This window comes from Neofelis nebulosa, chromosome 12 (genome assembly GCF_028018385.1).
Source record: "Neofelis nebulosa isolate mNeoNeb1 chromosome 12, mNeoNeb1.pri, whole genome shotgun sequence".
NCBI lineage: Eukaryota > Metazoa > Chordata > Mammalia > Carnivora > Felidae > Neofelis > Neofelis nebulosa.
Genome location: NC_080793.1, coordinates 7,018,689 through 7,088,378, shown reverse-complemented (window position 1 = coordinate 7,088,378; position 69,690 = coordinate 7,018,689). Strand labels below are relative to the sequence as shown.

At 55.3% G+C, this 69,690-nt stretch overlaps 2 long non-coding RNA genes and 1 other non-coding gene across 4 annotated transcripts; all 3 read right to left on the bottom strand.

Moving 5' to 3' along the window:
• Nucleotides 1-21,144: 21,144 nt before the first annotated feature.
• TRNAK-CUU (transfer RNA lysine (anticodon CUU)) lies at nt 21,145-21,217 on the bottom strand. The gene has a single exon. It is a non-coding gene; the product is annotated as a tRNA-Lys (tRNA).
• A 10,761-nt stretch (nt 21,218-31,978) lies between these two features.
• On the bottom strand, nt 31,979-36,385 carry LOC131491224 (uncharacterized). 2 transcript variants are annotated; one of them, XR_009251369.1, is made up of 4 exons: nt 35,952-36,378; nt 35,659-35,846; nt 33,846-34,169; nt 31,979-32,111 (listed from the first exon to the last, which is right to left on the bottom strand). It is a non-coding gene; the product is annotated as an uncharacterized LOC131491224 (long non-coding RNA). The 2 variants fall into 2 exon arrangements; XR_009251368.1 differs by lacking the exons at nt 31,979-32,111; nt 33,846-34,169 and having other exon boundaries at nt 35,547-35,846; nt 35,952-36,385.
• A 21,032-nt stretch (nt 36,386-57,417) lies between these two features.
• On the bottom strand, nt 57,418-60,482 carry LOC131491223 (uncharacterized). The gene is made up of 2 exons (XR_009251367.1): nt 59,768-60,482; nt 57,418-59,178 (listed from the first exon to the last, which is right to left on the bottom strand). It is a non-coding gene; the product is annotated as an uncharacterized LOC131491223 (long non-coding RNA).
• Nucleotides 60,483-69,690: the final 9,208 nt, after the last annotated feature.

The following is a 69,690-nucleotide window of genomic DNA, read 5'->3' as shown; positions in this document are numbered from 1 at the left end:
CTCTCTCTGCCTCTCTCTCTCTCCCAAAATAAATAAATAAATAAACATTTTTTTTAAAAAAAGAACATCTCATCTCCACAAAGATCCCCCTCCTAGTCCCCTTCCCAGTCACACACAAGCCTTGTCCCCAACGTCATCCCCTGCTCCTCTGTTCTCTATCTCTACACTTTTTTTTTTTTTTTTTTTTTTTTAATTTATTTTTGGGACAGAGAGAGACAGAGCATGAACGGGGGAGGGGCAGAGAGAGAGGGAGACACAGAATCGGAAACAGGCTCCAGGCTCCGAGCCATCAGCCCAGAGCCTGACGCGGGGCTCGAACTCACAGACCGCGAGATCGTGACCTGGCTGAAGTCGGACGCTTAACCGACTGCGCCACCCAGGCGCCCCTCTATCTCTACACTTTTGTCGTTTAGGGAATGTTATGTAACTGAAGAGATAAAGGATGTGGTCTTTTCAAAACAGCTTGTTCACTCAGTGTGGTGCCCTTGGGATCCATCCAGGCTGCTGTGTGTATCAGCAGTCCTTTCCTTTTTATTTCTAAGTACTACTCCATGGTTTGTTTAACCATCCACCTACTGACAGACATTCTGGCTCCTTCCAGTTTGGGCTGTTACAAATAAAACTTCTATCAACATTCATGTGCAGGTATTAGTGTGGATATAAGCTTTCGTTTCTCTGGGCTAAATGCCCAGAAGCTTGATTGTTAGGTTGTATAGTAAGTGTGTGTTTAAATTTTTGGAAAAACTATCAACTATTTTGCAGAATGGTTGTAATATTTTCTATCCCCATCGCCCATGCAGGAATGGCCCAGTTTCTCTGTATCCTCACCCATATTCCATGTTGTCACTATTTTTTTTTTTTAATGTTGGCTGTTCCAATAGGTGTGTAATGATGTCTCATTGTGGTCTCAATTTGTGTTTCCCTAATATTTAATGTTGTGAAACATCTTTTTTATGTGCCTACTTGCCATCCATATATCTTCTTCAGCGAAATATATCCTCATGTGTTCTGCCCATTTTCTGATTGGATTGTTTGTGGATTTTTTTATTTTATTTTATTTATTTTTGCTGTTGAGTTTTGAGAATCCTTCCTATGATCTAGATACAAGTTCTTGGTTAGATAGCTTGATTTGCAAACATTTCCTACAAGTCTGTAGCTTGTCTTTTCATCCTCTTAACAAGGTCTTTGCAGAACAAAAGTTTTTGATTTTGATGGAGTCCAACTTATCAATTTTTTTCTATTATGGGTTATGCTTTTTAATTTTTTTAAATGTTTATTTTTGAGAGAGAGAGAGAGAGAGAGCAAGGAAGAGACAGAGAGAGAGGGAGACACAGAATCCAAAGCAGGCTCCAGGCTCCGAGCTGTCAGCACAGAGCCTTACACAGGGCTGGAAATCATGACTCGTGAGATCATGACCTGAGCCGAAGTCAGACGCTCAACTGACTAAGCCATCCAGGTGCCCCGTGGGTTATGATTTTTATGATAAATCTAAGAACTCTTTGTACAGCCCTAGACACTGAAGATTTTCTCCTATGGTCTCCTTTTTCTAAAAGTTTTATAAGTTTACATATAAGGCTGAAATCCATTCAAAGTTAGTTTTTGTATAAGGCATGAGGTTCAGTTTTTCTTTTGTCTCTGGATATCCCATTAATTGCTCTGGTTCTCTGTCCTGTTCCACTGACCTATGTGTCTGTTCCTCCACCAAGGCTATGGTCTTGATCACTGTAGCTGATACTGTTTGAAAAGTGGGGTGGGATGCCTGGGTGGCTCAGTCCATTAAGCATCCGACTTCGGCTCAGGTCATGATCTCAAAGTTCGTGAGTTTGAGGCCCGCATTGAGGTCTGTGCTGACAGCTCAGAGCCTGGACTCTGCTTCCAATTCTGTGTCTCCCTCCCTCTCTCTCTGCCCCTCTCTTGCTCACACTCTGTTTCTTTCTCTCAAAAATAAATAAATAAATGTTAATTTTTTTTTAATTTTATAAGAGTATTGTCTATATCTAAAAAACATCTTGCTTAGCTTTGGATAAGAATTGTGTTAAACTTGCATATAAATTTTGGGAGGATTGACATTTTTCTCTGTGCTGATGCATCCCATCTATGAACTTGAATTCTCTGTCCATTTATTTAGATTAAAAGAAAAATTCCTTCATCAGTGTTGTATAGTTTCCCCTCACTTGAAAAAAATCTTTTTAATGTTTATTTATTTTTGAGAGAGAGACAGAGAGTGCGTGTGAGGGGGAAGGGGCAGAGAGAGAAGGAGACAGAGGATTTGAAATTGGCTTTGCAATGACAACTGAGCTCAGTTTCGGGCTCGAACTCATGAACCAGGGGATCATGACCTGATCCCAAGTTGGAGGCTTAACTGACTGAGCCACCCAGGCACCCCGTCTCTTTTTTTAAGTAGGCTTCACACCCAGCGGGGAGCCCAACATGAGGCCTGAACTCAGAACCCTGAGATCAAGACCTGAGCTGAGATCAAGAGTTGGTCACTTGACTGACTTAGCCACTCAGGTGCCCCAGTGTTTTGTGGTTTTCAACATGTAAGTCCTGTACCTTTTTTATTATTTAGGTCTAAGAATTTCATATTTTTGGATGATTATAAATGGTATTGTATTTTACATTTCTGTTTCCATGTGTTCAATGCTAACATATAGATGTACAATTGATTTTTGTCTCTTGGTCTTGTACCCTGTGACCTGGATGAACTCACTTATTAGGTCTGGGAGATTTTTTTGTAGCTCTTTTGAGATTTTCTATATAGACAATCATGTCATCTGTAAACAGGGACATTTTTATTTCTAGCCTCCTAATCTGTATGCCTCTTATTTCCTTTTCGTACCTTATTGCTTTGGCTAGAACTTCTAGCACTAAACATAGATTGTCCCATAGACTGGGAGTGGGCATCCTTCCCTTATTCCTAGCCTCAGGGGGAAAGCGTTTACTCTCTTGCCATTAAGTATAATGTCATAGATTTTTTTTGGTAGATGTTTTTTATCAAGTGGAGAAAGTCCCCCTCTACTCCTACTTTTCTTTGAGTTTTTCATGACTGGGTGTTGGATTTTTTCAAATGGTCTTTTTCTGCATTACTATGGTCATGTGATTTTTCTTCTGTAGCCTGTTATATGGTGGATTACAGTCATTTAAATATTGAATCAGTCTTACATCTCTAGAATAAGCCCACTGGATTGTGGTATATAATTCTTTCTATATACGGCTAAATTCTGTTTGCTAACATTTTGTCAAGGATTTCGACATCTGTATTCATGATGGATATTGGCCTGTAGTTTTCTCTTTTTGTTCTTTCCTGGTCTGGGTTTGGTATCAGGGTAACAGTACACTCATAAAATGAGTTGGAAGTGTTTTCGTCTCCTCTTATGAATTCCACTTCTTCAATAGTTACAGTGTTATTCAAATAATTTATTTCAGATTGGGTGAGTTGTGATAGTTTATACTTTCCAAGGAATCGGTCCATTTCTCTAAGTTGTTAAATTGATGTGTATAGAGCTGTCCACATTATTCTTTATTATCCTTTTGATGTCTTCAGGGTCCGTAGAGTACCCCCTGTGCCATTCCTGACATTGATAATCTGTATCTTCTCTTTCTTTTTCCTTTGTCAGTCTTGCTAGAGGCTTCTCAATTTTATTGATCTTTTCAAAGAACCAGCTCTTTGTTGCTGTGATTTTCTCTATTCTTTTTCCGATTTCAATTTTATTTATTTTTGCTTTTGTATTTATTGTTTCTTTCTGTTTGATTTTGGATTTATTTTGTTCTTTTTCTAGTTTCTTTTTTAAAAAGTAACATTATAGGGTGCCTGGGTGGCTCAGTCGGTTAAGCATCGACTTTGGCTCAGGTCACGATCTCACAGTTTGTGAGTTTGAGCCCCGCATCGGGCTCTGTGCTGACAGCTTGCTCAGAGCCTGTGGCCTGCTTCAGATTATGTGTCTCCCTCTCCCTCTGCCCCTCCCCTGCTCACACTCTGACTCTTCCTCTCAAAAATAAATAAACATTAAAAATAAAAATAAAAATAACATTATAATACTATTAGATCAAAACTGGGTTTAAAGATCATACTTTGTAGGTGGGATATTTCACTCACATAGAATTGTTCCTGAAGTCTAGTTTTATAAGGTGGGAAGTTGGGTGAGTGATCTGAGACTTTCTCTCTTTTTAATGTAAGCGTTTGGTACTATAAATTTCCCTCACTATACTGCTTTAACTGCATCCCACAGATTTTGATAAGTTTTTTTTTTTGTTCTTATGCAGAACTATGCTTTGTTTTTTTGTTGTTGTTGTTGTTTCTTTTGAGACTTCTTCTTTGATCTATATATAGATAGCCTAGAGATGCATTGTTTAGTTTCCAAGTGTTTGGAGACTTTTCTGTTCTCTTCCTATTATTGATTTCTACTTAAATTCCCTTCTGGTCAGAGAACAGACTTTTGTTTCAAATCTTTTAAATTTGTGGAGATTTCCCACATACTCCCTGCCCCTACACATGCATAGCCTCACCCGTTATCAATATCCCCCACCACAGTGGTACAATTATTACAATACATGAACCTACATTGATTCATCATCATCACCCAAAGTCCATGGCTTACATCAGGGTTCACTCTTGGTCGTGTATATTCTATGGATTTGGACCAAGGTATGATGACATGTATCTACCATTAGAGTATCATGTAGACTATTTTCATTTCCCTAAAAATCCTCTTTGCTCCATATGTTCATCCTTCCCTCCCCCAACCCCTGGCAACCACTGATAGTTTGTCTCCATAATTTTCCCTTTTCCAGAATGTTGTATAGTTTGAATCATACAGTATGTACCCTTTTTGGATGGGCTTTTTTCACTTAGTAATATGCATTTAGGTTTTGTCCACGCTTTTCGTGGTTTGATAGCTCACTTTTTTTTTATGACTGAAATAATATTCCATTGTCTGAATGGACCACAGTTTATTTATCCATTCACCTACTGAAGGCCATCTTGGTTACTTCCAAGTTTTGGCAAGTATCAATAAGGCCGCTATAAACATCTATGTGCAGGTTTCTGTGTGGACATAAATTTTCAACTCGTTTGGATACATACCAAAGAGCATGATTGCTGGATCACATGATAAACGTATGTTTAGTTTTGTAAGAAACGGACAAACAGGCTTGCAAAGTGTACCATTCTGAATTCCCACCAGCGACAAATGAGAGTTCCTAGCACTCCGCATCCTCTCCAGCATTCGGTGTGAGTGTTCTGAATTTGGGCCTTTCTGGTAGGTGTGTGGTGGTAAAAATGAGATTTTTCAAAAAATTCCATTTCCAAGAGTGCCAAAAGCACAAAATGCTTGGTAAGAAATTTAACAGAAGAATGAACTTGAAGAAGTTCCTAAGATAAATGGAAAGAGGTAGTGTGTTCGTGGGTTGGAGAACTCTGTGTTGTGAAGAGGCCTGTTCCCTTCAGTTGATCTGTGGATTGAGCACAATCCCAATTATAATCCCAGCAGCCTTGGGGAAAGACATGCATAGCCAACATTGTATTTATATGATATGCTATAAAAGACCTAAAGTAGCCAAAAGACTTGCCGTGAGTTGAGGAACGCCCACTCTTTGGTTTCAAGACTAAGGGGTCAAGGCAGACAAATAGATCAACGTAACTGTTAGCGAATCCTGAGTAGACCCATGTTGACATGGAGCATTGAATTTTGACAAAGGGGCCGAAGCATTTTAATAGGGAGAAGAAGTCTTTTAGACAAGTGATATGGAACAACTGGGTGTCCATATTGAGAACATGAACTGGGGCGCCTGGGTGGCTCAGTCAGTTGAGCGTCCGACTTCAGCTCAGGTCACGATCTCGCGGTCCATGAGTTCGAGCCCCGCGTCGGGCTCTGTGCTGACAGCTCAGAGCCTGGAGCCTGCTTCGGATTCTGTGTCTCCTGCTCTCTCTGCCCCTCCCTCGCTCTCTCTCTCTCAAAAAATAAGTAAACATTTAAAAAAATTTTTTAATTAAAAAATACTTATTTTAAAAATGAAAATGAAGAGAGAAACCACAAGCTTCTAGAAAATATGACAAAATATAAATCTGATACAGGCTGGTGTCTGGATTATATAGATAAGCCTACAACTCAATCATCAAAGGACACAGGCCCAGTTAAAAATGGCCAAAAGATTTGGACAGACCCTTCACAAAAATATGTATGCAGAAGGCCCGGGAGCACCTTTGAAAATACTCACGTCATCAATTATCTGGGAAATGCAAGTTAAAGTCCACGAGATACTACTGCAGCGTCTTATGGCTAAGAGAGCTTCTGGTTAACATTTTATTTTATTTTTTTTAGTTTTGCTTTTATTTATTTTGAGAGAGAGATAGAGAGCAAGCAGGGGAGGGGCAGACAGAAAGAGGGGGGACAGAATCCCAAGCAGGCTCCGCACTGTAAGAGCCCCGATGCAGGGCTCGAACTCTTGAGCTGTGAGATCATGACCTGAGCCAAAATCAAGGGTCAGGCGCTTCACGGACGGAGCCACTCAGGTGCCCCAGTATCGTTAGTCTTGTAAAATTATAACCATAGGGGTGCCTGGGTGGCTCCGTCGGTTAAGCGCCCGACCCTTGATTTTGGCTCGGGTCATGATCCTGGGTCGTGTGATGAGTATGGAGCCTGCTTAAGCTTCTCTCTCTCTCTCTTTCTCTGCCTCTCCCCACCCCCCTTGTGCCCTCTCTATCTCAAAAAAAAAAAAAAAAAAAAAAAGTAAAAGATTGACAATACCAAATATTGGTTAGGACGTGAGCAGCCAGCTTCCATAAACTGCTGATGGGGACAAAAAATGTTACAAGCATTCTGGAAAAGTTTCACTGATTTTCTATAAAGTAAAACATACACCTACCCTATAGCTCAGCATTTCCAGTTGTAGATACTTTGTCGAAAGAAATGAGTGCATATGTTCGCAAAAAAGGTTTGTATGTGGATGTTTCTAGCAGCTGTATAATACCCCCTGCCAACCGGAAACAAGTCAAATGTCCATTAACAGGGGGAAAAATATACAAATTGTGGCATATCTATACCATGGGATACTACTCATCAATAAAATAGGATTTTACCGTTTCACGGGCACACACAACACAGACGCATCATTTTTAAATTTTAAAAGATGTTTATTTTTGAGAGAGAGAGAGAGACAGAGTGTGAGCAGGGGAGGGGCAGGGAGAGAGGGCATCACAGAATCCAAAGCGGGCTCCAGGCGCTGAGCTGTCAGCCCAGAGCCCGACGTGGGGCTCGAACTCCCGGACGGTGAGATCATGACCTGAGCCGAAGTCGGACGCTTAACCGACGGGGGGGGCCCCCCCGGGTGCCCCCACACAAGCGGAATCATACAGACATTATTGGAATGGAATGGAATGGAATGGAAAAAGCCAGATGCAAAAAAAAAAAAAAAAAAAAAAGCACAAACTGTAGGATTCCATCCATAGGGAGTTCTGGAACAGGCAGAGCTATTCGGTGGTGCAAATTCAGAATATCGGCTGCCTTCGGGGCTGCAGGATCTTCTGGGAAGACACACAGGCACTTTGGGGGAAGACAGGAACGTTCTGCGTCTCGACAAGCGTGCGGGTTACGTCGGTGTCTGCGTGTGTCAGAACTCGTACGATGATGGTACACGTGGGATGTGTACCCGGGAAAATTTTACCCGGGAAAGCCCTGAAGCGTAAACAGAGATTCAGTCTGTGGCTGAACAGGTCGGCAGGCATGACAGACGAATCACGGCCACTGTTCACCCAGCGCCGCAGGTCTGCGAAGAACCCCCAGCCGGTGGGTTCCCTCTTCTTGGCCCCCCTCAAGCCTGGGTAGGGCAGGGTCTCCGAGCGGGTCGCAAGAGGCTCAGAGCAAAGCTCTCCCCCGTCGGGAGGTGAGACGTGTCCCGTGGCACGGCCAGCACATCCTCGGATGAACCACTGTGTGTTCCTCCAGATGTCACTCCCCGGTCGCCCTGTCCCCAGGCACCTTCAGGCCTCGGCAGGTGAGGGGGCCGCTGGCCCGCTCCCCGCCGGTCGGAACTGGGCTGGAGACGGGGCCCCTTGGTCGCAGCTTCGTAAAGACCTCCGTGGGAAATTCGAAGCAATCCACCGAGCCCCTGCCGTGGGCCAGGCCCCTGTTTTAGGTTCTTGGGACAGCCCTGCCGACACCTGATTTTAGGCCAGGGAGACCCATTTCAGACTGCCCCCCCCCCCCCAGAGTTACAAGATCATCACGACGCGTTGTCTTAAGCCGTGGGGTTTGGGGTCATTTGTTGCCGCAGCAATAGGAAAAAAATACTCCGACTTTAACAATAAGCCCAATACAGGGGCGTCTGGGTGGCTCAGTTGGCTGAGCGTCCAACTCTCGGTCTTGGCTCAGATCATGATCTCACGGCTCGTGAGTTCGAGCCCTACGTCGGGCTCTATGCTGACAGCGCGGAGCCTGCTTGGGATTCTGTGTCTTCCTCTCTCTCTCTCTCTCTCTCTCTCTCTCTCTGTCCCTCCCCTACTTGCTCTTTATCCCTCTCTCAAAATAAATAAAAATAAACTTTAAAAAAAATGTGCAAATGGTCATCGGTAGAGAACTCCCACTTACAGGATGGGGAGACTGAGGCACCAGAAGGGACAGCGACCTGACCCAGGGCTATGCGGTGAGATGGGTGACGTGTCGCCTCCATTGGGCTGGCAGTCGGGTCTCTTGCCCACCGAGCGGCGTGCCTGCTCGCACGCCTTCCCACCCGCTCCCCCGGCCCGAGAAACGGCCCAGCCTGAGCGCGCGGCTGTCCAAGCTGGCGGGATGGGTGAGCCCACGGGAACCCAGCCCTGGCACCCCCATGGCTCAGGACGCATCTCAGCTTCTTGGCTTACCTCTCCCACGAGTGTCTTTTCCTCGTTTCGCCAACCCACGTCTCTTTTGAAGAAGCACCCCGTCCCCGGGACCCCCGTAGCTCTCGGCATCCCCTGGAAACATCGCAGGCTCTCGGGTTGCTGCGCATCTGCCGTGTCTCCTCAGCCTCACTGGACACCCGCTGAGAGCGGCAGCCCTGCCCCCCCCCCAACTCTGAGAAGCCAAGTGGGGGCCAGAGGTGTGGACGATGCCAGTCTTTGTCGCTTGAAGGCGAAACAGGAGTCCAGTTTGCTGCGCCGTGACGAGTGCGTTAGGATACAGGGGTAGCCCCTACACGAGACCCCGAACAGCAGGGACCTAAACAAGATAGCCACTCCCCAGTATACACGGCCCAGGGCCCATACGGTGGCTCCGCAGCGTCAGGGAGCCCGACTCGTGCCAGCCCGCCGCTCTGCCGTCCCCAGCACACAGCTTCCACCTCGTGACTTGAAAAGGCTGCCCCGGTTCCCGCCATCGTGTCTGCATTCCAGCCAGCAGGAAGGAGAGCGGGGAAAGAGGGCCCCTCCTCCTCCTAAAGGCACGACGGCAGCCTTTGGACATCGCCTCCATTTGCGTCCCACTGGCCAGAACCTGGTCACACAGATACCTTTAGTTGCAAAGGCAGCTGGGGAGTGGGCCCAGCAGAAATTCTTACTGAGTACAGAAGAGAAGAACTGGTCTTATTTCTCCTACGACGATTTCCCCAGCGGCAAGCGGAGGTCCTCAAGAATGTCCCCGCAGAAACTTCAGGTTTCCTTGGAGGCTGGGGAAACGGGGGTGGGAGGCAGGGGTCACCTGGGAGGTCAGAGGGAATGCAGCTGGCACTGGGACCCCGAAGTCCTGTCCTACAACAGGAGGGAGAGGCTGGTGGCACCAACGTCTGGAGAAGCCAGCCGGGCGACCGAGGCTCTGAATCTGCTCGCGTGTGGACGCAGTTCTCAGGCCTCGTTTGTTCCCGCAGGCGGCTCATAACCTCTGTCCTCACGCAGGCTCCCCGATGCGGGACCTTCCTCCGCTTCCCCCGCATCAGACGCGTGCAGGATTCAGGAAGAGGTCTGGTGCGCGGGCCACAATTGCGTGGTCGTATCACTTCTGCTGGCTCAGGATCCCAGTCTTGTTTGACAACACCGAGGCCAGCCCCCCGGGGGTCGGTCTTGATCAGACAAACCACCCATGGCAACCCTGTTCCCCATTTTTAGTGATTGGGGTGGCGTGGGCGTGCAACCCAATCCTGGCCAGTCGGATAGAGGGGGACGTCTGCTGGGGGTTGGCGGGAAGCTTCCCTCCCCCCATCTCCCTCATAGAGACAGCGAGCTGTTCAGGGCGCTGGGTGGGTGGGTGAGGATGTGATGCCTGGAGCTGTGGCAGCTTCCTTGCCGTAATGAGGTGACAAAGGCGAGGCTGAAAAAAACCTCAGGGGCAACGGAGTGAAAGGCCCTATTCTCCTACCAGAACCACCGGCAGCTCTCCAACCTGTTTAGTACAAGGGCCGAAAGAAAAAGCCTTAGCTATTTCGCTGTTTTCTCTGCTGGACTGGAAGGACACCTCCGGGAACACCTCCCCCAGCTAGCAGGGGTCCTTCCTTCCCTGGCCAGTCCCTTACGCATCTGTTAGCACTTGATTCATCTGTTTACAAGTCTCACACACACACACACACACACACACACACCACTGTATGCATCTGTGGCTATAGAACAAATACCCCCAAACACACAGTAGCTGAAAACAACAATCACCATTTATTACCTCACTGTTTTCGTGGGTCGGAAATTTGGAAGCAGCCTAGCTGGGTGGTTTTGGCTTGCGGTCTCTTAGAGGACTGCAGTCAGGTGTCAGCAGAGACTGGGGCCATCGAAGCCTTGACGGGCCTGGGGGGAGTTCCATCCGACAAGGCTCAAGGGCGGGCCTCGCAAGCTCCTGGCCTCGAACAAGGCCCTGCCTTCTTGGTGATGTTGGCGGTCAACGGTAGGGTGATCTGGGTGTCTCCTCGGGGGACCGAGCGACTCCCCCCGCAGCCCATGGTCCCCACACCCCCAAGAGAAGCTAAACGTCATTTTGTACCATCCGAGCTCCACGGAAACCGCCCCGACTCGGTCAATCCCTGCTTCCCTTGCTTTAAGTAAACCAGGTTTCCGGGAATCTCTGGGATCACAGTCAAGGTAAAAATCCCTCTCAGCCTCAGGGCCTGCCCGGTGCTTGAAGCTGGGATGGTACTTGCCCTTACGGAGCGAGTGGACGTCGCTCGATGTGGCCTCTTGGTTCTGTCTTAGCGTCGTGAGGTCTTGGGCACAACGTGTCTGCGCGAAGCCTGGTGACGAGTAACTAACTAACAGGGCCCGGGAAATGCCTCTCCGTGGGAGGCAGGGGCTGCGCAATATCACCGGTCCTGAGCCACAGACGCAAGACCCTGGACAAATCGCTCAGCCCCCCTGAGCCTCAGTTTCCTCATTGGAAAAGTAGGGGCGGTGACCGTGGCGCGTCTGAGGCTGGGAGGCCGCCGGGTGGCAGGCGCTCAGGCTGGCTCTAGGACACAGCGACGCCCCAGATGACAGGTCTGATGGATGTCACCAGGCACTGGGTTGACAAACCAACCCAAGATCTGCGAAGCCCTGGTGGGAGGCGGAGACGCTCCCCGCCCTGGCTCTGGGCCGGGCCCTCACCCCCAGAGGCAGCCACGCGTGAGTGAGCCAGGCCCCGTCTGTACATCTGGAGGGGACCCTCGGGTGCGGGGCCGATCAGTTACACCACGGTGTGAGGCCTCTGTGCTTTCTGAGCTCTTCATCTGAGAGTTTACTGCTTTGATATTGGGGGGCGGGCGTGGAAGCCCAGAAGACCAAACAAACATCATGATGAAAGAGAAAGTGGGGGGCAGGGCCACGGTACGGGCTATAACGGAAGACACATAGAATCCTCCTGACGGGGCGGTTTTAGACGGTGCCGCGCGAGGGAGGGCCTCCTGGGAGAGGCTTCTCCCGAGGTTTGGGGCCGGGTGTCGGGATCGGAGAGTCGGGGCCAGACTCACAAGCGGCCGAGCCTGCTGGGGGACCTTGGGGAGGAAGTTGACCTCCCTGTGCCTCAGTCTCCCCTCCTGTAAAATGGGCGTGATGGGGTCACAGCTCCTCCAGCTCTCAGGGAGCTCATGAGGATGAACGGAACAACCACGGGGCTTGGAAGCAGGCCTATGGCTCGAGTCAGGGGGTCTCCCCTTCTCTAGCCTCCCCCTGCACCCTTGCCTTGTCCCAGGGAGGGCATGCCAAACAGAACATTAACCCCGCTGCCCCGCCCCCGCTCTGGTGGTGGCCTGAGATCTTTCTCGAAGGTGGGGTGGCTGAGCACTTTCTAGGCCTCTGCCTAAGATTTCCCACTAACAGGCTGGGGAGAGCTTTTAAGGGGGTCTGAAGACTCCCGAGAGCGCTGGCCTGGGCGAGAGGGGCTAACAGTACTCCGGGGCCTTTTCCCCCTCGGGGGCCCTGCCCTCCCCTGAGCCCAGTCACCCGGACCCGGGGCTGGTTTCTGCCTGTGCAGAAGCCCCTTTGTGGCCATCCTTCCACCACGTTAACTCAGACCCGGTGGCACCAGCAGGAGGGTTCCCGTGGGCACTCTGGCCTCTGTGCATTCCCGTGGCACCCTTGGCAGGGGGGGCTGCAGGGGCTGCACAGAGAGGCGTGAGGCTCAAAGAGCTCAGGGGCCACCTGAGCCCCCAGACAGCCGAGCCAGGCTGGGCCCCACAGTCTCCTCATCTGTCCTAGGGCACAGTGCTTCCTCCCTGCCCTCGAGGGTCTGAAAGTCCGAGAAATCAGCAGCAATCTGTAGCCCAGAGCTCAGTGATACGTTTGCTACACGGGGGGGACAAGGGCCAGGGGGACAGGACGGCCACAGCGGCGCCAGAACTCTGAGCCTCCTTTCTGAACACTGACACCTACAGGGGGGCACTGTCCTCGCTCCCAGCTACGGCGCTCGGCTGGAAGGCTGTGGGTCCCCTCTAAGTACAGATTGGCCTGGGAACCTCCCCTCACACCCCTGCACCTCGCCCTCTCCATCTGCCTTAGTCAGGCTTCAGCTGGAGAAACCGAACCAGTGGGTCTGTGTGAAGAGATGGCTTGCAAGGCTTTGGTCACGCAGCTGTGGGGCGGTGGGACAAGCGTGGAACCCGAAAAACGCGGGGCGGGGGGCTTGTGGGGGGCAGGCGCGAAGGCGGGCTGGACCCCGGGTCTCCGTTGCCGCTGCCGACTGCCTGCGGGTGGAATATTTTCCCCATCAGTGAAGCCTCAGCTCCATACGTAGGCCTTTCGAGCGATGGATGGAGTCAGGCCCACCCAGGGTATCTGGAACAGTCCCCCTTACTTCTCCACAACCGATTATGGGCTGTAATCGCATCTGCATGGCCTGTGTCCAGTGACCTCGAGGAACTGGGGACTGTAGCCTCGCTGTGTTGACCCTGACATCACACTCTGTGTCTCTGCCACCCTCCTCTGTCCGCGGTTTCTAGCTCCTTCTGCCGGGGTGGGGTGAGGCTGGGAGCCCTCCCGGCTCTCCTGAAGTGAATTCTCACCTGCACCCTCAGCCCTTAGCCCCGGCTCTTCCTCCAGCCTTGCTCGTGCCGTCTCCCCTTAACCAGCCTGCGCAAGCCCCGCGTGAGCCCCACCGGGCGTGGGGCAACCAGCTTGCCTCGCTGCCCTCAGGGAGATGCCAGTCTCCTGTGGGAACGAGCAGAGCCCGGAACACCGGGGTCCGCCCGGTGCCTCTGTTTTGCTGGCCTCACAGCTGTGCTCTGGGCCGGATTCCCTGGTTAGATCGTGGCTCTGGGCTGCAGGAAGCCGGCCCCGTGGTTGTTTTCTTTCGATTGCACAATCCTGGCTCAGGAGGCCGGAGCGGACATCTGCTGTTTTGGCCGGCCGGGCACCCACGCCCCCCTTTCTGGCAAAAGCCCCCTAGTTGCCTCACGGTGAGTTCCCCTCGTGTGCGCAGCCTGGGGAGTGGGTTGTGGGTCCAGACGCCCCTGTCCCCCACCCTTGCCAGCGGGCGGGGCCTGTAGCCCTGGCTAGGTCGTTAGCCCTTCCCCCCGTTCAGGACGGGGGACTCATTCCTCATCCTGGTGGCCAGTCCCTGAGGGTGGTCACTGGGTCTCCCCTGATTGTCCTCACTGGGGCCTGCCTGCCTCTCCCAAGTTTCTTTCCGTCCTGACCTCCTCCTCAGTCTGGCAATGGGGTACTTTTCTGCTCAAGGCCAACACAGCCCGTTTCTGTCGCTTACAACCACAGAAACCTGACGGACTGTAATCCAATGGCCCTGCCCCAAAGTCACTGTGTGACCCTGGACAAGATGGCCCCCTCCCTGAGCCTCAGTTTCTCCACCCGCCTATCCAAGCTGGGCTCCACTGCTCATATCCCACGACCCCACGGCTGCTGTCATGGATCAGCTGAGGTGACCTTGGGCTCTCTAAGTCCCGAATAAAGTCAGCTTTGCACAGCTAAGCCGCCGCTTTCATACCCGAGTGGCCCATCTCTCTTTAAGCCGTGATGTCTCAGAGTTTTGAGAATCTGGTGAAAGCTGGGAAAAAAAAATTTTAATGTTTATTTACTTTTGAGAGAGAGAGAGAGAGGGAGCACACAAGCAGGGGAGGGACAGAGAAAGAGAGAGAGAGAGAGAGAGAGAGAGGGAGCACACAAGCAGGGGAGGGACAGAGAAAGAGAGAGAGAGGGAGGGAGGGAGACACAGAATCAGAAGCAGGCTCCAGGCTCCGAGCTGTCAACACGGAGCCCGACACGGCGCTCAAACTCACAGACTGTGAGATGGTGACCTGAGCTGAAGTCAGTCGCTTAACCGACTGAGCCATGCAGGTGCCCCAAGAATCTGGTGAAAGCTTTGGATGCTCCCCCTAGACCAGGAAGATCTCTCCATCTATGTCTCTTCTCTTTCTCTCTCTCCCTCTGTCTCTGTCTCCATCTGTCTCTCTCTCACACACACACACACACACACGTTTTAATGCAGTTTCCCGAGGAGGGTGACCCTCAGAAGAACAGCCTCTGGATTTATAGGACAAATAACCAGCTTTGGCACACAAGTCAGTGGCCGAGCCCCACAACTGGGTGCCCTATGGGCACCAGTTCATCCCCCTAAACAGGACAGCATTTGTGCTGGGGACTGCTGTGCCTTCACCAAACCCTGGTCCCTTATTTTCCTCTTGGGCATGCGGCCGGACTACATTTCCCAGCCTCCCTTGCAGTCAGTTGTGGCCACATGACTAAGCTCTGGCCAATAGCGTGCGAGTTGAAGTATTACGCTTCCTGCCACATAAAATTCCTCCTATGCCATCCTCCACACTCTCTCCTTCCCCTTCCACAAGATTGTCGCAGAGGAGGCGAAGGCCCTAGAAAATGATGAGACACAAGATGGAGGAGCCTGGGCCCCTGAGTGAGCAGAGTTTTTTCCCCAGAGGCAAGAAAAAACGTATTTCAGAGCTGCTTGTTATATCTGTTAGCTCATCCTAATACACCATTTTTATGATCCTCATCCAGAGGATCTTCTCTTCATTTTATTTATTTATTTACTTATTTATTTATTTAGAGAGCGTGCAAGGCGGGGAGAGGGGCAGAGAGAGAGAGAGAGAGAGAGAGAGAGAGAATCTTAGGCAGACTCCACACTCAGCGCAGAGCCTGACATGGGGCTCGTTCCCACAACCCTGGGATCATGACCTGAGCTGAAATCAACAGTCGAAGGCTCGGGGCATCTGGGGGCGCTCAGTCGGTGAAGCGTCTGACTTCAGCCCAGGTCATGATCTCGTGGTCCGTGGGTTCGAGCCCCACGTCAGGCTCTGTACTGACAACTCAGAGCCCGGAGCCTGCTTCCGATTCTGTGTCTCCTTCACTCTCTGCCCCTCCCCCACTCGCACTCTGTCTCTCTCTTTCTCTCAAAAGTAAATATGCATTTAAAAAATTAAAAAAAAAAAAAAAAAAGAGTCCGAGGCTCAGTCGACTGGGCCACCCAGGGGCCCCTTCTGTTCCATCTTAAATTTCCTTTAACGTAACAAGCTTCTCCCCTGCCTTCAGCCCGGAATCCCCAGGGCTGGAGAGTATTCACCGCTGGCCCGGGGCCTCATGCTCCCTTGAACTCAAGGCATCTTCTCCAGGACCCTGATTCACCTCCCATACGGGCTTCGCCCCTCGCCCTCAGGCCCCTCCACCCCAGCCTCGCTCACTTCACGATGTCTCTACAGGGCCCGGATGCTTCCCTGCTGAATTTCCTCAGGCCCAGCAGACGCGCGGGGGGTCCTTCTGCAACGCCGCCGTGGTCTTTGCAGTTCCACAGTGTGGAAGGCCTGAGAGAGATTCCAGAGGGACTGGCTGGACTCCGCCCATGGCTCCTTTCCTAAATGGACGGTGGCAAGGTTCCAGGAAGGTGGAGGCCAGGAATCTGGGCCCATGTCCCAAGCACAAAGTGCACCCCCAGCCCACCCCCCCCCCCCCGCCCCTTGGTCCCTACATGCTGGGAGACTGAGAGACAGGTCTGGGCCCGTTACATCCCCCCTGCGGGCACCCCTTTCCACCGAGTGAGAGGACTGGCCCCATCTTTTCCGTACTTCAGTGGACCCGCCTCCAAACTACCTCCGCCCTCGGTTACTTTTCTCATCAACAGAGCAGCTTTAATCCCGGGGACAGGAAGAATGCCACACGATCTCCATTTACAGATGAGGAAGCTGATGTTCGTGAGCCACCTGAGCCACCGGCCCAGCCGGCCCCAGGACCGATGGCCAAAGCCTGGCAGGGGGGCTGGCCAGGCAGGCATACTGGGGCAGCCCAGCGGGGAAGACGGGGAAGACGAAGCTTCGGGAAAGAGGAGGAAGTTGACCCGCCCCCCGCCCCCTGCAAGGGGACCCCCCCCCCCCCCCGGGGGCAGCTCCCACGCCTGCCCGCGCTCTGGTGCCTCTCCCCTGCTTCACTCCTTTCCTGGGGTCCTTGCCCTCAGCCCACGCCGCCAGCCAGTTTGACCCCACCCTGGAGCTCGTGTCCTCTCCCCCTCTGGCTCCCACCATCGTTAGCGTCTGCCGTGGGCCTGGCTGCTCGGTTTCTCGTGAGCAGACCCAGCGAGCGATGCTTCTCCGAGGTTGTGTGCTCACTTTGCAAAACAGCAGAAATTTATAGCCCAAGTAATTGATCACGGTGCCGCTGCCTCCCTTCCGTCTCTCTCGGGCTCCTAATTCCCTTCTCCCACTCTCCTTTCTCTTTTTTCTCAGCGGGCCATCTGTGGTGTCAGAGAAAAGGAAGCCAAGGTGGGGGGCGGGGGGCGGATTCTAGTCCCAGTTCTGCCAATTATGAGTCACACGAACCTCAGTTTCCCCATCCGCACAACAGAGACGCTAATAATACCTGTTCACGAGCGCGCTGGGCCCCCCCCCCCCCCCCCGCACGCCAGGGCCGTGGGGAGCACCCTACAGTGTGACTCTATCCCCAGAGCAATCCTGTGAGGTGGGGGGGTGGCACTGGGCACCCCCCCCCCCCACTTTCCGATGGGGATGCTGGGGCCCAGAGAGCTTGGGGCATTCACTTAGGCTCACAGGGCTGGTAAGTGGCAGCCCTGGGGTTTGAACTTGAGTGATGTGCCCCGAAGCTCTAACCATGAGGCTCCACTGCCTCCCTTCCCCACAGACCAATCAGAGCAGAGGTGATCTTCACCAGGCCCCCTGACCCCTGTGTCACGGCATCCTGAGGCTAACTAGGGGGAAGGAAGGGAGGCCCCTGGGGCGAGGAAGTGTTCAGCAAACTGTAGAGTGCCAGGACAGGGAAGGAAACATCACAATCCTTTCCATCCCTCTGTAGCACTGGCTACTCCCTTGGATCAGGGCCCCTGACTGTGGGAGAGACTCTGGGACCTAAGAGCTTGCCTGGCCTGGCCTTCAGATTCCTTCTCTCCTTCCAGAGACCCCCTGTGAACAGGAGCCTCCTGCTGGCCGGCCTACAATTGCCAGCCTCCTGGTGTTTTCAGGGAGGTCCACAGAACCTTCCAGAAAGACCCACAAATAGATTCTGAAGAGCACTGCACTTGCCCTTCAGGTGGCCCAGGAGGCACGCAGGCCTAGGACAGGGGGCCCAGCTCCCCCCCACACCCCCCTGCCTGAGCCCTGGCGACTCCCATTCCAGTGCTCCCGGGGCTGGCAGCCACTCCTGCCCCCTACTTCTGTTCAGTTCTGGGGGAAAAGCCTTTCCAGGGGGGCTTGAGCTGGTCTCTTCTCTTCCAGTCCCCTCTTTCTGGCTGTGTCTCTGCCTCTCTGCTAGCCCCCAGCCCGTGGGGAAGGACTCGCTTTCTTCCGTGCAAGGCCACAGGCCAAGTGCAGGGCCTCTCCTGCCCCCCCCAGCCTCCGAGGGCGCCTGTGCGCCCAGCACCCGGCCTCCTCCCTTCCCCACCGCAGCCCGGGGTCCGCCGCTGGGGGGTAGCCGGTGTGTTTTGTTCCCCCCTTTCTGGAAGGACAGGAGGCTCCAGCCCCTGCGGCTTCCTGCTCCCGCCCGGCTGGCGGAGATGAGAGCCGGCTGCAGAGCTGGGAGCCAGGCAGCAGCACACAGAACAAACAGAATTTTTTTTTTGCAACTAGAGGGGGAAGCACAGAGCTAAAAATAAAACGAAAAGATCAGTATCTGTCAGTCTGACAGCTGATTGGCTGCTCGGAGATGCATATAATTACCAGCAACTGGCGCTGGGTAGGCAAAGCCGGGAGAAACTGCTCAGATGAGGTTAGGATTTAACCTTTAAATTCTGGAGCCACCGGAAGCTGAGGGGAGGACGGCGGGCGTCGGTGCTAATGAGGCTGGGGGGTGGCGGGGGGGGGGGGGGGGCGCCGAATCCGGGGTAGGTCCCCGGGGCTCCTCCGGGAAGGCCCTGGGAGCCCTCCGCCCGGGCTGCCTCCTCCATCAGACCGGGAGTGCATCTGATTGGGCGGCCTGGAGGCAGTGGTCCTTCTCCCCGCCCAGCTGGGGGTGGTGTTTTTCCGGGAAGCCGGGGTCTCGCTCCGGAGTGAGGGGGCTGCCTAGGGCCCTGGGCCCCTCCCGGACTGGCCTGTTGAGGCCCACCCCATCCCCACCCACATTCCTCAGCCTTTCCCTCCTGGGTGTCGGTTTCTGCCTTCCCTCCGGGCTCCCCTCCGTCCTACCCCACCGCCCACCCCACCCCCGCACCTGGCTGTTTCCTGCCCCACCTGGGGACCGCCTCCGGACACCTCAGGCTTTTCCTAGATCCCCCCGAGATAGACCAAAAAAAAACAAAAACAAAAACGAAAAACGGCTAGACTGGAGGCCTGTTGTGATGTCACTAAGCCTCAGTTTCTTCACCAGTGAAATGGGGGTGATGATAACAGGCCCACCGGCCCCTCGGCAGGTGCCAGGGGTGCGTCTTGATTCTCTGACCTGAGCCAGGGGTCAGGAGCTGCGGGCTCTAGCCCCAGCTGGGAGTCGTCCCTTTCTCTCTTAGAACTGGTCTCCCCAGCAGTGAATTGGGAGAAAGAGCTCTTGTCCTCTGACCTCCCAAGGGAGCGTGGCTCTCCCAGAGCCGATGGTGGAGGTTACAGTGGGAGAGAACTTCTTCCTGCTCCTGGAACCCCCTTCCTTCCTCTCCCTCCAGCCCTTCCCTCCTGTGCCCTTCCTGTGGGAAGTCCTCCTGGGCACCCCAGTAGGTCATCTTGTGACAGCCCAGTAGGTCATCTTGTGGCTCACCTGGGGGTCTCACCTTATGCTCAGGCCCCGATGGTCTGGGAGCCCTGTGAGGGCCAGAAGCTCACCTCTTGCTGGGGCCCGGCCCAGGGCCCCTTGGGAAGGGAGACACACAGACCCCTGATGTGGGACCTGCCCTGGGGCCCTGGAAGCCACCTTGGGCCACATTGCCCAGGCCTATGGCAATCCGTGGCCTGTGTTGGTGGGGGGCCATCTCTCGCCTGTATCAGCAGGCCCCGAGTTCCCCGGAGAACACCTGGTCCTGCCCTCTGAGGTGACACCCAGGGGGACACTGCCTCTGTGCAGGAGGGAGGGGAAGGAGAATGCCACCTGATGCCGTGGTCCTAGCCCTTGGTGGCCCCTCCTCAGAAAGTTCCAGAGTTTGCCTGCCCAGCCCTGGGTTTATCCTGTGCTCCGTGGGTTGGGCGGGGTTGGGGGGATAGGTTCCGGGCATTGAGCTGCCTGAGTGCCAAGACCTGGAAAGCCCAGACTAACCGACAGGAGACCCTTTCCAGAGCTCCTAACTGGGGTGGGTAGGATGCAAAGGGCAGGGTGAGGGAGGGCAGGAGAAGGAATCCTAACAGTTGGCATTCCTACTTCCCAGCCTGGCTGTGTCTGCCCATCCGGAGCCCTTGAAGGCATTGTCTGGCCCCCACAATGACTCCTTGAAAGCAGTACAATTTTTATTTACACTTTGCAGATGAGGAAACTGAGGTCATCGGAGCGGTTAAGCAACCCAGGGCAGAGCCTGGATGCGCCCAGAGCCCCGTCCCCTGAGGTCGAATGAAAGGGAGGTGCAGAGACATGAGATGTTGCTGCAGCAATTGAGGCCTTCTGGGCGGGTACCTTGGCCCCGAGAGCCTTGAGGATGCTTTTGTGTGTGGTGTTGCCTAGGAATTCCCCCCTTTGGCGCCTCTGTGAGAGATCAGGAAGATTTGAACTGCTTTTTGGTGATGTGGGATGTCAGAGTGGTGTTTGAACCGGCCGCTGCGTTGAGACTGGACCCCGAGGCTGCCGGGTTTTATTCGGGTTACAGTGATAATAAAAGCCACCCGAGCAAGCAGCGCGGGTTTCTACCGACTGAGTGCTCGGCCTGTGATCGACGCAGGGTTCAGCCTTGCCTTGGATGCATACTCTGAGCCCTCGCCACCGGCCTCCGATAAACATTATTCTCGTCCCCGTGTTATTTCTGTATAGCTGATCTCTGAATCCGTCTCTGCGTTCACTGTTTCCTCTGTCAGGCAGGGGTCTCTTCCGTTGATTGCCAAGCCCCCGGCACCCAGCCCTAGCTCCACAAGATGCAGCGGGACAGCAAAGCTTTGCTGGACTCATTTCAGATGAAGAGACCGAAGGTCAGAGTGGTCCTACAGCTCGCCAGGAGGGACCCTACCCGCCTCCCCCCCCCAGGTCTCTGTAGCTTCAGAGCCCAGATGCTAATCACCACCTCACACCGCTGCTTGAGAGATCCCGTCTGAGATTCTCCCCAGGAAAGCTACAGAACACAAATCCTCCCACCTCTGCCCTCCACCGAGGGTTCGCGGGTCTTTTTAAATTTTTTTAAGTAGGCTCCATGCCTAACGTGGGGCTTGAACCCACGACCCCAAGATCAAGAGCCTCACGCTCTACCGACTGAGCCAGCCAGGCGCCCCTGTTCTCAGGTCTTATACTGAAACATGTGAAACCTTCTAAAGGGAATCTGCCCCTTCCCCACCTTTTCCTTGCTTCCTGGGGAATCGGATGAAAGTTGGCCAGAGTTAGCTCAGTGTTAGGGAAGTTGTACTGTTTCCAGAGTTGCGGTTGTGTGTGTGTGTGTGTGTGTGCACGTGGCCTGATTCAAACTTCCCTTCTTTGTCATATTGGTCCCCCCCCAGAGAAATCTTTGAAGTGGAAATGACCTTACTATATGATTACTAGCCAGGTTAAGTCATATGTGCAATTGGTCGCTGTTGCTTATCTCTACAACGGGGCCCCTGGTTCTGGAGGATGTAAACAACCATCTCAGGGAGGCCAGAGGTTGTAAACTCGAGATGCTGATATTTAAGAGTTTGACTCTACCACTGAGTGACCTTGGGAGCCTCTGACCTCTTTGAGCCTTGGCTTCCTCATCTGTAGAATGGGGACATGCATATATCTATCTTAATGCCTGGCTGTAGGTGGGGAGAAAGAGGTCAAGCTTTTCTCTCTCTTTTTTTTAAAGATTTTTTTAAAATGTTTATTTATTTTGGGGAGAGAGAGAGATTGAGAGTGAGCACGAGCGCGGGGGAGGGGCAGAGAGAGAGAGAGAGAGGGAGACACAGAATCGGAAGCAGGTTCCAGGCTCCGAGCTGTCAGCACAGAGCCCGGCGCAGGGCTCGAACGCACAAACCGTGAGATCATGACCTGAGCTGAAGTTGGACGCTTAACCGACTGAGCCACCTAGGCGCCCTCAAGCTTTTTGTGTTAAAAAAAAAAAACATTTAGGGGGCACCTCGGTGGCTCAGTCGGTTAAGCGTCAGACTCTTGATTTCGGCTCAGGTCATGATCTCGTGGTTCGTGGGATCGTGCCCTGCACTGTCAGTCACATGGGGCCTGCTTGGGATTCTCTCTCTCTCTCTCTCTCTCTCTCTCTCTCTCAAAATAAATAAGTAAATGAGCTTAAACATCATTTAAAAACTAACGTGTTCCACGAATAACATACAATTTTTATCCCTATACTTTAAGAAACGTTGGCTTGAAAAAAATCTGTCTGAACGCCAAACAGCATCCGAGCACCTGCTGCGTGCCCAGCACTGCATTGGGCCCTTGGAAGACTGGGTGGTGTTCCCCCACTCGAGGGCGTGTCCTGCACCCTAGGCACGAGTGAAACTCTTCGCCTGCTCAGGCCCCCCGCCCCCCCCCAACGCGACCCCACAAGGTGGCCGTGACCGGGATCGCCATTTCCTGGGTGAGGAAAATGAAGCGATGACCCCAAGGTAGTCTCTGCCCTGGAAGAGCTACATCTCCTGGGACAGACCAGGGAAACACCTGGTGTACCAGGGGGCACCCAAGGCCGTGTAACTGACCCCGCCTATCAAAAACCACTGGAAAGACCTCCCTGGGACCTTGCCTTAAAAAGTCCCCCTTGTTGGTAGGTCGGTATCAGAGTTCTAAGCCCTTTGCTGTGGCTGCTGGCGGAGGGCACGTGTTTTCGATCTCACAACGGACTGCTCTTGAGTTGGCTTGGCCTTCGCTGTGGTGTTCTAGTCCGTGGTGTGGCCTTTGGGGGCTGCCCCTGCACCCCGGTACGGGCGGGGGCCGGCAGCGGGTGGGGAAGCACTTGCTTCGTTTAAAAAAAAAAAATTTTTTTTTAATGTTTATTTATTTTTGAGACAGACAGAGCGTGAGCAGGGGAGGGGCAGAGAGAGAGAGAGAGAGACACGGAATCCGAAGCAGGCTCCGGGCTCCGAGCTGTCAGCACAGAGCCCGACGCGGGGCTCGAACTCACAAACCGTGGGATCATGACCTGAGCCGAAGTCGGCCGCTCAACCGACTGAGCCACCCAGGCGCCCCTTGCTTCGTTTTAAAGAAAATATCAGAAAGCAGGTGCCACCGCTGAAAAATAATTGAGACAAATGCCCTTCTTTCCGTAACTCAAATTTCTAAGCTAATTCCTCTCTACGTTCCCGCCAGAAAAGTCCCTCCTGCTGTTAGGCGCCCCAAGGCCCGTGTTTCTCCAACAAGCAAAGTGCTTTTGTTCAGTGATAGAAGCTTTCGTATTTTAGGTTAATCAAGGGCGACGGTGATGCCCGTTCGGCTCCCGTCATCCCCTCGAGAGTCTGGCCGAGCCCAGTGGGTTGGTGGAATCCCACCCAAAGCAAGGACACGGGCTGTTGCTGCTACCTCTTGTTCAGGTCCCCATGCCCTGGCCGTGTCACTGGATGTCTGCGACGCAGAGGGGGTGCCAAGGTGTAGAACCCCTGCGAGCAGCCATCTGTGATGGGACAGACAGCCTGGAAGGGGAGCGAGGAGGCCCGATATCTGAGCCCCTGCTTTAACGTGCCCCCAGAGCACCTGGAGATCTCGTCCAAGTGGAGAGTCGATGCAGCGGGCCTGGGCAGGGGCACCCAGGTGAGGCAGCCGCAGGTGCCACTCCCTGGCCCGAGGAGGAAAGCAGGCCACGTGGTATCTGGAAGCAATGGTTCCAGAAAGGCCTGAGAGCCCCAGAATGGCCAGGACGGGAAAGACGAGGCAACGTGAGGGTAAAATTATGTTTTCACCAGAAGAAAAGATTTCTGCCTCCTAGCGCGGAGAAAGATCTCTGTTCCCACCCCCACGCAGCCCCAGGGGCCCGAAAGAATGCGGTTTTCTGAGTGCAGCTTCCCTCGCCGAAGGGGGTGGATTCGCTCTTAAAAAGTTGCCTGTAAAATGAATTTTTCTATATCAAATGCTGTTTTCCAGTGGTCGTGTTTTAAGACCATGGTAGTGTTCCCACTGAGAAGTATCTAACGCTGAGGCATTGGCCTTGAGGATGCGGCCAAGGCGAGGGGTGGAGAGTTCATGGGTGCGGCCCTCCCCCACCGCCACGGATTGTGGGGGGGGCGGTGCTACAGAACTCACGAGAGCTCGAACTGCAGAATTTGGGAACCAAAACCTGAATCCTAAATGGTCCCCTAATGGTCTGAGGTTCACGCCCAAGGGCCCTGACCAATATCGCCGAATGTAAGATTGGCTGGACCAGAGAGACCCAGAGCAAACCAGCCCCTAAACTGGAAAAGGAGCCCGGAGGGGCTGTCTGTCCTGACGGGCTGGCCACCTTGTCTTTGTGTAAAAGGCCGTAGGCCACACTCTATCAGGCTGGGAGTGTTTTTGTTTTTTCTACTGGGCACAGTCGTTTTTTTTTTTTTTTTTTTGTTAACGTTTATTTATTTTTGAGACAGAGAGAGACAGAGCATGAACGGAGGAGGGTCAGAGAGAGGGAGACACAGAATCCGAAACAGGCTCCAGGCTCCGAGCTGTCAGCACAGAGCCCGACGCGGGGCTCGAACTCACGGACCGCGAGATCGTGACCTGAGCCGAAGTCGGCCGCTTAACCGACTGAGCCACCCAGGTGCCCCCGGGCACAATCGTTTAATATACTCAAGGAGCTTGCTGCTGTGACCATTTGGCTGTGTCTCCCAAAGAGTGTTCTGGGGGCTCTGAAGCCAGCGTTCCACAAAGACTCCTGAGACAAGCAGGGTTAAGAGAAGGCTAGGTTTCCTCGCCCAAGGCGGGTGGCGGGGGGGGGGGGGGGGGGGGTGAGGGGGCGTGGCCTGGGGGTTCTGCTTGGATATGCCAAGGAACGCTGCAATTCTCGAATAAGAGACTCAAGTCAGGCCACGTCAGACAGACAGACTGTGCTTTTCATCCTATTCTGGGATCAGTATTGCACACAACACACTTTAGGAACCAAGTCAATGAAAGGCTCTCGTAACTAAAAGGCTCTGTTGCTCAATTAGTTCCCTGATGCTGCATGAGAAATCACCCCAAACTTAGCGGCTTGAAACAATAAGCATCAATCTCAAAGTTTCTGCGGGTAAGGGATTCTGTGGGTAAGCGGGGGGAGGGCTGTGTCATCCGACGGCTCGACCGGGGCCAGACGGTGGATTCCAAGATGGTGCACTCATCGGGCTGGCAAGGCGGTGCTGGCTGTTGGCCAGGAGACCTCAGTTCCTTGCCCCAGGGACTTCTCTGGAGGGTCCTTCTCTGGACCTAACCTTGGGCCATTTCTGCAGCATCCTATTGGTCCCGCGGGGCAGCCATATTCACGGTGGCGGGGCCTACAGAAATGTGAACACCGGGGGGCGCCTGGGTGGCTCAGTCGGTTAAGCGTCTGACTTTGGCTTAGGTCATGATCTCACGGTTCGTGGGTTTGAGCCCCGCGTCGGGCTCTGTGCTGACAGCTCGGAGCCTGGAGCCTGCTTCGGATTCTGTGTCTCCCTCTCTCTCTGCCCCTCCCCCGTCCACACTCTGTCTGTCTGTCTCTCTCTCTCAAAAATAAAATAAAACATTAAAAAAAAAAGAAAAGAAAAGCAATGTGAACACCGGGAGGTAGGAATCGTCTGGAGATCATCTCGCAAGTAGACGACCCAGTAACCAATCACTGCGGTATGGGAAGGTAACTTGCCTCATTCGCACAGTTGGGTTCTTGCCATTGAGTGTCAGTTAGGAACTCTGACTAGTGACCCGCTAACCTATGATATAAGGGAAGAGGACGAGAACAGGGAACGAAAGGAACCATAATAACCCAGCCCCATTTATCGAGCGCTCCCCCCGTGCCCCCTCTCAGGCATCATGGCGCCACGCAATCCTTGTCCCCAACCAGTGGGTTCCAGCAATGTTTCCAAGTTAGGCCACCCCTTCCTATGAAACTCACAAAGTGAGATTATTTTGTGATGAGGGCGATAACAGCACAAGTAGGTCTGCCTTCTAGAAGTTCAGAGACCAAGTCGGTGACCCCGGGTGAACCCACGTGGAGAAGGCTGGAGAGTGAACTTCGGAGGCATAAATGCCAAAGATAAACAGATAATAAATGGCTGAGATAAAATATTTATTTCGCGTACGTGGACAAGACGCGGGATCGGGGTGAGCCGGGGTGGGGGTGGGGGTGTCTTGGGTTTACCGGAGCCTCGTTGCTGTGAGAAGTGATCACATCCCCAGGCTGGGAGGCAGTGAGGCCTAGTGTTCAGGAGCGGGTTCCCTGGGGGCCTGAGACACCCGCACCCCCCAGGCCTGCCCATTTGCGGTTAGCTGTGCGACCCCAGGCAGGTGACTCCACGGTCCTCAGTTTCCCGTCTGCAAAATGGGGTGGTAATGGCGGGCGCCTCCAGCTGCGATGATTCAGGGGGACGATCCCTGACCCAGCACGAGGGCTCGGGGATGCTTTAACCCGTGACAAAGCGGACGGCAGCCAGCCATGGCGGTGGCACTCCAGGTTCAAGGAACCCTCGCAGAAGTGTCATTTGCCTGGAAGGAGCCTTGCTCTGTGACCACGAGTGGACCCGCAGCCACAAAATAGACATCCGCTGTCACTTGGGCCTCCTGCAGGGGTGACCCCAGAGGGCTGGAAGGAACCCAGCCCCTCCTTCCGCTTGGAGCGTGTGCAGGCATGGAGCCTGCCCGGCCCCTTCCTGTCCTGTTGGGGCATGATTTTAACAGAGGGAGCATCCTGGGTATGTTCCGCAGCCCCCCCCCAATAAGTCTCAACCCACCGAGCATGTCTTGGGGAGCTCTGGCTAAATCTGCTGTCCCTGCAAATGGACCAGGTATGGACTCAGAAACGGAATGCGGGCACTGGTCCCCGACCCGCCAGCCTGCGTCTCCGCTGATGGAGGGTGTTTGAATGGCAGGTGCTAAACGCAGGTCTTTGGGTCAGGCTGGCCTGGGAGCCCTTGGCTCTATCCCTTGGGGCGAAGAAAATGTGTCCGCAGTGGAAACAATACGGTCTAGAAGTTTCCTACCAGCTTGTTGTCCTCTGGCTCATTCCTTCAAGCTCCAAGGGAGCAGAGGAGCAGACACGAGCTGGGTTTAGTGACTACCAGTGTCCAAACGGTTCTTGGTTTTCTGGGCTTGGGGGGGTCTCCTCTGTGGGTGCCAAGGTCACAGGCAGGCTGGGCAGGCTGGCCTCCTCCCTGAACACGTGCGCTGCCACACCTGCCCCCAGGGGAAGCTGTCCCCGGGTCTGTTTCTTCACCTGTGCAGGGAGGAGGCCACCGGGCTGAATGATCTCTCAGCCCCTCTTAATGTCAGCGCGCTGACTGCTGCATTTATGGAGCTCCAGCTCTCTGCAGAGTGGGGTCTGGAGCAGAGGAGGAGCCGGCCTGAGCCCGCTGCCTCCGGCCGGCCTGGCGACCGCAAGGCTCAGAGTGGCCACCCGGGCCCCAGGAGAATCCAGTGCCAGGCCCGGCTGCCAGGCTGCCATTTGAAATGTCTCCTGTTGGTGGCACTTTGGCGTGGTTCAGGTGTTCTGGGCTTAGACTGTATCTGGTCTGTGAAAACATGCGAGCTCCCTCTCTCTGTTAAGGTTCTGTTTTTCACTCGAGGGAATCCTAGTGCCGAGAGTTGGATCTGACTGTGGCGTTCCCCTGGTGGAACCTTCCATGGCTCCTCACTGCCCTCGGAAGACAGTCTGAGCCTGGGAGTGGCCCCAAGGCCTTCTGGAGCCTGGCACAGGCCAAGCCCTCCCACCTGAGGACTCTCCACCCCTTACCCTCTCTCCTTCAGACACACAGACTGGAACATGCCGACCTCTCCCTCTCTCTTCTCTCTGGAACCTCGCGTTGCTACCTAGAACACTCCTCTTTTCATGGCTCCCTAAATGTCACTTCCTCCAGGAAGCCCTCCCTGCCTAATTGAGCACTTTAGCTCGCGCTCAGGCTCACCCTGTACTTCTCCTTTGTAGGGCTCATCATGGCAATGATCTAAAAAACTCCTCTTTATCTGATAACCCCTCTCCACTCACACACACACACACACACACACACACACGCACAATGGAACGTGGGCTCCATGAGGACCTCCCCGTCCAATTACCCAGGCCCAGCATCCCAGGAGAGCTCTGGAAATGTCTGCAGAGTGAATCCATGACGGGAGACTGCAGGGGCCCGACATACAGCCTGTTGACTCAGGCCGGTCGCCTGGGGCCGGCTATCCACCTGACTGGGTCACTCAGAGCCTGGGAACCCCGCTGGCCACCCAGCTCTATCCTCGCGCCCCCGAAGGCTCTGCCTGGAAGGACGGAAGGGGTTAAGCGTTCCTGGCGGCCTCGTGCTGTGTCTGCGGCAGTTCCCCCTGGGGTGGGGGGGGGGGCAGCAGCCTCCGAGGTTGGTGAGGAATGTTTGCAATGCAGAGCTGGGAGGGAGGGCCGGCTGCTGGAAGTGGAGGCGGCAGGGCCAGGCTCCCCAGTTGAGCAATCGCCCGGGCCCAGCCGGTTCCTGTAACTCCTGCCCCTCCCGCCTTTTCCCGCCCTGCCGGCTTCCTCCCCCTCTGCCTGCCCGGCCTGTACCCTGGAGCCTGCAGAAGGCACTGAGGCCCAGAGAGCTTGGAGGCCAGAGGTGAAAGGGAGGGACCTCCAAAGGGAGACAGAGGAGTACAGTCAGCTCAGCCACCTTGGCCCAGAGAGGGCAGGGCCTTTGCCCAAGGTCACACAGGGAGGCACCGCCCACCCGAGTGGGAAGCTCTCCCCACTGAAGGCAAAGGCCCCCCTCCCCCAGCCCTGGCTGGGCTCTTCGCTCAAGCCCCAGGGGCTCAGAGAGGATGTTGGCTCTCAGGGGGCTGGGCGCACCCCTCCCCTCCCCACCTCCCTGGTGCTGCCCAGTGCTTAGCCTGTCCTGGGGCCGCTGGTCACCTCCATCCGTCACCTCCAGGAGTGCGGCGTGAACGGATGGAGGACAAACTTGAGCTGGTTCTCGAAAGCCCCCTTTTCCTTCCTTATTCCAGTCCCCTTCAAGGAAGGACCTTCACGGTACCGCCCAGGCACCAAATGAATTTCTTTCTCCGCAGGCACACCCGCCTTCTCCGGGAGAGCAGCATTCCCTGACACCCCAGATTGAGCTCCGTCCGTCCCCTGACAGTACTGACCAGTGCCGTCTGGGGTCTGGGGAGGCCCCTCCACGGGTCACTCGGAGCCCATTGGAATCTCCGGCTCCCCCTGTCTCAAGCCTCCTGGTGGTGGCACCTTTTACAGAGCCTCAGTTTCCGTATCTGTAAAGTGGAATTAAGGAAGGGGGTGGGCGGAACAGGCGGCAGTCTGTTTCTGCTAAGGCTCTGGGCCCCTTGCCTTTCGTGGTGCTAGGGACAGTCGTCCGGGGCTTGCTCAGGGTAATACTGGGACCCCGCGTCTCTGGAGGGCAGGGGTAGGTGACCCGAGTGAGCTAGACGTTCCTCTGAGAATCACACACCCCATTTGCAGGTAAGGAGGCTGGAGGGAGCAGCGCCTCGCCAGGCCACGCTGGCTAGGGAGGGAGTTTAAAGCCAGGGAGGAACTTTAGCACCCTCCGGGCAGGGGGAGACGCCCCGCCAAAGGGTCACAGCCCACGGGGTGAGGGGAGCTCAGAGTGGCCGAGCCTCTTGCTTTTGGGGCGCACAGCCGGCCCGGCCAAGGGCCCGCCACCGCCCCGGCTGACGGCGGCTCCGCGTCCCCGCTCCCTGTCCGCGGTGCACCGAGGCCGTGGCCGGGAAGGACCCCCACAGCCGGCTGGGCTCCCGCGGACAGATGGACAGATGACGGCCGCCCCCTCCCAAGGCCCGCGGGCTGCCTGGCTTCGCCACCTCCTCCCGAGCAGGTTTCCTTTAAGAAACCAGAAGATTGATTTCCTGGCAGGCTCTGCGCCGAGGAGCCCGTCCAAATGGTTTGCATGTCTGCATTTTTTACTGCTCCGTTTAATATGTATGCAAATGCCGGCCGGCTGCGCCCGCCGCGGCCGCACAGTCACACGCGGCGCCCCATTAAAGCGGCCGTCCGGGCGCGCGCCTCCTTCCAGGCGACGGGCTCGGGCCCTGATAGATGGGGTGCGGGGACGGAGACAGATGACGGGCTTTGTAATTTCTTTTTCTCTTTTTCTGGGGGTGGGGGGGGGCAGCTCAGACTGGAAACGGCAGAGGAGATTTAAATATATGCAAAATTGTTTGGGGGGGGGCCGGTGGGTAGAAACCTGAACGGGGGGGGGGGGGGGGGAGAGAATTCAGCGTTTCCTCCGTAGGAGTCGGGCTGGAGGCTGGAGGGGGGAGCCAGAGCCCCCACAGTCACCTTCTGGCGGAGAGAGCGGCTTTGCTCCTGATAAGCAGGCACGGTGTCCTACGGGAAGCGCTGCTTCAGCCGCAGTGAAAAGGAAAATGCTGGTTATTTTCAGCCTGGCTTCACCTGGGGGGGGTGGGGGTGGGGGTGGGGGTGGGGGTGGGGGGGAGGCACTGGCGGGAGGTATTCCCATCCCACCCCCACTTTCTTTTCTGGGGCGTCCAGAGCCTATCATATTATAGTGATAGTGAGACACCGGCCCCGTGGGGTAGGTCACACCCATTGTACAGATGGGGAAACTGAGGCTTGCTGGAGAGAAGCCCCTTGGGAAGGATTGCAGAGTGACTGTCGTGGGGGGGGGGCAGATTGGGAATACTAGAGCTGCGTTCTTGACCCCCGCAGCCCTCAGCCATCTCTTGCTCTGTGGAGTTTACCCCCCCATGGAATCTGCCTCCCTCCCCATCTACCCACGCTCTCCACCCCTCTCTACCCAGCCCCAGCCTCCTACCTGCCCCCCACCTGCCTGGTAAATCAAGATCGCCCCTGAGCGAGCCTGAGGACTGAGCCCCAATGTTTCAAAATATATTTGAAGGCTAAAAGTCAAGGGGTGACGTTGAAAAGCCTCTTTCTGAATTTCCCAGGATTTCAGGCGATGTGGCAGCTGGGGGGCAGCCTGGAGGATCATGGGAGCACAGAAACGGTTCACAGAGGGGGCTGCGGCCTCGAGAGAGGGCCGTTCTGGAGCGGACGACAGACAGACCGACAGAAATTTACCCTTGGGTGCGTGTGAACATGCGGTGCGTTTGTGCACCGTGTCCGGGAGTCGTTATGAACGTGTCTGTGTTTAAGTGCATGCCGGCATGTGCCGGTGTGTCCGTGCTCACGCGTGTGTGTGTGTCCATGTGACAGGGGCTGAGAACTCTTGTCCTCGGGCTGGCAAGCCACAGGGGTGCGAATTTCCCCGCGGGTTTCCTCCTCCTTGTGGGCGGGGGTTTCCTCCTCCTCATTCGCCCCGGGCCTCACCACGGAGCCGAGCCGAACCAGGCAATGACCCCAGGTCCCAAGTCTTCCCTTGACTCACCTCCGCCTCAGGATCGTCCACCCTTCTTCCACGCCTCCTCCAGATGGGTGTCACTCTCCCGAGCTGGCCCCAACCTCAGTCACCACTGTGGTGCCCGTGGTGATTATTGCCTGTAAGCTGTTTGCATCACGGAGTCAAGAAAGTTCTTTCGTTGAGGGCATGTTTTTCAAAGCTTTCTTCTTCTTCTTCTTCTTCTTCTTCTTCTTCTTCTTCTTCTTTAACCTTTCTTTCTTTCTTTCTTTCTTTCTTTCTTTCTTTCTTTCTTTCTTTTGAGGGAGAGAGACAGAGCATGAGGTGGGGAGGAGCAGAGACAGAGGGAGACGCAGAATCGGGCTCTGAGCCGTCAGCCCAGAGCCCGACGCGGGGCTTGAACCCATGAATTGCGAGATCGTGCCCTGAGCCGAAGTCAGACGCTCAACCCACTGAGCCACCCAGGCGCCCCCATCGAGGGCATTTTGAATGCACATCAACATTGCTCCTGTCTGAGTACCTCCTGGGGCAGGGAAGGGGGGGCGACTTCTGAAGCATCCCCTAAAGCCGGCCTGAAGCCTAGAGAGGCAAGGGTGCTGAGCCTGGGCAAAGGGGGATCCCTGACCTCCCCTAGAAGGAATTCCTGTGTTTGTGCAATCGCTTGCTGAGTTCCTCCTCCTGCTCCAGGAGGGCAGGACCCGGGTCTTCGCGAGGAGTCCCCTCAAACCGTCCAGCACCCGGTAGCGGCCGGATAGTAGCTGTCGAAATAGACAAGCGTGATGGACGAGTCAGCGAGTGCATGCATTTTGGCAACCCTAGGCCTCCCGCCCTGTGGCCCCCTTGGGGTGTGCGCCCTCACTCCCCAGCTGGCTGGGGGGAGGCTGCTGTGCGTGGACCAGCTGAGTCAGGCCCTCACCCTGGGCCACGTGTTGTGGCTGTCGCTGATCTTGCTGACGGGGCTGAAAATGCATCGCACCTCCCTCTGCAGCCCGCCATTACTCATGGTTGGCGTTTATCCCCAAGCAAGGGATGACCCCGCGGAGCAGCCCGGAGCCTCCCACGTGTTCTGAGGCAGGGGTGGCCGGAGGCTGGACTCCGAGGAGGCACAGCAGGACTTGTGAGCAGCTGCTCTGAGTGCCGTGACCATATTTTTCTGAGCTGAGAAATGAGGACACAGGATTGTAGTGGAGGGTTTTCTCACATTTGTCTCATCGGAAGTATGAAAGTTAAAGCTTATTTAGCTGTGTGGACAAGGGAGCGTCTTTGCTGAAGAGAACCCGGGTTTCCCAAATCAGGGAGATTCGGGAAATTAATAAGTCAATTTGACTAATCTTTTGGGGGCACCTGGGTCAAGCCTGTCCTTGGTGTCTGCACTACAGCAAGGAGCAAAAACAGGGATGATCCTGGCCTCGTGGAACTCGTGTGGGGTGGCTGAGAGTCTGCAAATGATCGCACGGTTCAGGACCGTGAGCATATGTGAGAAGTGCTATGGGGGGGGGGGGCGGCAAGGGTTCCCGAGTGGAGGAGCGTGGGGTGTCCTGGAAGGCTTCTCTGAAGAATTAATGCTTGAGGGGAAACAGAGCCTCTCAAGGGGAACTGTTGAAGGGATGGGAGTGGGGTGGGGTGGGGATAGCACATTTCAGGCAGGAAGGAGGGCATGTGCAAAGGGCCTGTGGCAGAAAGGAGTGCTGGGAGTCTGAGGGACAGGAGGGCAGCCCAGTGACTGGGATGTGATGAGCGATGGGAAGAGGAAGTTGGAGGTGTCGGCAGGGGCCAGGCCGGGCCGCGCCCGCCAGTCCACGAGTGTGGGGTACGTTCTCCTGCTGGTCGCGGGCAGCCATGGACGGTTTGACACAGCTGTGACCTCACCGTTCCGTGTGGAATGTTGTGATACTGAGGACGATGACGATGCTGGCAATTCTCGAAAGTCTTTAGTGAGTGCTTCCTGTGTGCCAAGCACCGGTCCAGCCATTTTACAGATGAGAAAGTGAGGGCTTGAGGGGGAGGGGGAATGGTTTATCCAAGATCACGCAGCTGGTGAATGGCCAAGCCGGAAATCAGACTGACTCCGTCTGGCTCCGAAGGCCCTCGCTCTTGTCCCACACCCAAAGCTGCCCCCCGTCTGGATGCAGAAGGCCAAGGGACATGCAGATGACACCCGCCCCCTCTTTGCCTCATGCCTTGCTGTGGTGTTGCCTCCACTCTGCTCTGTGTCCCAGGCCTGGGGACTCTGGGTCACAGAGTCAAGCGAGGTTGGAAAGGCCCAGCTCAGTTCCGTTCCCATTGGGCCTGGCGGCGGGGGGGGGGGGCGGGGGGGGCGGGGGGGCGGGGGGGGAAGCGGGCGTAAGTAGAGGTTGCGACATCAGAGACTGAGGGTTCTGAAGAAGTTGGGACCCCGGGGGGCGGGGGGGGGAGTGGGTAAGGGCCTCCGTCCTAGCCCGTTCCCTGGGGCGCAGGTCACACTACCGTCCCGGGAGCAGAGCCTCACTCACCTGTTTGAGGGCTAAGGACTTTGAGACGTGGCGTCACTATCCCCGGGGAGCAGGGCGTCACCCCAGGCGCCCGCTTTCTCCCGTGGAAGCAGGTCCAGATGACAGTCACACTACAGACTTACCAGTGGCATTTTAAACCTTCTTCTTCTTTTTTTTTTTTTTTTTTTTGCATGTAACAAATTCTTACTCCCCCAGTGATCCTCGGAGACAGGAAACTCGAAAGCTCACGAGATCGCGCTCCACAGAAAGTAACGAGTGCTGGTGAGGATGTGGAGAGATTGGAACCTTGGGCACCATTTGTGGGGACGTAAAATGGTGCAGCCCCTGTGGAAGAACAGGATGGCGTTTCTTCGAAAAATCAAAAATAGAATTCCCATATGATCCAGCATTTCCACGTCTGGGCATATACCCAAAAGCATCGCAAGCAGGGTCTCAGACAGATACATGTACACCCATGTTCCCTGCGGTGCTATTCACGACAGCCAAAAGGCAGAAACAACACAAGTGTATCCATCGGCGGCGGAAGGGACAAACAGCACGTGGGCTATGCGGCCAATGGAATATCATTCAGCCTTAAAAAGGAAGGCAGTCTGGACACGGGCTTCGACGTGGATGAGCCTGGAGGACATGGTGCGAAGGGAAATAAACCAGGCACCAAAGGACGAATAGTGTATGATTCCACTCACACCGGGGACTTGGAAGGGGCAAATTCATAGAGGCAGAAAGGAGAATGGTGGGTGCCAATGGCCGAGGGGAGGGGAAATGGGGAGTCTGTGTTTAACGGGTACGGAGTTTAGCAAGATACCAAGAGTTCTGGGGAGGGATGGTGGTGATGGGGGCACACGATGCTGGATGGACTTAATACTCCCAGGCTGCACACTTAAAAATGGCTAAGATGGAAAATTAAACAAAACAAAACAAAACAAAACAAAAACAGCCCCGCCCTCCTGTTATTCTGAATTCTCTCAAGTTGTCAATGGCGGGCTTTCTTTTTAGTTACATTTATAAGAAATAAAATAGGGGCGCCTGGGTGGCTCAGTCGGTTGAGCGTCTTGACCCTTGATTTTGGCTCAGGTCATGGTCTCCCGGTTTGTGAGTTCGAGCCCTGCATCGGGCTGTGCGCTGACAGCACGGAGCCTGCTTGCGATTCTCTGTCTCCCTCTTTCTTTGCCATGTGCTCTCTCTCTCTCTCTCTCAAAAATAAATAAAAACTTTTAAAAAAGAGAAATAAATGAAGATATCAGATGGGGGTTGTATTAGAGCAGTTAAGAATCACAGATTCTGGGGTTCTTGGGCGGGCAAGTGACTTCACCTCTCTGAACCTCATTTTTCCTCATGGGGAACTGGGGATAATGATGGCCAGTCCCCCCTGGGGCCACTGAGGACTCCATGATGTCCCCGAGGTGGTCGGCCCAGAGGCCGGTGTTCAGTGAGCGCTCAGCACCCAGCAGCCCTTAGGGCTGGCAAGATGTTCCTCAGGCCCCTGGGGTTTGGGAATACGAACAGCACAGGCCCTCCACAGTCAGTGGAGACAAGACCCCTTGCCACACCATGCACACGGGGACATCGAGGTCCGGAGGGGTCAAGGGACTTGTCTACAGTCTGTCGGCATCCCTTGAACCGGAATGCGGTTTTCCAAATCTGTATCGGTTAGCGAGGCTAGGTTCTGCTGCAGTAACAAATAGGCCTCACATCAAAGTGTCTCAGCACAACAAAAGTTTGTTTTGCAGCCAGCAAGGTGTGCTGGGAGCCCAAGTGATTCTCCGGGGCCGTTGCCCCTCCAGGGATCCAGGCTGCCTCTGTTTTGTGGTACCTCCACGTCCGGGTCACTGAGGCAGGGAAACAGCAACACATCACTCCCTCCCAGAGTTCCTTGGCCATCGCCGGTCACATGGCTTCACCCGGTGCGAGGGGTGGGGGGCAGTCCCGAGAAGGAGAGAATTGGCCGTGGGTGAGTATCCCAGCGGGATGGAGACCAGTGGAGTGCATGCTCGTGGTAAACTGAGTCAAAGAGAAAAGGGTTTAAAGCTGGAATCGTTCCTCTTCCTGCCTGAGTACCACCCCCCCCCCCCGCCCCCGCCCCGTTCCTGGGGCAACCATGGTTACCCTGTGGATTCTGATGTTGCAAGCAGGGTGTGTATGGAGGTGCCCCTCTTGAAATACAAATGAAGGCTTGTTCTTTTTCACTCCTTGGAGGAACGGGCAGGTATGTGTCACGGCCTCTTGCTCTCCCATCGGGCAGTGCCTTCACATTTATATAATCAGTTTCCCCGGATGGGCGTCGAGGAGGTTTCTAAAGTTCTGCTATTATCAACAGTGATGCAATGAATTTCCTGTGCGTTTTCCCTTGTCACCCGTGTGAGTGTTTCTGTGGTAGAAATTCTAAAAATGGAATCTCTAGGTCAAAGGGCGGTGCATGGAGCAGGCTGACAGCTCTCTGGAAGCAGGTGCTGTTTCCGGGGTCAGGAGGAACTTTTAAGAAGAGGTGCTAATGGAGTGAGTTCCAGGGACCAGGGGGAGTTCTCCGCCCCCAGGGGGCTTCCAGATGGGACACTGAGGAGGGGAAAGCCGGAAGAGGGCACGGCCTTTCTCTGTCTTGACTCTGTGATCGGGGATCCCAGTTCTCATACCGGGTGCTCGGCCAGGCCCATTTTACAGACGGCGAACACTGAGGTCTAGAGAGGTTGGGTCACTTGCCCACAGCTGCCCGGTAAGCAGCATTTGGGCCGCGGTCCCAGCCGGGGCTGAGTCCTCCTGGTTCGGAGATTCAAGCCGGAGACCTCACGGATCCTTTCTTTACCGGCTCTTCTCAAAGACACTTAATGTCCGCCAAGAGCTTTCTCTGGGGCAGTTTCTGAAACTCGTCTTCCCTTCCTCGGGGATTCCCAGGGTCTGGGTCTTTGGCTCCTCGGCTGCAGAACAGGCAGCCTGTTACTTTTTTCCTTCGTGATTTTCTTACCCGTTTCGTCCCGTTGCAAGAGGGTGTGGGTACTTACAAAGTTTGCTCTTGTGTCTTAAATTTTCTTTCCTTTTTTGGGTAACGTCGCTGTTGTTTCTGGAAGAAAAAAACCAATATACCCTTCAGGTAAAATAAATTCACGCAACACTGGCAACTACGAGCAGACTCAAAGTCACCAACACTCCCCACCCAGAGATGACCACGGTTAACAGCTAATCGGTGCTAATGACCTCCCCACCTCCAAAGAGGGTGCCATCCCTGGTCCCTCACCTTCCAGACGCCAAGAGGCTGAGACCCAGCCCGCTGTGTGTCTTTCACTGATGGAAAGGCAAGTTGTTCTCCCTCCACTTTGTTGCTTCCCACTCCAACACACCATTGGCAGCGTTGACTTTTTCTTTTTTCTCTCTAAAAAAATTTTCTTTAATGTTTATTTATTTTTGAGAGAGAGAGAGACAGAGCACGAGCGAGGGAGGAACAGAGAGAGAAGGAGACACAGAATTCAAAGCAGGCTCTAGGCTCTGAGCTGTCAGCACAGAGCCCGATGCGGGGCTCGAACTCACGAGCCGTGAGATCACCACCTGAGCGGAAGTCGGATGCCTAACCGACTGAGCCACCCAGGCACCCCCCCCACCCCAACATTGACCTTTTCTAAGTGCAAAGCAGGCCCCACCTTGGGCCTGGGGGCTCCTATGTGTCAGGGGCTCTCTGGCAAGGTAGAGGGTGGGTCACCCCCAGGCTGTTTTCGTCAGACCTCCCTCTTAGGACGACCTTCACCTCCTGGTTCGGATCCCTAGGGGAGGAGCCCTAGGGAGGAAGGGGCCCAGCTCAGGACTGGCCTTATTTCTCTGGGAGGAGCCATGATGTGGGGACGGCAGATTGCGGTGGCTCTAGAACCCAGTCTGATTCAGATGTGAGGGGGAAAGAGATTGGGGCGAACAGAGCATGGGGACCTGAGCAGCTATGCTTCGGGGCCTCTTGGAGGCACAAGGGCTCTGGCACTTGGAGAAAAACATCCACCGAGGGGTGGCAGATGTGGATGTCACCCCCCAGTGGGGGCAGCAGGCGTCCCTGGCTGAGGGGTGAGTACGTGGAGGTCAAGGAGGCTTTGCCCGGGACCATGGTTGTCTCCAACAGCAACTCCTCAGGCCTGTTCATTAGCCCCTGTGACGGAACACCATGACTTCGTACGGCGTTCTGGGCCCTGTGCGTCCTCAGAGAGGCCTCCGGATGTTGAAGCCATGGTTTGGGTTTTGTCTGCTTACCCTTCGGGTGGTGGATTGGGGAGCGCGAGGTTACATAACCGGGGGGGACTTCAGGAAGCCATGATTCCCTGTTCCAAAGGGGTCCTAATTATTTACAGCAGTGGGTTTCAAAACTGGCTTTGTACACCCACTTTCCAGTCTCAGCCTCGTGCTTTTCTTCCCTTCTCAAAACAGATCTTACCCAACTGATCCACACTGAACGAAGAAGGGACAGGGGTTGAGAGGCCACCGAGCCGGTCCTCCTCTTTGCCCCCACCCCCCATGGCCCCTAGGGTCCGTGAAAGGCTTGAAAATTACTGCTGTAGATCGGCAAGGGTGTCACCGGCCACCGAAGTGGCGGATAGATATCCAGAACGGGGTCATTTTCCCAAAGCATTTCTCACTGTGCTTCAGTAAAAAAGACCACAGAAGGCAGAGAACTCTTTAGATGACAGACAGCTGTTTCTGAGGGTCGTGTAGGGCCTGAGGTCACTGGACTGGGGCAGGCTGGGCAACTGTGACCCCCAAGGGCCCACCTCCCCTCCAGGCCGCACCCACATGGTGTAGGACATCCCTGTAGGAAGCACAGAGAGGCGGGTGAAGACACCCCTCTTCATGGCCAAAGCCAGACGCAGCCAGAACCCCCCGTCAGCCACTGTCCAGCTGCCTGACCTAGAGCAAGTCCCAGCTCCGGGCCTCGGCTTCCCCATCTGTAAAATGGGGCCCTGGGTGAGAAGGGCATGGGGGGATGAAAGGGGCTGCGGGGCCCTGAGCACAGCTCCTGGTAAGTACCAGATCTTAGCACTCGTCACCAAGCAGTAGTGAGGGTCCCAAGCACGCGAAGGCTGGAAGGAAGCCGGAACCCTCACCCCAAGGGGAAAAAGGACTGGGCTAAGGTCAAACAGCAGGGTCAGGATTCAGGACCCAATGCCCGGGTCTCCACGCCCAGAGTGGAGGCCACCTTCCACCCGCAGCATCGCATGGGGAGAAAATGCAGATTCCCTCAAACACTAACCTCAGACTTCCGGGCTGCTCGCAGTGGGAAGGGAGACGCCGAACCGCTCCCAGCACCCAGAGAAGTTCCTGCCTCTCCTGCTGCACTTTATTGTGGGCAACCAAGAGGCTGCGTGCCGAGGGGGCATCCCTGGCCCGGTGTACAGATGAGGAAATCGAGGCACTCTGCTCAAGGCCACATACTGGACAGGGACTGGGGCACACTGTGACGGACGGCCCTGATTGCTTTTCCCCACCCCTTGCCTGAGTTTTAGGAACTGGCATCACACCTTCATGACCTGTGCCCCATGCAACCTTCGTGTCTCCCGAGCTGTGGGGATTCCTCAGAAGGGCCTGGAAAGCCTCCAGACTCCGGGACAGATCTGAGAGTGGTTTCAGCCCCAGAGAGCAGGAAAGGAAGGCAGTCCCTGACACCATCGTACAGAGGGGGAAAGCGAGGCTCGGCCAGCTGAGGGGTTGGTCAAGGTGTGTGTTGGGGCGGGGGTGGGGGTGGGGGGGCAGCAGGGTGGCCTTTGGCTCCAGCCCGGGCCCTCCTGGGACAGCAGGCGCTCTGGGCTCAGCTCCCACCGCACTGCCCCCAACTCCAGTGTCCCCCGTCCTCTGGAGGAAGATTTCCGTGGTCCCGGTTGGGGGTGCCAGACTGCCAGTGACGAGTGTTTTTTTAATCCCGGCCCCGCTGACTTCGACGATTATTCTTATTTAAGGCAGGGACGAAACGCCAGAGCATGGCAGCCGGTCACCTCCGGGCGGCGGCCCCTCCTCGCCTGCCTCCGGTGCTCGGCTCCTGCCGGAGCAGGAAAGGGAGGGGGGAGACGGGAAGCAGGGGGAGGAAAGGCGGGGAGGAGAGGGGGCCGGGGGAGGAGGGGGAGGAGGAGGGGAATGGGTGGGGGAGGACACGAGAGGGTAGGAGGGGGTAGGAGAGGGAGGCGGGAAGGGGAAAGGGGGGGGTAGGAGTGGGGCGAAGAGGGAGGAGGGGGGCAGAAAAGGTTAGGAAGGAGAGGACGGGGAGGGGGAGGGGAGGAAGAACTCAGAAAGGACCCCCCCCCCTTTGGCAGCTCCCCAAGCTGATAGGAGGAGGGAGGGAGGTACACAAATGAATAATTTACTACAGAAATGCAACAAGAATTTAGAAACTCTCAATTTATAAATATTTATTTTCACAAGTTCGCCCCCTCCCGGCGCTCTCCCCCTTGCTGGCTCTGGTCTTTTCTTTGGGGGGGGGGGTTCCACCTCCCCCACGTCTCCCCCTCGATCTCTCCCTCTCCCTCCCTGTCTCTGCGCGTGGCTGTGACAGCCTCTCCCAGTCTCGCCCTCTCGGCCTCTGGGGCGGGGGGGGGGGGGGGGGGGGGGCGCGTCTCTCCTTTCTCCACCTCCCTTCTCTCTGCTGCCCGGGTCTGTCTCTCTCTGTGTCTCTGTCTTGTCACTGTCTCTGGACGGGTAGGTGTCTCCCCTACTCCGGGACTCCAGCCCCCGCCCGCCCCTCCCAGGGCCGGAGGCCTCGGGGTCTGCTGGAGCCTTTATGGGGTGGGGTGGGGGGGGAAACCCTTTGAAGGCTCCGAGGGGAGAGGTCGTTTCCCCGGCAACCGGCCGCCGATTGGCGGAGCCGCGACGGATTAACAGGCCCACTCCGGCCGGGCGGGGGAGGGGAACGGCGGGAGCCACGCCCTGGACACGCCCCCGCCACGCCCCCTGCCCGGCTGAGGTTTGGGGGGCACCTGCGGTGGGATTTCGGAGACCCCGTGGCCTGGCCGGGCGATGGGGGAGGAAGGGGGCTTCCCGGGAGGCTGGCGGGGAGGCGGTCAATCAGCTAACCAATCAGTTAATCAATCGGTGGGGTAATCAGGCCCACAGAGCACAAGGTAAGAGCTGAGGGTGTGGAATGAGGTAGAGCCGAGTTCTAATCCCCCTCGCCCCGGGCCGCTTCCTAGCAGTGAGTCCCTGAGCAAGTAAGTCCCTGCCCACCTCGCCAGCCTCCCCTGTGTGCTCTGGGGCTCCAACAGCACCTGCCCACCCCCCTCTGCCGGTCCCTGTCACCCCGTCCATCCCTTCAATTCACATGGAAAAGAAGGGCCCTGAGAGGAGAGCGCCTGGCGGGCACAGAGGCACCTGCGGGAGGCCGGGGGGAGGTCACTGGCCATTTAACAAGCGCAACAAAATTTCCTTCCGTGGGCATGCTTTTCTGTGAGCCGGGGCCTGGACTGGAGGTGCTCCCGCCCTTGATAGTTCCGGGACTCGGCGTCTGACCCAGAACCGGTCTTGGGTCTGTGATGCATCACCCGCTCCCTTTACCTCTCCTCCTTGCCCGCCCCTCTCCTCCAACTGTGGGGAAACTGAGCCCCGGAGGGGCCAGACGGATGGCACGGTTGCCTAGACCCAGGAATGGGATGCCAGCCCCTCCCCGCGAGCTATTTCTGAGCCTGACACATAAGCTCCAGAGAGCTGGGGAGAGGGAAGCACGTTCGTTAATAATGGAGGAAACCTCAGGCAGCGTCCTCAGGGTCACCGGCTGGAAGGGTCTCTCAACACACACTCGGGCTCCCTGCAACTTAAAACCAAGTGTGTTACTTCGTATGCGAAGTCTGGCTTGTTTGAGCACACATCTCTTGCAGGCACCAGCCAAGGGGCTGCCAGAACATTCCCCCCAGGATGGAAGGGCGAGTCCCGGAGAAGGTGGCTGTTTATAATTGCAGCGGCCCCTTTAAGCCCCATTGCCAGGGCCTGCTGCTCTGTTTGAAGCTGGCAGCTCTAATCTGGCTGCAGACATCCTTCCAAATCAGGGTCCTGGGGTTGCTCCAGTGGCAGGGAAAGGCGTGGACTGCAGAGCTCTCCCAGGGCTGGGGACAGCTGCAGGGCCACCCCCTCCCTACTCCCAGCCCCCCATACTGGGCAAGTGCCCGTGTGTGTACACACACACACACACACACACACACCCCTCTCTGTGCAACGAACATAGAAACTCATCCTCCCTCCCCAACACTCCCACGTGGACCAAGGCTGTGTGTCTGAGGCCTGTGGGCCCCTAACCCAAGGCCTGGCCTGCCCATACCGGCCACTCTGCAGGAAGGAATTCTCCAGAACCCTGTGGCCCTCTTCAAAGCTTCTAGACTCTTCGCCGCAAAGCCTCAGAGCCCCAGGCCCCCTCAAGTGTATTTAGAACCCAGACTCACCCAGGAACTGACCGGAAGGAAGGGTGGAAATGTGGTGGTGAGTGGCGGTCAGGTGTTGAAGGAAGGGAGTTGGTCTGGACGCCCAGTGGGGCCCAGGGTTCTCCATGCTGGCACTCGTCCTTGGCGGAAGTGTTCGCGCTCCCATCTTACAGGTGGGGAAGGTGAGGCTGGGAGACATAACACACCCAAGATCCCCTGGCTCTACCAAGAGGAGAGGCTGGGCTTTGGGCCAAGTTTCCGGGACCCGGGCTCCACACACCTCACCAGCCTCAGGCCTCCCGTCTGGACCATGGGAGGGCTAAGCCACACCTGCCTGAGCCCTGGCCCTCCATGCTGGTTACGTTTACACCTGCACTCTGAGCCATTTGAACACATCCTGCCGTCTTTCCCCTAATGCCGGTTTGGGTTTCCCCCAAAGCCTCTGCGGGTGCGGGACAGCTAGTATCTCTGGGGTAGTATCTCTGGGGTAGTATCACGCTACAGGTGCCCCGAGCCGGCTGGCTGACTGCGTCTAGAGGGAAGAAGGGAGAAAAGAGCCAGGCGGGGAGGACCCCCGGTCAGGCTGTGCCCTCCACGGTGAGTGGGGCCCACGGAGGAGCCGGACGTCAGGCGGTGGAGTAATTTCATCTCAGGTGGCTCTGGGTGCAGGGAGGGCGCGAGAGATTTCAGAGGAGTCAGAGAGGACGTGTCCCTGAGACTCAAGAGCCCCCCCCCGCCCCTGTGTCAGACAAGGGGCAGGGTAGGGAGCTGAGGCCTAGGATCCAGTTCCAGAGTGAGCTGTGTGACCTCGGCCAAGGCCCTCTACCTCTCTGGGCCTCAGTAAAAATAAGAAGAGCCTTCCAGCTAGACTAGCGGAGGACTCTCTGAATCTTTCCTTCTCCGCCAAACCCCTCTTGGGCACCAGTGACTTGACAAAAGGCTGTATGTGCTGGGGTGCGGTGGGGGCAGTGAGCCGTGGGCTACGGGGGACCCACTCTGCCGGGGGTTGAGGGCCCAGCCTCAGGGGAGCCAGAGTGCAATGACCCGCCCCCAGCGCTAGGCCCTGAGCCAGCGGAGGTATGGAGCAGCTAATCGCTCGTCTCGGCCACCATTTACAGCCCGGGCCACGGGCGTTACCCCCGTTCCTGGCTTACTCTGCACAACGGCCTCATGGCAGCTGTTAGCATTAATCCCCCCAGTTTGCATGTGAGAAGGTGGGACCCAGAGAGGCAGGCGCCCATCTGAGTTCATACCGCTGGCAAGCGTGAGCCCAGGCAGATCCCAACCTTGGGACAGCGCAACCGCCTTGACCGTTACTAGAAAGGTCTTCAAAGCGGAGGCCTCTTAGGAGCTGAGTCCAGAAGGGTCTTCCCAAGCGGCGGGCCCACCCTGAGCCAGGACAGGGTGAAGGAGGAGAGCGTCTGAATGCGGTTCGGCCTGAAGGTCTGGCCGTGAGGTGGCGGGCGGTGAGGGTGGACAGGACGCCCCTGTCCCCGCGGAGTGGCTCGGCAGGACACTCTTCCAGTTGTCCCCTGCTGTGTGGTGAACCGCCTCTGGACACGCTGGCTTGGAACGGTAGCTTCCTAGTCTCGTGATGCTGGGGTTGGCGGGGCTCAGCGGGGAGGCTCTTGCTTGGGGGTGTCTCCTACGGCTGCAGTCGGAGGGCAGCTGGGGCTGGAATCATCGGAAGGCTCCACTGCGCCGGGCGCCCAAGGTGGCCTCATCTTGCCGTCTCCTATGCCCTTCCCGGCGGCCTAGACGGATTTCTCCTATGCCCTTCCCGGCGGCCTAGACGGATTTCTTATGTCAAAGCTCAAGGCTCTGAGAGGCGGGAGGTGAAGCTGCCGGGCCAGTTAAGGAACTGCTTCCAGCATCGTTCTGGCCTTGGCCGGCCTCTATTGGCGAAAGCAGTTCCGGGGCCCAGCCAGAGAGAAGGGCGGGGAGAATAGGCCCCACCCACCTCTCCGTGATGGGAGTGCAAAGAATTTGTGGCCATGTTTAACCTGCCCCACACGCTAATACATATCTCACGGGAAAAGTGGAATCGGTGGCTAAATACATTGTGGGAAAGGCTGGACGAAGCAAAGTCGGGTAGGGTTCTGTCCTGCGGGACTTGTCAGAGCCTTCACGTGCTACTGTGGGCGCCCGTCTCCAATATAGGGAAGGAGAGAGTGTAGAAGTTCCCAGCCAGTTTTGGTGCGATGGCCAAGGGGATCCCATCCTGGGTGGGAGACACTCAGCCTGGGAGGCTCGGGCCCTGAGGCTCCTGCCCAGCACCTTACTTGGGGCAACAGGGCCCCGGAACTTCCAGATCTGGCTTCCAGAGTACCATGCGTGGATGTGATGAGGTGAAGCTGGGTCCGTCTCTGGCTGCTGCCACCCTCCTGGGACACCTGCCAGCCGGAGCCACCTCCCACAGCCGTCTGGGCCAGGTCGCACCAGCTCAGAGGACCAGAGCCTCAGATTGCCCAGCCTCTCTCTTCTCTCTTGGCCCCGAGAAAGGGGCTTCCTCCCTTGGGCCTCCTGGCTCTCGCCTCCATGGGGGCCTGCAGGGGCGGGGGGCGGGCATGGGAAGGAGCCACGATGCCTGACTGTGACCTTGCCCCAGTCTCCACCCAGGCTGAGCTCCCATTTCCAGCTTGCCCGAGTGGGGTGACGAAAGCCCCTGTCACCAGTTGTGTGCGAGGACACCTCTCCAGGTGCTGGTCTTTACTGGATGTCTACTAGGGAGGCAGACCCCGTACCCTGCAAGTTTGAGGCCCCAGCTCATGTCATCCTCTCTGGGCCTCAGTGTCCTCATCTGTGAAATGAGGATGTGATGATACCGACTGCATCAAGTTCAATGAGGGGCGCCTGGGTGGCTCAGTCGGTTGGGCATCCGACTTCGGCTCAGGTCATGATCTCGCGGTCCGTGAGTTCGAGCCCCGCGTCAGGCTCTGGGCTGATGGCTCGGAGCCTGGAGCCTGCTTCCGATTCTGTGTCTCCCTCTCTCTCTGCCCCTCCCCCGTTCATGCTCTGTCTCTCTCTGTCTCAAAAATGAATAAACGTTAAAAAAAAAAAAAAAAAAAAAAAAAAAGAGAAAGATGGAGACCCAGCCCAGAGGTCTCAGCCGCAAAAGCCTGTGTGTACCCAGGTCCTGGCCGCCGGCTGAGTGGGACCCGGTGGGCGGGGCCACGGTTTGGGCCACATCTGCTGGGCACAGCGCCTGTGTGACCTGTGCGGTGTGGGCTGTCTGCAGTCCTTCCCAGGGAGCAGGAGGCTCGGTCAAGGGAGCATCACTGTCTGGTTCGTCCCTCCGCTGGCTCCCCCCCACCCCCCGCCCTCCGCTGGCTGCTTCCCCTCCCTCTCTTGGTCCCTGTCCAGGGCCAGCTGCCTCCACCGCTCCAGGAGGTCAGGCCCCACACTCGCTGTCCCTGGGCAGAGGCAGAAAGGGGAGGGCTGGCTCCCGGGGGGAGTGGGAGTCACAAACCACTGCCCCCCTTCGACCCTCCCGCCCTGGCCTGGACCAGCAAAGCTGCCCTAGGGACAGTCTCCGAGCCCCTCAGATGGATCCCGTCACCCTCCAGCTTGGGCACAAGACACCAGGCCTCAGTTTCCCCCTCTTGATGACCCGAGTGATGTTCCCCCCTTGGGTAGCTGAGGGGGAGGTGCTCCCTGCCTCCACGGCTGAAGGCGGCTCCAACACGGTTTGGGCTGGCGCCTTCCACCCCATCACGGATTCCAGCCAGAGCCCCCTGGGTGGGGTCGGGGGGACAGGAGCCACAGGGACAGGGCTCAGGTTGTCCCGGCAGCCAAAGTTGGGGTGTGGGACACAGAACACCCTGGAGAGGCGGGGGGGGGCCTGGGTGCATCTTCTTTACCAGCCCGTCCGTGCTGCCCACAGTGGGTCCCCACACTTCACAGTCTGTCCTGGAAGCTGTCGCCTGCTGGCTGCTCCCAGACAGCTGGCTTCCTCTCCTCTCACCTCCCCCAGCCTGCAGCCACTCTCCCTCCACAGGCCTCATGCATCTGCCGTATCTTCCACCCTCCCCCACTTTGCCCCATCATCCCCTCCCCTCCATTTCCAATCTGGAGCGCTGCTCCAGCCTCTTCCGTGGCCCTGGCCTGCAGGGTGACCCGGACGACCCATCCTCCCGGGCCCTGCAGGTCCCCAAGTCCTCACCAGGGACTGGTGTTGCCAGTGAAGCACGGCTGCATCGGCCCCCTCCTGCCCCACTCCCTGCCCGCACCCCACTCCTCCCCTGGGGCTCATTCACCTTTCCCCGCCCTCAGTTCTCTCTGTGGCGGAGCACTGTGCTAAGAGCACCCACTTTGAAGTTACACAGGCTTGGGTTGCCACCCCGGCTGTGACGCCGGGCCTCAGTTCTCCCATCTGCAGAACGGGGAGAGTGCCGGCAAGGCCCGCCTTGGGCTGTAGCAAGGATTAAGTGAAGAGTGTTTTCAGGTCCTCGGAAATGCTGCGCGTTACCCAGCCCGGCCTGTCGTCACCCGGAGCTTGTGGCTGGTTCTCCTCATTGCAGCCCTCTGTAACCGAATCACTTCATCTTCACTCGGGAACACTCACTGGCTCCCCAGTACCTCTCCTGGGACTTAAAACTCCGGCTCATTTTCAGAGCTCTCCGTCACTTATCTTTCTGGATTCCCTGGTGCGGCTGCCCTGACGAGTGGCCCAAAAGGGCCTTCGAGGAGGAAGAGGTTTCCTCCCAGCTGGCCCCCCAACTCCCTGCTCCCCAAATGTCCCCCACAGACAGCTGGGTGACCCAGGGCAGGTTGCTCACCTCCCAGAAGTGCTACTTCCCTGGGCGGCAAAAGGGCGTTAACATCGTCACCACACCAGGTGATGGTCCCCTCCCAGGGGTTGCAGGGGTTGGGGGGGAGCAGGGGGACACCGGGTAATCAAGCACGTGCTGAGCGCTTGAGGAGGGCCGCCCGAGCCTCGTGGCCTGCTTGGTCCAGCCCACAGCCCTCCATGCAGACTGTGGATCCAGGCCAGAATCCTTCCGGATCCTTGTCTTCTCAGAATTCCCGCTGAATATTGCCTGGATTGTGTTGTAGGGAAGGCAAGAGAACATTTGTTCTTTTTGGGGGGGAAAAAAAAGCATTTTTCTCCATTTACAAAAGTAATACATGTTCATTGTGGATAATTTTGAAATTAAGATGAACCAAGAAGAAAATTTTAAAATTATCTGTAATTCATCACCCATCCAGAGAAGTACTCTGGGCGCGTGAGCTTCCGGTCTCCGGGCTTGGCAGTGAACGTGGAGCTCGGGCTGAGCTTCGGGCCTGGGAAGGGAATCACAGGACGTACTCCGTTTTGCAACCCGGTTCTTCCGTTCACCGGCAGGACCCGAGTTTCAGCACCACCCAGAGCTCCTGCCCCGCCGGTACTCGGTACTCGGGGCGTGTTTCCTAGCAGCTGTTCGAAGGGTGGGATCTCAGCCCCAATCCCCAGAACATGCCTTTCCCCAGGATTCCCAGGGGGTTCCTCGGCACAGCACGGTTTGGGAAGTAGTCCCAAAGCCCCCTTTCCGAAAGCGGCCCCTTGCCCCATGGCAGGGATGCGCTCACCCTTCTAAGCCAGCCCTGTATTAGGGAACGCAGAGGTGGGGTCCGAGTTGTGATGTCATAAACAACACCGCAATAAATACATCGTGAAGAGCTAAAGCCCGGGGCACGCGGTGGATTTTATTTTTCAGGCGCTCCCCTGAGCTCTGCTCCCTACCCCCCACCCTGCCCGCCCCATTGGCTCCCCTTCTCCCTGGAACATTCTGGTGGGGTAGGGACCATCGGCATCCTTGTTCTGCAGATGAACAAGTGGAGACCTGGGGGCAAGGGTGACAACACCGTCCATGTGTCACAAACAGTAGTCGAGTCGGGGCCCAACCTAGCCTGGCTGGGGCCTTTGGGCCACGCCCGTCCTCCTGGCCCTTGGTGATGGTCCCCTCCCAGGGGTTGTGGGGCGAGAGGGGGACACGACATCCAGAATGTAGGCTCCTGTGTGCGCAGTGTGGGTCTCATGCCCGCCCCAGGCTGGGGCGCACAAGCAGCTTCCAGACGGCCCTGTCCCTTGCCCGATGGGACCAGTTTGCCCTGGTGACAGATGAGGCGTGACAGTGCCACGGGGCCACGCTTGGCTGGGCTGGATAGGGCAGCTGTGGGAACCTCCAGGGGATGGTGGGCGAGGCTTGGGTGGGGGGGTGGGGGATAGGAAACAGTAGCAGAGTAAGAGGGGCTCGGGCCAGAAGAGAGGAGGGGCTGGGAAGGACAACAGCAGGGGAAGCTCAGCCATGTGAGCGCGAATCCTTTTGGGGGAAACCCTTGGCGGGGAACAGAATGCCGTGATGGCAGCAGATTCTATTAAAAGCAATTCTCATTACTGTACCATTAATTATTAATAGGACCGGGCAAATAAAGGGTGGGAAAACCCAGCTGGGCCTGACTCAAATCTTGCCTCTGAAGCAAATGGCTTTTGGTTCGCGTCCAGGAGACCCAGCCACGAACGGGCCTGTTGGAAAAGTAATGACAAGTCTGAGGCTGCCACGGTGGGACGGGCATCACTTCTATCTGCTTCAAAAAGATAAAGCAGAGGGGGCGCCCGGGTAGCTCCAGTCGGCTAAGCGTCCGGCTCTCGATTTCGGCTCAGGTCATGAGGTCACGGGTCGTGAGTTCGAGCCCTGCGCCGGGCTCCGTGCCGACAGTGTAGAGCCTGCTTGGGATTCTCCCTCTCTCTCCCTCTCTCCCTGCCCCTTCCCTCCTCTCTCTCTCAAAAGAAATAAAAGGCTGTTCAGCCTCTCAAACGATCCGGAGAGGAATCCTCTCCATGTAACAATAGAAGCCACGTGTGAACACGGTCAAGGGACGGTGCCAGGTTTGGACTGAGGAGACTCGGAGAGGGAGAGATTTTGCCCCTCTTTCCTGCCCCCACCCCACCTTATGTTCCCCGAACTCCTAGCTACCCTTCAAAGCCTAGTTCGGATGGCCTCTCCTCCAGGCAGCCCTACCAAGTCCTAGATGTGCTAATCACCAAGGGTCCAGACGTCCCACCCTCGTGAGGCTGCCCGTCTGGCAAGGGTCCAGTGAGGCCATCAATCCAATAACCATCACGAACCATGATAACAAATGGACACCATGCTCTAAGTCAGGAAGATAGGGCGCCTGGGTGGCTCAGTCGGTTAAGCGACCAACTTCGGCTCAGGTCATGATCTCGAGGTCCGTGAGTTCGAGCCCCGCGTCGGGCCCTGTGCTGACAGCTCAGAGCTTGGAGCCTGTTTCAGATTCTGTGTCTCCCTCTCTCTCTGGCCCTCCCCCGTTCACGCTCTCTTTCTCTCTCTCTCTCTTTCAAAAATAAAGAAGCATTGAAAAAAATATTAAAAAATAAAATAAAATAAATCAGGAAGATGGAAACCATTGTACCACAAGGGTTGGAACCGGATGATTCCATCTTTCTCTCCCCCAGAGCTGCTTGGAAACTGGAGCGAATTAGGTGCTCAATAAATGTGTTTGATTTCACAGACTGCTGATCTGGGGGCACAAGAATGAGGCCTCCGAGATGGGAAGACTGCTGGGGAGGTCAGCTTTGCCAAGCTGACGGAGGAAGGGGTTAGGGCCTGGGCCTTTCCCCAGCTTCTGCGACTTTGCAAAACTCTCCTGGATTATTGGCCGATTTATCCCGACATCCACCATGAAGCCAAGCGGTGAAGGCACTTTTCTGGAAATAAACAAATGCAAATGAACGGGTGAGTCTCGGCTTAACACACACACACACACACACACACACACACAATCTGTGGACTTCCATATAAAACGGCATCTCGGGGCGCCTGGGTGGCGCAGTCGGTCAAGCATCCGACTTCAGCCAAGTCACGATCTCGCGGTTCGTGAGTTCGAGCCCTGCGTCAGGCTCTGGGCTGATGGCTCGGAGCCTGGAGCCTGTTTCCGATTCTGTGTCTCCCTCTCTCTCTGCCCCTCCCCCGTTCATGCTCTGTCTCTCTCTGTCCCAAAAATAAAAATTAAAAAAAAAAATAAAAATAAAAATAAAAAAAATAAAACGGCATCTCACTAGAACCCCCCTGATACAGCCGCTCTTAGACGAAGGCAGAGAGAAAGACAGAACCTCACTCAGTGTAAGGGACAGTGCCAGAATCTGGGAGGAGCCATCCCGATGACAATGGTGGGGACGGTGCCGGAGAGAAACCTCAGGCCGCAGAGACCAGGCACAAACGTTAGAAGCTGCACAGACCTCCTCCAGCATTTGCCCCTGCTCAGAGACCTGGGGTCTGTGCCAGTCTGAAAGCTGGACCGTTGTCCCTCTCCCACAGATGCTTCTGGAGTGACGTCCCCTGGTCTTTCAGAGAAGGTGGGCAGGACAGACGGCTTTCATCGTGCGTGGTATCCTGGGAAGCAAACGTGATGAATGTGGGGGGGGGGCGCGGGGGAGCAGCAGGAAACCCCCTGGCAGCGGCGTAGGCTGGGACTTCTGTTTATTTGAGCCGTTCGGAATATCCGAGAACCAGATAGCGGGGCAGGAGCAGACACCGCCTTCGCTCAGCAGAACTGCCGTTGGCAGAAACCTGCAGGAAACGGGGAAATGGCTCGAGCAGAGCCCAGACCCAACACTGGGAAGGGGAGTTAGCCATCACACACGCGGTAAGAGAGCAGGAGCCAAGGCAATGCCTACCCCCGTCTGCGTAGAATCTCAGAGCGGGGCTTAACGTTGGCTCTATTCGAGGGGACAACGCAGAAGAGAAAAGCACCCCCAACAAGGGGTGGTGGGGAAAAAACACGTCCAGAACACGGAGAAGGGGTCGGTGTTCTGAAACACGGAAGGGTCGACAGAGGTTTCCTGAAGGAAGCAGAAGGGAACGGTCAGGAAATAGGGAGGCAACTTTTTTTTTTTTTTTTAATTTTTTTTTTCAACGTTTTTTAATTTATTTTTGGGACAGAGAGAGACAGAGCATGAACGGGGGAGGGGCAGAGAGAGAGGGAGACACAGAATCGGAAACAGGCTCCAGGCTCCGAGCCATCAGCCCAGAGCCTGACGCGGGGCTCGAACTCACGGACCGCGAGATCGTGACCTGGCTGAAGTCGGACGCTTAACCGACTGCGCCACCCAGGCGCCCGGGAGGCAACTTTAATGGAAAGACGGGCCTCGCCAGATAGGAGCAGGAGCCCTCGGGCAGCCCCGAAGAATGTGAAAAGGCAGCTCAGGGCAGGAGAAGGGACATGGATGGTGTAGTGCGTTGAACTGTGGTTTGGGAAAGCTATGTCTAAGTTCCAGCCCTTGGTAACTGGGAATGGGACCTCATCCGGGAAGGGGTCTTTGCAGATATAAGTAACAGTCCCAAGATGAGATCACTGAGGATTAACCGGTGGGCCCCAAATCCAATGACAAGTGTCCATATAAGAAGAGAAAACACAGAGAGAAGCCAGAAGCATGAGGAGGAGGCCATGTGGAAACTCAAGAGATGGGAGTGGTGTGGCTACAAGCCAAGGAACACCAAGGTTTTCTGGAAGCCTCTGGAAACTAGGAGAGGGGCCCTGGGACAGAGTCACCCTCAGAAACTCCCGAGGGAACCATCCCTACGAGCATCTCGATTTCAGACTTCCGGCCTCCAGAGCTGCAAGAGAACGAATTTCTGCGGTTGTAAGCCACCCAGTCACAGTAACTGGAACAGCGCCCTTAGGAGGCGGATACGGACGGGGTGAGGGAGGACCCCCAGGAAGGGAAAAAGCCTAGAAGCAGAATTCAGATCCACACCGGAGGCAGTAAAAAGCAGAAACTGTAATGCAGAAAAGCAGGGCCCGAGAGGCCAACCTAGAGACACTTCCTAAAAAAGTGTGACAGCAGCCAAGAGCTGAAAGCAAAGCATGAGAAGTTCATGGGAATGAGGAGGCAGCGAACACATCACCGGGGTTCTTGAAGAAGAGGCCAGAATAGGAACCCCTTAGAATATGATGAATGGAAACTCACCTGTGCTTTCAAACGAAACAAAAAGATCTGACCGTGCAGATCGGAAAGGTTCACTGCATTCTGGGGAAAACAAATAGCGACTTCTATAGGGACACATTCTGGAAACCAGTGTGACTTATGCATAGGGATAACACTGTGCCTGACCCCGGGAAGGAAAGAATAAACCCAGGCTGGGTTAGATTGTGTCATGCTGAATGCTGAGTGAAGAGGGACCCGTGTTTATGAGGTTTAGCGGAAATACTGAAGCATTTATTACTGAAAGATAGGCTCCCATCAGCTGAGAGCCTAAGAATGGATAACCCCGTGGCTTAAAAAGTCTGAGCAGTGCCACTGAAACCGGTTAGAAAGCAGCAAGTCGCAAGAATTGTTGTAAATATCATTTCCAGACTGAATGCAAATGTCAAAAGTTATTGTTAAACGACAAATCACGGAATGGAAAATAATAACGGAACCATCTGGAGCTGAAGCTTTAAGTCACATCAACATGGATCCAAGGCAGACGGCCACCTTCCAGACATCCTAAATAGGAGTTCACCGGTCGCCCCGTCCAGTTGGGTTCAGATGGTCTGGCGGCTACAAATGAGGCTTTTTCAAGGTAAAGGTAACTTCCCAGCACAATTAGAAACAAAATATCTACGCACCAAAGTCTGCAGAACACCAAAGCCAACATTCAGAATGGGTAAAACAAAATGCAGGAAAGAAAAGGAAGCAGCCGTAAGGATGGACGAATAAGGCTGAGAACAGCTTTCTCACGGGCGTGAGCCCCGCAGGGTCAATGATAACAATGAATGTAAATGCGTGACGTTTTCCTAGTAAAATGCCAGAGACTCTCAGATTGGTTGAAACAAAGACTAAGATGGAAAGCCAACTGTACAGTGGTTACCAGAAATAAGCTTAAAAGCAGGGGACATGAAAAGGTGAAAAATAAAAGACTGGGGCAAAGGTATTCAAGGCAAGTTCAAGTCAAACGAGAGGAACAGTAATATTTATATCAGATAAAGAATCACAGGCAGGGGCGTGTGGGTGGCTCAGTCGGTTGAGCCCCCGACTCGGCTCGGGTCATGATCTGTGAGTTCGAGCCCCAGGTTGGGCTCTGCGCTGACAGCTCGGAGCCTGGAGCCTGTTTCAGATTCTGTGTCTCCCTCGCTCTCTGCCCCTCCCCCACTTGCGCACGTGCGCACGTGCTCTCTCTCTCTCAAAAAATAAACATTAAAAAAAAAAGAATCACAGGCAAAAATCAGGATGTGAGACAGAGGGTCATTTGTATTGATAAAGAGTACAAGTCAGAATCAAGTACAAGGTCTGGTTTATGTCCTGTACAGCATTAGATCCAACCAGGAGAACAATAACTTAGACACACAGAGAGGGACAAACAAAAACAACGACAAAGATATGTCTGTCTTTGACATATTTAAATCGTATCCCACCCCCCCCAACACATTTGTGTGGGATTGGAAGAATATAATTAACAAGGTTGACTTAATAACTGAACTCTGTACCTTGCAAATAAAAGATACTCATTTATTTGCCAGACTCCATCAAACATTTATGAAAATTGATCATATATGAGGCCATAAAGAGAAACTCAATATAATCCCCAAAGCAGATATGGTGAAAGCCTCATGGTTTGACCACTGGGCAATTAAGCTGGAAATTATTAACAAAAGTTTTTAAATTAAAAAGCCAGCCATCTGAAAATTAAAAACCACTTTTGTAAATAATGCTACATAGAACCCTCCATGACAAACTAGTTAAAAAAAAATAACACAGCACATACCATGTATCTAGGCATATGGGAAGGTGGTTAAAATGTTATAAGGAGGAAAATTCATAGCTCAATATTGTGAGTTCCTTAAAGAAGAAAGGGTGGAAGTCAATACAAATAAAAAGCAGAGTTTCATAAATTAGGAAAGAGAAAACCACTAGAAATGAAAGATAAACCTATGACTTGTTCTTTTTGAAAGTCTAATAAATTAGGTAAACTTCTAGCAGATCCAAAGATAATAAGCAGAGGGAAATGAATGTACAAAAGGAATGAAAATATTTTAAAAATCAAATTATATTAAGGAAAGCCTTACGATAATAAATTTGAAAATATGAATACACAGATATTTTTATTGGAAAATATGTAGAACCAAACCCAATTCAACAAGTAGAAAGAAAGCCGCAACATCTATTACTACAGAGAAAATGGAAAGGGTAAGAGAAGAGCTAACTCCCAGAGAAGGGTTGGGTCTTAACGCTTTTCCAACTATTCACAGATTTCAGATATTCCGTTTCGGGGCACAGGAAAGACAGAAAGTGTCCCCAGCTCTCTTAAGAATGTAGAACCCTAAAACGAAGACTGGGCAGAAAACTATAGAGCAGTCGTGCTGAGGAATATGATAGAAATTCCAAACAAAATGGCAGCAGATAACTCTGGGCGACACCGTGTGCAAGAAACAGGAAAGGGGGAGATTGGTTATAAGCGTTCAGACACTTCGTGGAATTGAAGGGTAACGCGGGCAGCCGGGCTCCAATGGGGACACAAGTCGTCAGGGGCTGTGAACGCGTGACTTCACCGTTCTCTCTTCGCCAGCCTCCTGTGCTGCTCATCCCACGGCCAAGACCTCATGGCTTTTCAAGTCGACTTTTAGGGTCCCCAGGATAACATCAGCAACGAAAGGATGCTGTCTTAATGGGCTTATGGTGACATCTACAATGCTTGCCCATCTTTCCAGTCTTCCTTCCGGGCTGGGATTGCACTTTCCAGTGGGCTGAGGCAGGGCCACGTGCTGAAGCGATGGGTGTCATTTCCAGGCAGAAGCACTTAATTGCTGGTACAGGACTCTCCGATTCTCTTTCTCTTGCTGCAGCAAGCATGTGAGCATCGGACGAGGTGCTGAGCCAATCTCAGCTGTAACTGAGAGAGAGTTGCCTGGATCTGCGGCTGACTTAACACGAACAAGAAATAAATCCCTCTCAAACCATGAGATTGTGGCATTTTTTTGTTATCGCAGCCTAATCTGACTTGTCCTGACCAATTCGATGGCAAAGGATGTCTGTCTCATGCCAAGAGGCGACAGCACGCTTAACCGCAAAGTACCAGGAGCATGCTTAGCAATGGCCAGAATAAGGCAAAGCTGCTTCACGCCTCAGGTTTACGTGGCTCCAAAGCTTCCAGACAATGCAATAAGACACGAAACGTAAATTAAAGAACGGCAACTAAAAAGGAGACAAAATTATCCTTATTTGTGGATCTTGTAATACTCGAAAACCCACGGGGAGCAGAAAGCCGTACCAATTGTTATTAAATAACAACAAATAATCCTACAAGAGTGGTCAGTTATAAAAGAAGAACACAAAAATCAATAGTGTTCTTCCCTCCTTCCTCTTTTTTGCTTCCTGTTGAAGCGATCGTGTTTTCTTTATTTCCCTTTTCCCTGTACTGGTTTGAGAGTTATACATTCCACTGCTGCCTGTTAGAGGCTATCTATAAATTTCTATCAAGCCTAATTGACTTAACACAATCTAAATCAATATTCTTTACTCCCCCCCGCCCCCCCCGTCCTAGACGGCGGAGGTCTTGGAGTGATGTAACTCCAATCGTACCTTCCAATCGCCATGTATGGTTGCCTGTATTTTGGTCCGATCATGTTTTGGGCCTACATTTGTCATCACTATTCATGATATTAACAGCCAATTCTCACCTAGATTTTACCCTCGTTTTAGTATCTTTGCTCGTGGCTCATTCCATACTCCATAAAGGGCTTGCTTTCCTTCCTCCTTAGGCAATCTTTCGCTGGTTCTTACAGCAAAGCTCTGTGTTAAGTAAAGTTTCCCAGTCTTTGTCTGAACCGTATTTCACTCTTAGTCTTGAAAGGTAGTTTCGCTGAAAGACAGCTTGAGTTGGCCAATTTGTTCTTTCACCGTTAACACCCAAAAGGGAATTGGGCAAAGGACGTGAGTCCGTAAGAAAATAAGAAATACAAATGACCAACAAAAGCATCTGAAAGTTCGTTCCTCTCTGTTAATAGCGAAAGAAGGGCACTTTAAAATAAGGCATTTGTTTTGACCCTGTTAAATTGGCCAAACGTTTCAAAAAGATGAGAAGGTCCCGTGTGGTAAGAGGAAAAGCAATTCTACATGATCGGTAGTTGGTTGAATGGTAACTTCCCAAAAAGGTATGAGTGTGTCCTAATCCCCAGAACTGGGAATGTTATCTTACTTGGAAAAAGGGTCTTTGCCAATGTAATTAAGTGAAAGATCCCGAGATGAGGAGATCATGCCGGAGTAGAGGACAGTGTCCTTGTAAGAGACACATGGAGAGAAGACAGACCAGAAGGGCAGGAATGGGGCAGGAAGGACCCTCCCCTGGAGTCCTCAGCGGGGAGCAAGGCTCTGCCTACTGACACCTGATTTTGAACTTCTAGCCCCCAGAACTGGAGGGGGGGGTGGGCAGACAGAATACACTTCTGTTATTCTAAGCCACCAAGTTGGTGGCAATTTGTTACCCTAGGAAACTCACCCAGAGAAGTCGCCAGAAGGTTTCTGGAGGGCAGTTGGGCGAATGTAGAACATACTGGTCCTGAAACGTGTATAACTTTCCTCCTAGAAATTACTCAGAATTAATAACTGCGGATTTGTTGAGGATTTCTTGGCAAGGATATTCATCGAAGCCTCTTCTTTCTTTTCTTTTTTTATCTTTATTTTTGAGAGAGAGAGACAGAGCGTGAGCGGTGGAGGGGCAGAGAGAGAGACAGAGGGAGACACAGAATCCAAAGCAGCTTCCAGGCTCCGAGCGGTCAGCCAGCACAGAGCCCGACACGGGGCTCGAACTCACGAACCGCGAGATCATGACCCGAGCTGAAGTCAAACACTTGACCACCTGAGCCACCCAGGCGCCCCTCATCGAGGCCCCTTCTGGTGAAAACCTGCAGCTGGAACACAGCCCAGTTTGGCAAACATACGAAGTGCGGGCGAGGTGCAGAGAAAAAAGGCTGGAAGGATTTACTACGTGCGTTAAACAGGGAGGCTACCTCTGGGGAGGGATTTGCTGCTTTTTATTTTCTACGACGGATACGTGGAGCTTTTGTAATCGGGACCAAGTATCACAAAACAGAACCACGCCACTCCTGCCTGTGCTGGCCACGCCCGCCCCCGGAGTCCGTTCTGGGAGATGGGGAACAGCGCCCCAGCGGGTGGGACCCCGGGCGCCTGACTGCCCCCCTGCCCTTGGCCTTCTCCCCAGTGCCGCCCTCCGTAACTTCCCTGCACCCGCTCTTCTGCGGGCATCGATTTTTCCATCCTTCAGAGAAGCGCCTGAGGGAAAGGAAAGAGCTTCTTTGGATCAATGAGCAGAGCCCTGCAGCCAGGGTCAGGGGGGGTCCGCGGGCCTCGCACTTGTCACTGCCCGGGACTTGAGGGGGAGCTCCACTGAGGCGGGGGAGGGTGCGACTAGCCAGGCTGCGCAACGTGGCCAAGTGTGTGTGTGGAGGGAGATGGGGCGCAAAAGCGTGCAGGGTAGGGTGCGGGGGTCCTGCTGCCACACTCGGGGCACAGGCTGATCCTTGCCTAGAGGAAGGGCAGCGGCCCAAGCCCCCTCTGTGAAGCATTCCCCTCGCAGCTCAGTGAGGAAGGCGCTGGCACGCGCCCATTGCCCAGATAGGGAAACTGAGGGATGCATTCGTGAGAAGGAGAGAGGGAGGGAGGGAGAGGCTGGGGGAAGAAGGGATTAGGCAGAGGGAAGGAGAGAGGGGGAGGGGAGGAAGATGGGGAGAGTTAGGGTATTACTCGTGGCCCCTCCCCTGATCTCCCCTCCTTCCCCTAGCTGGGTGCTGAGGGCCCCACCCTTGGGAGCTCCCACGGGGGGACGGGATCAGTGTGGGGGCCTCCTGGGCCCGAGGCGGGCCGGTCCGGTTCCCCACAACCCCACCCCTGCCTTCAGGCCGGCCAGGGGGACAGTCGGGTCGGGACTGTGGGTCCTCTCTGGGTCCTCTCAGCTGGGGCTGCAGGGACCACCCTCCCCTCCCCACCCCGTCCCCGCCCCCGGCCAGGCACCGAAAATGGCTCGACATATGCTCGTTGCATGAATGAATGCACCATGATAATTGCTAAGGAGAGAGATGGGCAGACGGTCTGTTCTGAGGTTCCGCGAGCATGTGGCGTGTTCGCGCCCGTGCGCATGTGCATTTGCGTGCACGCGTGCACGGCTGTGCGTGCGCGCGTGTGCATCGCGCGGGCCGTGCCTGGATGTGTGCGTCATGCGTGTGTGTGCAGGTCCCGGGGGGGGGGGGGGGGGGCGCTGCCTGGGCGCGTGCCGGTGCGCGTGCGCCACGTGTGCACGAGCGTGTGCGCGCCCCTTCCTGCTCAGGGGCGGAGGGGTCCGCGCGTCCTCCTCTCACGTCTGCTCTCTCTCCCGGGCCTGCGGGCTGCCTTCCGGCCCCTGGCTTTCCGCGACCTCCCAGCCCCGCCAAGGGCCCCCACCAAAGACTCCAGCCCCAGCCTGGCTTCGGTTCGGACATTCCAGCCCGCCACACTCAGGGCCCAGACTTTTCCCCGGAGCCTGAATCCGACTCAAGGGCGCGTCAAGCGCGCCATCCTGGACGGATGCCTCTGCCTCTCTCCGTCTTCCTGTCTGTAAAGTGGGCACGGAGCTCCCAGACACACCCAAAGGGCGAGGCCAGCACCTCCTACGTGGTGAGTGCGCACCAGATGTCGCCCACCACCGTGGTGCTTCCAACCGCAGTGATGGTGACGACCGTCCTGGGGCGGGGGGACAGGGCCCCAGGGTGATCCAGAGGACACGGGGTTACCGAGGTTCTGCAAGCCAAAGCGGCATCCTGTCCAGGGTTGGATGACTGCCGGCCCTCCAGAAAATGCCGCGGCCGAAGGAAGGAGTCGGGGGTGTGATGAGCAGTGCGTTCAGTCCAGGTGCTGATCCCGGAGCCGCTTCTCTGGCCCGCTGTGGTCAGGGCGTTCACTCTTCCAGTGCAGTTGTCCTTGACCTCTCCACGGCGGTTGCCTGCGAGGTATGCATTTGAAATCAGACCCAAACTCCTCTCTGTGGCCTGCACCGTACCTCCCTCCCTGGCCCTGCTCTGCTCCAGCCACAGGGCTGGCCGTCTTTCCTTCTTCTTACACACCAGGCATGTTCCTGCCTCAGGGCCTTTGCATCTGCCATTCTCGCTGCTTGTCCCCAGACCGTCTTATGGCTGGTCCCCCCGCTTGTCCTTCAGCTCAGAGGCACCCTCATCAGACAGGCCCTTGCTATCTATGCTCTCTCAAGAATTCCTGGGTCACTCACTGTCACAGCACTTAACCATAGCTAAAATTATCTTAACACTTTGGTTTACAGGGCTCTCCGTGTCTTAAGCAGCAGTGGAAGGTACTCAGTAAGGATCCGTAGGAAGCCAGGGAGGAGAGGGGCAGTGGACCTTGACCTGGCTGCCCGGATTCCAATCCTCACGTCCCATTCATTTAGCTCTTACTGGATGCAAGGGCCCAAATTCTAGCGAGCTCGGTGACCTGGGAGAGCTTGCTCTGTCTCTCAGACCCCCAGTTTCTCCAACTTTAGGATGAGAGGCAGCCCCAAGTCTCCGAGGGATCCTCACCTTCATTTCGATGGCTTGGGATCTCAGGCTTTCTGGCACCTGGCAGTCTGCAGAGCCCAGGGGGTGGGGGACCCCCCGGGGGCCGGCAGCACCCAGAGCCCGCCCTGCCCCCCACATCCCTGTGGATGCAGGGGATACCTTCTCGGTCCCTCAGTCACCTCCTCAGTCACCTCCTCTGAGATGCCCCCTGGCTCAGGCCTTTTCTGGAGCTCGAGAGCTCTCATCACACAGCATCGTTTGATTGTTTACTTCTCTTTCTCCCGTTAGGCTGGCAGCAGGTAATTTGTCTCCGCATCCTAGGTGAGTGGGGCACAAGGTCTGGGATGGGCCTTCCAACTCGCACCAATTCGCTCACCACCGGGAAGGAGCCACGCCCTTCCCCGTGTCTCCAGAAGCTTTGGGGCTGTTCACAACCCACCAAGAGCATCAAATTTCAGCAACCCTCGCAATACTATTCGCGGCTTCTACCCAATGTTTGTGCAGAAGGCCCTACTCATGAGTCCCGGCAGCCAGTGCCTTTTTTTGTTCAGGCAGGGCCTGGTTTCTGTATTTCAGCTGCGAGGGCCCCGGGGGTGCCTCTGCAGCCCGCAGGGGGTGCGACAATGGCAGAAGACTGCGTGGGCCACCAGCTTCTCGGGTCTTCCCGCTTCCCACCCAGGCCCCAGGGGCAGAAAACAATCCACACCCGCCAGAAACCTGACTGTGCGGCCGAGCTGGAAAAGCTGGTTCTGGGAAGGAAGGGATGGGGGAGGGGGCCTTCCGAGGCCCCGGGGCCGCTGCCGTGGGCCTCCCAGGAGGTTCCTTCTCTGGGAGACACCTCTTGCCAAGGCCACCTGAGCAACGACCAACGCAGGGTCGTTGGTGCTGCTGGGAGCCGCTGGGAAGGGACAGGTCGTGCAGACGCACCGGGAGAGGAGGGGCCGAGGGACCCAAAGGGCGCAAGGTTAAAGCCCAGGCTGGGCAGCACGACCCACCGGGCCAGGCGCCAGGGGCCAGGGGCCGGGGCCCGAAGAGGCGGGGGCGGGCAGGAACCGGGGGAAGCGGCAGCCTTGTCGCCGCAGGGCCTCGGAGACGCCCGCGAGCCTAGTGACAGCCCGCGGGGGGCCGCCGATCACGCGCCCTGCAGCCGGGAGCGCGCCGCGTGTGCCGCCCGGGCGTGCCCGCCTCGCCGCACCCGCAGCAATTCCCGGGCTGTCTGTGCATGTCTTTTTCTTTCACTAGAGGTTGCTCACTTTCACTTCTTGGTTCCTGCCGGCTCCGGGAGCGCGCGTGAGCGTGAGTGTGTCCCCACCCCCGCCCCCGCGCGCGTGTGTGTCCGCGCGCGCGCCCGCTCGCTCCCGCCCGTCGCGCAGGGCCCGCGGGAACCGCGCTCGGGGGGGTCCCCGAAACCCTGGCGTCAGGCGCGACACTGCCCAGCCACCCTGCGCCCTGGAAGAGACTAAGATCGGGCGCTCCCTGCCTGTAACTTCGCCCCGATGACACCCTCGCTTGCCACCCCCCCCCCCCCCCAGGCCGCGTGGCTCCGGGAGATGTGGGTCCCGGGTGACAGGAGAAAAGGCCCATGAGCAGGGATACCCTCTCCGCCTCCTCCTACTTCTCTGTTTTTTGGGTCATTGAGAAAACAAGTCCTCCTCACTCCCCAAGTAGGAAACTGAGGCCAGGTTGCATGGAGCCTTGCTCCGTTGAGCCGGAAGCCACATCCTGTGCAGGCCCCAGCCTTTGGCTTGAGAAAGTAAGATTTGGCTGAAGCCGAGAAGGACCTCTTCCACTTCCCCTCAGGCCACAGCCTCCTTACAGGTGTTTTGGTGCCTCCCGTTCCTGGGTCCCACCTCAGGGCCTTTGCACAGGCTCTGGGCTCCAGTGGGCCAGAGACCTCCGTTCCTTACTAAGTTAGGGACCTTGGGGAAATTACTTAACCTTTCTGAACCTCCATTTCCTGGCCTGTAAAATGGGCTCACAATAGGATATTTGAGGGTTCAAGGTAATGATCAATGTAGCACATGAAATGGGGCACTTGGGGCACATGGGTGGACCCAGGGCCGATGTGGGGATTGGGCAGAAGCTTCCCCTGCCTAGGGTCCCTCCCCTCACTCCTTCGAGGGGCCTTTTCAGCCCCACCTCCCTGGTCCCTGTCCCAACCCCTGCTGTGGCAGGAGGCACCTGCAGGAGGCAATAGAAAGGGGACCAGGTCGGGGCGCCTGGGGGGCTCCATCGGTTGAGCATCCGACTTCGGCTCAGGTCATGATCTCCCGGTTCGTGGGTTCGAGCCCCGCGTCTGGCTCTGTGCTGACAGCTCGGAGCCTGGAGCCTGCTTCCGATTCTGTGTCTCCCTCTCCGTCTCTCTGCCTTCCACCTGCTCACGCTATGTCTCCCTCTCCCCACCCCCTCAAAAATAAATAAACATTGAAAAAAATTTTTTAAATGAAAGAAAAGAACAGAAGAAAGAAAGAAAGAGAGAGAGAGAGAAAGAAAGAAAGAAAGAAAGAAAGAAAGAAAGAAAGAAAGAAAGAAAAAGAAAAAGAAAGAAAGAAAGAAAGGGAAAGGAAGGGAGGAAGGAAGGGAGGAAGGAGGGAAGGGGACCAGGTCTGGAGGCACGAGAACAAAGCAGACCTTGGGCGGGATTCCATTCTGAGCAGTGAAAGCCTCCGATGGACGCATGTTGTTGCTGTGATTTATATCCACCCTCAGAGCCTTGACTCGGGCTTGAGGAATCAACTTGTCAACTGGATCCGAGGGGTCCCTGCCACCTTGCTAATAAGAGGTGGCTGCAAGGCTGCTTCCAACAAACATACGGCTTGACTTGATGGTTTCTGCCACTCACAGCTGGCCTTACTCATCAGTTCTAACAGTGGGGGTATTTGAGGCGCTGCGACAGCCCCCAAAGGGAGGATTTGGGGAGAGCCGGTGAGCAGGGCCTTGGCCGTGGGCTGCTGTGTGTGACCTTTTTTTTTTTTTTTTTTTTCATTTGATTTTTGAGACAGAGACAGAGCATGATCAGGGGAGGGGCAGAGAGAGAGGGAGACACAGAATCTGAAACAGGCTCCAGGCTCCGAGCTGTCAGCACAGAGCCCGACGCGGGGCTCGAACTCACGGACCGCGAGATCATGACCTGAGCCGAAGTCGGACGCTTAACCGACCGAGCCACCCAGGCGCCCCTTTGTGTGACCTTTCTCAGCCCTGCCACCTGGCCCCCAACCTTGACTTTCCTTCAGCCCACTTTCTCCCTCCTGAGCACCAGCCCCCGAAACTCCCCACGGGGGGGACTCCAAAGAGGCCCCCTATGCCCCACGTCCAAACCCCTCTCTCTCCCCCCAGTTCCCTCTTCTATTACTGACACCTTCACCCACCCAATTCTTTAAGCCACAAGCTCAGAGCCAACTTATTTGCTCCAGGTGGAAATACTAACATTGACTTTGCAGCAAGCTATTGTGAAAACCGCGGACGATATAAAGCACGTACAGTGGAGAATGAAAAACCTCGCTCATGATTTGCACCCCCCCCCCGAAATAGCTATTGTCCGCATTTGGTGAATTTCTGTAGCTGTTTGAACTCCTTTAGATACGACAGATAGAAAATCCCATCAAAATCAGAGTTGTGGGCCCGTGTGATAGAACAATGCAGAGGCGGTGGTGGGTTTCAGGCATGATTTGATCCAGGCGCCCACGACGGTGAGGCTCTGGGTTGGCTTCCCTGCGGTTCTTTTCTCTCTGCCCTTCTCACAGTGTCGGCTGGTGTGGGGTAGCCGCAGCAGTGGCTGGCGGGGTCCCGGATGCTGTCCTCATACTGCACCGACAGAGGAGGTGAGATCAGTTCGTTCTTGGGCTCCTGAGGGAGAGTGAGGAATCCTGTTTCTTGGAGTTGGTCTGACCCAGCCTGGAGGGGGTCAAGGACCTCCATCGTCTTGGAGGAGGTCGAGGATCTCCATCGTCCTGGAGGAGATGGGGCCTGGACTGATCTTAAAGAACCATGGAGAAGGGGAGAGAGCAAAGTGCCCTCTTACGTCTATTGAATCCCGATGCTCAGAACAGTTAAGCCATGGGATTGAAGGGGCCGAAACAGCCCGCAGGGTGAACAATGGGTCACCAAGTCCAGTCCTGCTTTGCAGACGTGTCTGGACCAGAGCCCCAGGCTCTGTGGCCTCAAGCATGCCGGCCCCACTTCCCTGAGCCTCAGCGCGGCGCTCACTGTAAGCTGAAGGCGGTAACCAGCCTGTGGGGGGATGAAGAGGGCTCGGGTCCAGCCCGCACGAACACTCAGTAAACATGACTTCGCTCATACTCTTGCTGTGGCTGACTTTGCGACCACTGCCACTTTGGTAGGCCCCTTAGCACAGTGCCTGGCAGGTGCTCGCGAGATCAGAGCTGGCGCCCCCAACAATCACCCCCAGCTCCCTGGGGGCTGCTTGTCCAAGCTCTGTCCTTGCGGGGAGAACAGAAGCTGAGAAGGAAACCTGGGGGTTCTGGGCCCACATGGACATCTGTGTAGGTTGTTCACTGTACAGTCGTGCTACGAGGGGGCAAGTGCAGCTGTAATTCGGCCGGTCCCCCACTTGCAAAACTGAGGGCTTGGGCACAGGCTGCGTTCTAGCTCATTCAAAGGAGCTGTAAAGGAGGGCTGTGGCCTGTGTGGGTTGCTGGAAGAAATTATCTGAGAACTTGAGGACCTCCATGGTCTTTTTTTTTTTTTTTTAATTGCATTTTTATTGGCTTCCTTTTGGGCCCAGTTACAGGGATTTTATCATGGGCATGAATTTGTGCAAGTCCTACCACAAACAGGATACAAAACAGTTCTGTCACCCCCAAAAAGCTCCCCCGTGCCATGCGTTTATAATCACGTCCTCCTCTCGCTCCAAACCCCTGGCAGCCACCAATCTGTTCTCCAACATTCTACTTTTGCCTTTTAGAAAACGGAGTCCTGTAATAGACACTCTTTTAAGACTGGCCTTTTCCACTCACCGTAGTGGCCTGGAGACCCCGCCAAGCTGTTTGCTTTTATCGATAGTGTGTCCCTTTGATTGCTAAGCAATGGTCCGTGGTATGGATACCCTAGTCTGTTTACCCATTCACCCATCGAAGGACATTTGGAGGTTTCCAATTTGGGGCCGTCACAAACACCGCTGTCATGAGCATTCACGCCTCTGTGTCCGTGAACACACGTGCCTTTGCATGGACCTGAGTGTTCATGGGACTCCATGGCACACGCGCCCAGGAGTGGAGCAGTTGCATCAAAAGGCAAAGATACGATTGCCTTCTCAAGAACCTGCCAAACTGTTTTCCAGAGAGGCCGTACCATCGTGCATTCCCATCTGCAGGGCTTCAGTTGCTCTGCGGGCTCCTTGGCCCTGGATACTGTCAGCATTTTTTGTGTAGCAATCCTAGTGAGTGTGGGGTGGTAGCTCACTGCGGTGTTGACTCTCACGCCCCTGATGGCTAACGAGGTTGAATGTCTTTTCGGGTGTTGATTTGTCATCTGTCTGTCTTCTCTGATGAAGTGTCTGTTCAAGTCTTTTGCCCATTTCTAAGTTGGGTCGCTTTTGAACGGTTGAGTTTCTGCAGTTCTTTATGTATTCCGGGTACAAGTCCCTTGTTTGATGCGTGATTTGCAAGTGTTTTCTCGCAATCTACAATTGGTCTTTCCATTCTTTCAACAGGGTCTTTTGCGGAGTGAAAGTTTAAAAAATTTTGATGAAGTAAAATTTATCAATTTTTTTTTATTTTATAGATTAGGCTTTATTATTATTATTATTATTATTGTTACATTTTATTTATTTTTGATAGACAGAGAGACAGAGCACAAGCGGGGGAGGGGCAGAGAGAGAGGGAGACGCAGAATCCGAAGTGGGCTCCAGGCTCCGAGCTGTCAGCACAGAGCCCGACGCGGGGCTCGAACTCACAAACCGTGAGATCGTGACCTGAGCCGAAGCCGGACGCTTAAGCGACTGAGCCACCCAGGCACCCCCTTCTCTTTCTTCTTATAGACACATGTCCAATTGTCCCTCAGTATGCATTAAATGAATAAATGAAAGGCGCAAAGGAGCAGGTAGTAAGGCCAGCAAAGTGACGGAGGCCAAGATTGTATACAATTCAATGGAGAAGGGATACTCTTTTCAACAAACGACATTAGAACAATTGGACATTTGTTTGATAAAAAACGAACCTCAACCTCCTACCTTATACAAAAATTAACTCTCAACGGATCATAAGTTTAAGTATGCAATGGAAAGGCCACCCGCAACCACATCTACGCCCTATGATCCACTTCCACTGTCGATGACACAGAAGCAGTGAGATATGCAAGCACGAACGGTGAGTCAAGGGAGAACCTTCTGTGGCCACACCTGACCTGTCCAGGGTTGGAGGATGGGAGTGAGGGAACCGGCACGCGTCACACGTGAACTCTACAGTTGAGTATTCCACTCAGTGCTTTCTTTGCATTGCCTCATGTATTCCTAAAACCAGTCCACAAACTTTTAGCAGGGGGGTGTTTTTATGCCCACCCAGTGGGTAAGGAAATTGAAGTCAGAGAGGTTAAGAAACTTGCCGAAGGTCACACAGTAAATGGGGGAGCGAGTTTGGGACCTAGGGTGTCCACCTCTACTGGAGACAGGCAGGGGACAGTCGGGCCAGGCTCGGGGCTATTGATCTGTCACCTGGTCATGAGACTTTGGTTATGAGACTTCGGGAGAGATCGGAGGCCTCCAATCTCCCGAGAGCCTCAGCTCAGTCCCCCTCAAGAGGATGCCTCCTACTGGATCGTTCTTGTTCTGGGGAACTCCCCAGACCTGTCCCCAACAGTCGGGAGCCATCGGGGCCGATGATGACAGATGCCTCCATGCATCCTCCTGACTGCACACAAGAGTGAGGGTACACGCCCGGCCTGGGCTGACACGCGTCCATCTTTGGCCCTGACCTTGGGGCCCCGGCTCCCGTGACTGGTCTACAAGCTCCTAAACACAGTCTAGCCCCACGTGGCCTGAAAAGCTGCCGTTTGGCGACCTAGCCTTCCAGAGACGCACGGGCTTTCCGGAGCCTTCTAGATGCTCCCAGGGACGCATCTAGCGCAGTCTGGGCCCCAAATGGGTTGTGAGCACTCTGAGGGCAGGGGCTGAATTTAAGTGCCCTCTCTGCTTGGCACAGGGAACACTGGCTGGGAGCCCATGGCTTAGGGTCTAACAGCCCCATTTCCGCCACTTCCTCGCCGTGTGACTCAGCGTCTGGCAGGCCGCAAGCGCTCGGTCCGTGGGAAGCATGGCTGCTGTTGTTTTCATGGCTATTTTTTTTATTCCCAAGATGCTTTCCGGAGCGGCAGCGTAACCAGGTATGGAAGGGGAGCGGGTCTGCTGTTCTCCGGAGGGAAGCAAGGCCTCCCACAGCAGTAAGCCTCCCCTCCTGCCCACCCCCATGCCAGAAGCCCGGCCTGGAACACGGGCACCACGCAGGGCTGGTGGCCTGCGGCTCCGTGCAGCTCGCCCTAGCCTCCCCTGCAGGGCTGCAGGCTTGGGCAGGGGAGTGGGGGAGATTTTAATGTCGCCCCCCACCCCCCACCCCGCTCCCATCACCTTGTGTTGACCCTCAGTATGACACCGAAGGGCCCCAGAGAGGCTGGGGTCAGGCAGAGGGGAACAGCCTCTTGCCTAATGAAGTCTGTCCAGACCTCCGGCAGCCTGATTAGATTTTATGATCCCAAAGGAGCCACCCTGGATCTTGGCTCGCCCCAAAACCTCGCGAGCACCAGGCCCCGAATCTCAGCCTCTGCTGGCAGCCTGTCACTGTCCCTGCCCTGGCCCCAGCCTCTGCCCTCTCTCACCTGGATGCCACACCCCCCAGCCCTTCCTGCTCCTCCCGCCTCTCCTCTCTTGCTCTACAGCTGGGGCTATCTTTCCAGAACAGAAATCTGATCATGTTACCCGCCTCCTCTTAGAGATTCCCCTACTACCTTCAACAGAAGCTTCTCCAGCTTTTTATAAGCAACTATCACCTGGGGAACCTGTCAAAGTGTCACCATGTCGGGACCCATCCCTCAAGAGTATGGTTTCCCGGGTCTGGAGTGGGGCCTAGGAACCTGCGTTTCCCAGATCTGGGGCGGGGGGTTGCCCAGAGCCTGGCTCTCTGTTTGGATTCTCATGTTCTGGCTCAAAATTCCCAGGATACAAGGACACAAATGCGAGCCTGGCCAAGGTATGTGGTCAAGGAAGGAGTCTAGAACCGGTGTCCAATTAGTCATTTTTGAGCCAGATCGCTAAGCTTGGCAAATTCTAGGCATTTGGTATGGGGACCTCCATTTGTCCTCTTGCCCTGGGTCCCATGACTGCCAGGGTAGGCCTGCTTGGTCCTGAGGGTTTTATTTCCTCATCTGTAGGATAGGCTCCTGGAGGCCCAGCTTGGTGAGCAAAGCCCCTTGGCACCCCCACCCCCACCCCACCCCCGCTGCCAACCTTCTCCTTTAGGCCCCTGCCCACTGTTTCCTGTGCCTGGAATGTTCTTCTCCTGCTTATCTCCTGGAGGGGGACTCTTTTCCTCCCTCAAAACCTGATTTAAAAAAAAAATTTTAATGTTTATTATTTTTGAGAGAGACAGAAAGCAAGCAGGGAAGGGGCAGAGAGAGGCGGAGACACAGAATCCGAAGCAGGCTCCAGGCTCTGAGCTGTCAACACAGAGCCCGACGCGGGGCTCGAACTCACAGACCTCGAGATCATGACCTGAGCTGAAGTCAGACGCTTAACCGACCCAGCCACCCGGGTGCCCCTCTCAAGACCTGATTTAGATTCCATGATTCCTAAGGGTCCCTCTGTGCCCTCACCCCTTCTCTGGTTACGTGCACTCTGCTTTGTCATAATTATTTTATTCAGATGCTTTCTTGGGAAGCAGCTTATAAGCTTCCCCATGATGGTTTTCGAGTCAGAAAATGCGGCTTTGCCTCTGGCTCCCGTGCTTACCAGGGGCCTGAACTTGGGTGTTGCCCACCCACCTCTCTGAGAACGTTCCATCACTGATAAGATGGGGGGCTAAAATATTACCCTCTGTGCTGGGTGGCCTTAAGTTTAAAAGAGATCGCGCGCGGGAGGGGCCTAGCACGGAGCAGGGATGGCTTAGAATTAACGCTCTGTTATTTTGACCTCTTTCCTTCTGGCGGCCGAGCTCTGTGAGACCAGGGGGAGCATCTCCTCACTTTTGGACCCTTGGGGGTCCGGGAGGGAACCTCTCTCCCAGAGTGGACCCCAAGAGGACAGGTTTGTGGGTAGCTCAGGGCTCTGCTGCTCTGCCCTGTCCCTGCCAACTGTCCCCGCTCTGAGTGCCATTGTTTACCTTGCGTGGGGGGGGGGGGGAAGGGCCTCCTGTCCCACTGGGGGCCTCCAGTTGAAGTGAGAAAAGCCAGCGGGGGGGCCCACAGGGTGAGAGCAGCCGGGGCGGGGCACACACCCAGCCCCAGCCGCTCTGGCTGGCGTGTGTTTGAGGGTGTCTGTCCCCCCCCCCCCCCCCCCGGTTCCCTCGGGGCCTGCCCGGTGTGGGGGAAGGAGGGCAGGGTGCCCGGGAGGCAAGAGGACGGGGCCCCAGCTGCAGAGCTCGAGCGAGGATCTCTTGATCTCTCGGCTGCACCAAGAGGCTAGGCAGCCAGGGCCCTGGAGATCGTCTCCATGACAACCGCTGCCACTCACTCCCATCTCGGATGTAAATTAGTTACAATTTTATTAGTGTGCGGAATTTCAAGAGGCCGGATCCTGCTTTGGAAGGGAAAAGGATGGGGCGGGCGGGGGGGGGGGGGGGGGGGCGGGGGGGGAGAGTTTCCAAATGCTTCCTAATCCCCGCAAGGACCCCCCCAAGCTCCAAGGTGGGTCCCTGCAGGGTGAACTGGGCCACGTGCCCTCATTGGTCTGTCTGTCAGCTGGGCCTAGGCTGGGGAGGCAGCCCGCGTCTGGACAGGAG